We start from the raw sequence: 72089 nt of genomic DNA on the forward strand, positions 1-72089 counted from the left end.
AGTATACGGGGTTCGTTGAGTCAATAATGAGAATGTCATCGACGTACCAAAAGCATGAACCCAACTTCTTAAGGGTGGGAGCTAGGTTGGGAGAATTAAGGATTCCCTCAATGAAGTCAAATTCGAACGAGTGTAAGTAGAGATTGCACCAAAGAGGGTAGCAAGCGAGCCCCATGGGGATCCCTTTTTTTTGGCGATATACCAATCCTTGGTTTTGTATGTACATGTTATTGATGAGCCAAGAATTGATCTCCAATATTTGGTGTATTGTGAACGATAATCTCGATTTATATGAGTGTGAAGACTATGTTCCTTCTGCGCACTGGGTGGGGAATCTTCTAAATGAGATGTATGGTTGTTGAGCCAAAAAAAAGCAGCTTCTATGAGTTTCGTTATGTGGTGGATTAATCCATGTTCCCCGAGGTGGGCGATGTAGAACCTCTTCACGTCCCTTGAATAGAGGGTGGTAGCATGCTTTGGTAGATTCAAGGCACACTCATAAATCGAATCCACAATTCACCATGATTGGATGTGGAGATTATGGTATAGTAAGGCTTTTTGGTTTAAGTTTTTAGCCCTTTGTTTGAGATTTGCTATGCATGTTTTTAAGAAGCATGTCATTAGGAGGGAAATCTCTGTATAGCTTTTATATGAGGCGGTTAAGAAGGGGAGGTCATTGTTGTTCAAAGATACAATGGGAGCGAGGAATGAGTGAATTTGAGCTAGTGTAATCTTGATGGTTTGAGCATACAGTGTAAAATCCTTACCCTATAATCTCTTGTTAGCCTCATTAACAACGAGATTTTTACATACAAGTATCATGTTATTTGGTGCCTTATCCAAGCAAGAGATGAAGAAGGTATGCTTGAGCTGTTCAGTTTCCTTCTGGAGGTCAAGGTACAGCCGATGTTGTTTTTTCCAGCGGAGACAAAGCTCCTCACATTCTTGACCCAAGTTGGGTGGAGTAGATGCTATATGTGAGAGCCCAAAGGCACATAATTGAGCCAAATCTCGCAAAACAAAAGCACCAATATCAGTAGTTAGGACCTATCCCCATGTCAGATTCATATGTGAATGGAATTGCTTACAGGGGCATGTATATGTTATCTCGTTATGCGAGGTAAAAACAATATGTGCATTACACATTTTCACCTTCAAAGGAGCGTCAAACGACCATGTAAAGGCACAATCACTCCAAAGTTGAGTGGTGATAGTATTCAATCCAAAGATAAAGAGTTCAAAAAAGGCCCTGACAATACATAAATCTAGCAAAGGGTTAACAAAATGCACTGGGACAAAGATGCCTTTGTTTTGAGGCTTCTTCCCAAAGCATAACCTTCCATGCAAATATCTGATAACTTGTAGCAAACAACAAGGAAGCAGATTCATATTTCACTCATATAATAGGGCTTTTGCGCTAGCAACAAACTGTGAGTTAAAGAAGGGGCGGGTAGGGGGGTGGGGCTACGCAGAATTCTAAGAGGAGTAGGTAGGATAACCGGGGTTGTTGAACAGTGTGCGAGATCTGTTAGCCGAGTGAACAGGTGAGGCTTGCGACCATCGAGATTTGGTTGCAATGGAACCAGTTGATCTTTGTGGGGTGTACGGCTGTCGTCCTCCGCCTCGGGACTCTTTTGCAGAACCTCCTCAAGCACGCTTATTGGCTCTTGCATCTGCAGCATCTCTCCCGGGAATAATGGCCTGTTGTGTATAAAGCTATCAACCTCAAATTGAGACTTGTTGTGGGGGCTTGTTGATTAAACAAAACTCAATGCTTGATAGCATCCTTCAACTTCACCCTGTAAAAAAGGTGGATCAGCAAAGCTTTTATGGCCTCTTGGACCTCTTTCTCAATCCAAGAAAGAAAGGCAATAGTAGACATTTTCAAACTTGAGCCCGGGAAGAAGATGGGAAGATGATGCATCATCATCCACAATGCATGGTTGAACCATAATACATTCCTATCCTTGCAATCGTCAACCTGACCCACATGTTCACAACCACATTTCATCAAGGGATGATGGAATTTCCAAATTTGCGTGGTGTAGTTTGTTTCCCTACCAATCGTAGAGATCACACCTTTCACCCCAACAACACACCCAAATGATGCCTCACACCTATTTGTTTCAAATTTTGACATGGTGAATGGGGGTGGCTAATAAATAGCTCTCAATAATGTTTGAGGCATTTGACTTGAGAACGTGTTGTAAACCAAGTTTCAAAGAGAGCTTGTCTTTACCATTTAATAAGAGTAAGAGAAGTCCCTTTGAAAGTGGTGCCAGAGTGTGGTTACCCAATGTCCAGGGTTTGTGGTGTGCATCTCCCAACATAATCTCCAAAAACCTGCAAGGGATATATGGGTCAGTATATGATTCAAAGGGCTTCTTTGAGAGGTTGAGTGTCGGGATCCTAGTTGCAAAACTTTGCTTGGCAAGTTCTAGCTCCTCTTCATCCAAGTTATTCGTGATGAAGGAGCTTCTTGATTCAACTTTGAGGGGCAAGAGAGACCTCTTCGTAGCCGCTAAGAAGGTGTCGCTTCCTTTGTCGAACCATCAGGTCATTCCGTAGTTTCTTACCATGGTTGTTCATGAATCTCCTTATGACATTCAGGGAGTCTTCAGCCCATTCCTTCTGCTCCCGTTCATCCTCTTCGCCAATTGCCTTTAGGTTGGCTGCCAACTCTCGAAGCCTTTGTACGGCACCATGAGGATTATCCTGTGCCAAAGAGTAAAGGCAAAACCATGGTAAGTCAAGAAGGTTAAACAGCAATAGATCAGTGTGTCCATCTGTTGCAACAAGTGCATTCTCGAGATCAATCAATGTGTGATGGAAGCTCTGATCTTTAATGCAGAGCAGCAAACCTTACACCATAGGTGGAGGGGCAGGAGAGAGGGACACATACCCAAGGAGGGCAAGGGTTGCATCCCAATTGCCAGTGTCCTGCAAAGGTAAGCAAACAAAGTAAAGAGAGTTTAGATAAACTTAATCTACTAGAGTGTGCTAATTTTGGTAAACATAACCTGATATAGCATGTGACTAAGTTGTAGTCGTGTAGATAAGTGGTGCATGTATATATGCTAGGTATTGTAAAAGTGCCATAATACAGAGTGTGTGCAAGGTCCAAGACCTTTTTATAAGCCCCAAGGCTTTTATATGAGATGCAAATGGATTCCGTGAAAATGTAGGACATATAGGGCCCAAGGACTCTCATGCCTCATGTAGGTATCATTATGCATAGTGCATAAGGCCAAGGGCTTGTGTATTTTCATTGAGAGCAAGAGCCCAGGTGCAACCGTCATACGCAAGGTGCATATAAGGATACAAGTTAGGGCAAGATGGAACCACCTCCAAGGCTTGTGACTGCAAGCGACGAGAATTCAGAACCTTGTACATAAATTAAATATATAGGGCATGGTTCATACCCAAGGAGAGAGAACATGAGAGAGGAGACACATGGTCAAAGAGAGAAGAGAGTGCATTTGAAGCAACAAAGAAAGAGTAAGGGGATGTCAGAGGAGAGATAGAGAGCATGCACAAGTATGTGCCCTTCAGCTCTTGGAGTCAAAGTATCATGAGTCATGTCTCTTGAATAAGGACGTGAAGACAATAATTGACACAAATAGATCACTTCTCTATTAGGCTTTGAAGGTGGTTCTGCATATGCTATTGGGAGGGGGCGGGGGGGGGGGGGGGGGGGGGGGGGGGGGGGGGGGGAAAGAGAGAGAGAGAGAGAGAGAGAGAGAGAGAGAGAGAGAATATAGAAGAAAACTATAGACATGGTCCCTAAGTGGAATGCCCCCCTTTGCTCCATCCTTAATGTTGAGGATGGGACTCAAACCGCACCACATAGGAAAACATGGGCCTATGCCGTATAAATATTTGCTCGGTGTATGGTAAGACTCCTTTGAGATAAGCACAATATCACAGTCTCACACACTCCTTTAAATGTAGGTGAAGACGAGATCCTCTATCTATCTCACACTGTTAGAAAAAATGACTGAAGAAAACCAAGGCTAAGTGAGGGTGAATGTCACGTGCACATGGCTCTGTGTGCCATGTGGACATGCTTCATCGATTTCTAGAGCCAATTTTCCCTTTCTTCCTAGATAGGAGTGTCTAGAATCCTAGGAGGATTAGCAACTTGCATGTTCGAACGAGTCCATTAGATTAGGTTTTCTAGTTTTGGAATCCTCTTGCATAAATGGTTTGTATACGCGTTTTGACATATGTTATTACACTACGATGGGTATCTGGCATGAGGTGCATATAGTTTTAGGTTAGAGGAATACAACAAGCCATTCCCCGTGTTGATCAGATTTTCGAATAAGAAGATGTGCAACATTTCACCCGAAACTTAGCCTTGGTCAAAAACTTATGAATTAAATCATTTAATGATTTGTTGGGTTGGTGGACAGTTTGCCCTACCCAAGTCTTAAAAAGATTATAACCAGCATCTTGTCGTATAAAGAGAGCACACGAGTCAGCGTTTTGGATCAGTCTAGTGTTTTTGCAGATCAACCCCTTCGCACTTGCATGTTCGAACGAGTCCATTATTTTTAGGTTTTCTAGTTTTGGAATCCTCTTGCATAAATGGTTTGTATACGCGTTTTGACATATGTTATTACACTATGATGGGTATCTGGCATGAGGTGCATATAGTTTTAGGTTAGAGGAATACAACAAGCCATTCCCCGTGTTGATCAGATTTTCGGATCAAAAAATGTGCGACATTTCACCCGAAACTTAGCTTTGGTTAAAAACTTATGAATTAAATTATTTAATGATTTAATTTGTTGGGTTGGTGGACAGTTTTCCCTACCCAAGTCTTAAAAAGATTATAATGAGTATCTAGTCGTATAAAGAGAGCACACGAGTCAACGTTTTGGATTAGTCTCGCGTTTTTGCAGATCAGCCCCTTCACATTTTGGACCTTCATCGCAGCATCCATGCCGGATTAGTCATAGCAACCAACATTTTCTTGTTGGAAGACCTAAAGCTTCCGGTAGCACATCAAGCGTTTCCCCCGGCCATTCCCTCAATGCATCAAAGTGTTCACATCGATGTCCATCATCTTCTATGTTCTCAGCCTTGCTTTACACGTAGATCTGCTACGTTTTGCGTGTCAGATCTATGTTTTTGCAACTAGTTTTCAGCCCTTGAATCCACAAATCGAGCACCCAATTTAAGTCCAACTCTACCCCTTGGTGGTCATCCACAATCCCACATTGAGAAGGATTCAAAGGTGCATCAAATCAGCCCCGGAGGTGCCTCGTCTTGAGTTACCGTGGCGACATTCACCATTTGAGTCAGTAGAGTTTGCACTTGAGGTATTGTATGTGTGTGCATTCCATTTACGCAATCTAAAGCAAATACCACATCAGTAACGGTGTGGGGACCCTTGAGAGGGTTGGTTGGGACCCCATCGGGTGTCATTCTCCTCTTCTCTACTCAAGCTAAAATAAATCACTAGCCCAAGAAAAGAAAGAAAAGTAATGTGGAAGTATAAAACCTAGTTTTTCACCATTTCAATTCCGCTGCACCTGACAATGAACAACTCTCAACTAGGGAAAGAGAGTAGTGTGTAAAGGCAACCTTTTCCTCTTCATGCTAGCTTCAAGCATGCCAAGCTACTTATGACAAGCATCAAGTGATCGAAGATGAAGGAAGACGATATCTTAGTGTATCCATGTCAAAAAGACTCTTACCATTACTATATTAGGAAATACCAATGAAAGCCTTCGCTTCAACAAACAAGATCAACCATGGGGCTCATGGTGCACAAGAAATAGTTTCAAAAACAAGAGGGAGAAGATAGAATATTCTCACTAAATCAAGAGAGAACACCATACCATGAGTCTACGGTACTATCAGACAGTATAGCACTCCAAGTTTCCACACTACTAAAGTGTAGTATAAATTGGTAGAGTAGCAAATCCCCATGATGTCATTACATGCAAAGTGGGTAGAGGAGAAGCTTCAAAGAAGGGCCAATTTTGCAACGTAGAAGTGTAGTAACAAGGTATTTGAGTGGTACAGCATGCACGCGACCTAGACCATAATTTCTGGGCAAATCAATACACGTCGAGTAATTCATTCCTTGTGTCGATCTTCATTTCTATCCTCTTATGAGCCTTATGAAATTCCAGGCCTTCACCATTTGTAAGAAAAAGCATAGACTTGGTGTCTACATAGAAATGGATACATTTTGTATGTAAGGTTGTGATTATAAAGGTTTAACAAACATATAAGACTACATGAAAACATCCAAAATAGCGGAGAGATTCACTCAGAAAGTGCCATCGACAATAGTCCAAGAAATCTCTCCAAGCATGTGACTTCGAGTATCCTTTCAATCAAGCACACAATGTCTTTGATTAATAATAACAATGGTATCAGCATCTTACCAAGCTTATGACACAAATTTACACTTTTCACACTAAAAAGACGATGCTAAAGCCAGGAACCAAGAGCATAAATCTGACAATGAATCCAAAGAAAACTATAAGAGAAACTGACAAAATATTTACATTTGTATTTGCATCGGAGTCAATTTCTGATATGGTTAGTATCTAGGCTTGTGATGTTAAGCTAACCTAGAAATGACCTTGCATGTGAATGCACAGGATCATACTATGAAACACAGTGCATATTATGATACTCATGATTCTACACTCAGAGGTTATCTTACTTAAAAGCTCAATGTAATAGTCAATCCTAAGGGTAATCTGTAAACTAGGTCTACAGGTGTGACATGGATGACAACTAGATCCACTACCGACACATGCAACACGCACAAACATAGCCAGTTCTAACTGAATGTTTTTGTATGGATGCAAGTAGCAACTGGATCCTTCTCCTTGTAGGTGTAGTGGAGGCTCATTCCCGGGGGTGGACACACATAGAATCAACTCAATCCTTAGCCTCCACAACACCTTGTAGAATCAACAACTGGATCCTTCTCCTTGTAGGTGTAGTGGAGGCTAAGGATTGAGTTGAGGACAGTTGTCTCCCTAAATTCACTACAAAAAGAGAGTTTGTTTTATATTTTTAAACAAAGCCTCCTAAAGGATCAGTGCGGGCGCACGCAAATCCTTTAGGGGACTTTCTTTTTTTTAAAAACACTGTGTCTTGTTTTAGTGACTCCTTTAGTGGGGAGGCTTTTTCTTTTAAAAAAAACTCTCTGTTTTTTGTAGTGATCCTTTAAGGAAGCTTTGTTATACTTTTCTTTTTAAAAGGTCTTCAATGTGAATGTCGCTATGGAATCCTAGGTGTCCTACGTTCACTATCAACTCTGCCTTGTATACATGAGCCAGGAAGGGCTCTAGGCAACAGTGGTAGGGGAATTTTTTTTTTTATATTTTTTTTGGGGCGCGGGGGGGGGGGGGGGGGGGGGGGGGGGGGGGGGTCTTTGGTGGTGGTTGGGCATGGCGGCAACAATGCCTACGAAGCTGGGATCTGCACTGTAGAGGTGTGCAGGATCTCCTTGGGGTTGGGGGCCCTGGCCATTGTCTACCTTGCTTCGCCTGCGGCTCCGTTGCACAAAAAAAATTTGTTCATGCGAGTCTCTTGGTGGCAACCATTCCCTCATGTGGGGGTAACCACAGCTCACCCTGCCTATTTGGTTTATTGGTTGTCGAGGCTCTAGGGCAGGTAGCCTCGTGGTGGCTCCCTCATTCTGTGGTGGCTCGTGGCTTGAGGTATTGGTGGTGTGCTGTGTGGCTCACCTTGGGGCAGTTTGTGGGATGCTGACGACGGATGCTCTTTTTTTGGCTAAGGGCTCCACCCTTTTCGTAGTAGTATGTGTTTCTTCGATCGGGTGAATCTTGCATGGAGGGCACAGTGGATGGAATGAGAGGCCACCCAGCATGGTGGGATCCCCCTCGCAGGATTTGCTCTTTGACTTTATGCTTTTCTTTTGGCCATGTTTAGCTTATATAAGTGTTTAGCTCTGTGTATGGGTTTGAGGGCTCCCTATAAAACCCAATGGACTAGTGTCGTTTGATGGTGATCTATCTGATACGCTAGCTCGGTCTAAGCAAGATTGGTCTTGTAAATTTTTTGGTTCATAATTTATTACTCATTGTTTGTGAGTTTTGCAAAAAAGAAAAAGAAAAGCTCTTCAATGTGTTTTTAAAAAACATCTCCCTCAAAGCGTGTGCACCTCGCACATCCTTTGAGGGAGATTTATTTTACTAGAGAGAGAGAGAGAGAGAGAGAGAGAGAGAGAGAGAGAGAGAGAGAGAGAGAGAGAGAGAGAGAGAGTACGACTTGAAAAATACATTTTTCCTAACCAGTGAAAATAAGGGCAAACTAGAATTCCTCTTGATTTTTAAGTCAAAAATTGAAGCTTTTGACATTAAACTCGTCTAAATTTCCCATTATTCTTAAAAGCAAGCTCAAAATCTAGCCCAAATTTTGCAATTTCAGTCGGTTAAAACACAGTGGAGAGTTTTTTAAAAAAACGTCCATTCACTTTTGTATTTTAGAATGGCTTGTAAGTCCCTTGTCACACTAGGGCTCCTACTCCACCCTCCTTTTGCAAATGGCCATTAACATTGTTTCTACACTAGACTTGAAAACAAAAGCTACGTATTTTTGTCAGCAAATGGGAGTAGCTCAGGTGGTTAAACCTCCGTCTTAGACGTTATTTGTCAGGGTTTGACGCCTCTAAAATGAACTCCCGCCGACACTTTTTGCAGTTGGCGGCTGCTTGGAGAACTTGGCTGAGGGAACGAGGTCATCCCTCCTCTGCCAAGGGGTGGAGGCCGAATTTGCAAATTTTCCTTTTCATTTGCAAATGATTGGCTCTGCCACCTTTGCATGGCCTTCGCTTATTATAACCAGTATCTTGTCGTATAAAGAGAGCACACGAGTCAGCGTTTTGGATCAGTCTAGCGTTTTTGCAGATCAGCCCCTTCACGTTTTGGACCTTCATCGCAACATCCATGTTGAATTAGTCATAGCAGCCAACATTTTCTTGTTGGAAGAGCCATGGATCTGCTAATGCTAGTCCCCCTGCTGCAACCCAAAGCTTCTGGTAGTGCATCAAGCGTTTCCCCGGGCCATTCCCTCGATGCATCAAAATGTTCACATCGATGTCCATCATCTGCTCCATCATCTTCTGCGTTTTCAGCCTTGCTTTACACGTAGATCTGCTACGTCTTGCGTGCCAGAACTATGTTTTTGCAACTAATTTTTAGCCCTTTATTCCATAAATCGAGATCCCAAATCAACCCCAGCTCTACCACTTGGTGGTCATCCGCAATCCCACTATGAGAAGGATTCAAAAGTGCATCAAATCAGCCCCAGAGGTGCCTCGTCTTGAGTTACCGTGGCGACATTCACCATTCGAGTCAATAGAGTTTGCACTTGAGGTATTGTATGTGTGTGCATTCCATTTACGCAATCTAAAGCAAATACCACATCAATAACGGTGTGGGGACCCTTGAGAGAGTTGGTTGGGACCCCGTCGGATGTCATTCTCCTGTTTTCTACTCAGAAATCACTAGCGCAAGAAAAGAAAGAAAAGTATTGTGGAAGTATAAAACCTAGATCTTCACCATTTCAATTCCGCTGCACGTGACAATGAATGAACAACTCTCGACTAGGAAAGAGAGTAGTGTGTAAGGGCAACCTTTTCCTCTTCATGCTAGCTTCACAGCTACTTATGGCAAGCATCAAGTGATCGAAGATGAAGGAAGACGATATCTTAGTGTATCCATGTCAAACAGACTCTTACCATTACCATATCAGGAAATACCAATGAAAGCCTTCGCTTCAACAAATAAGATCAACCATGGGGCTCATGGTGCACAAGAAACAGTTTCAAAAACAAGAGGGAGAAAATACAATATTCTCATCAAATCAAAAGAGAACACCATACCATGAGTCTACGATAGGATCAAACAGTGTAGCACTCCAAGTTTCCACACTACTAAAGTGTAGTATAAATTGGTAGAGTAGCAAATCCCCATGATGTCATTACATGCAAAGTGGGTAGAGGAGAAGCTTCAAAGAAGGATGACATCCTCTTGGTGTAGAGAGAGAGAGAGAGAGAGAGAGAGAGAGAGAGAGAGAGCAAGTCTCCGGAGCCAAGCAAGGATAAGTGAATGTGCGACTTTAGACCGCAATGAAAGTTAAGGGTGGCAATCACCAATACTGAAAGGGGAGGTTCCCACAAGATTTTGCAATGGATGGAGCCCAAGCACTCAGTCCCCGTAGGTGAGACCACTCTGCAAAGAGCATACAGCATCTGCAACCCCCGGATGCACCCAACAACCGGGCTCTAGGTGAAGAGGAAAATTCTCTCAAAGGGGCAAATGCTTGCATCATGAACTTTCTCCTTGCCCTTTCAAGCTAGCACGGCTCAACAACATGGACCGTGTACCTAAAACATCTTAGAGTTGGGCCGCACTCAAGGCTAGCAAAGGGAAGTGACCACAAAATCTCCCTTTTTTCGCAGATTTCCTAGCCTCTCGCAACGTTGCAATCACCCTCCTAGCCCTCCTGAAAATTGAAGGGGCTAAGCTATAATTTAGGTGATGTAAAACTGAGCTGATTTGTCTCCCGATTTCAATCAGCTCATTGAAGCCTGCACAGCTTTTCGACAGAATTATCTAGGCCCATCTCTCCTCCCAACAGTGCGACCATGTGTGTCTCCTCTGCCCACTACCCCTGCTAATACCCAGCACACCCCGGTTCTTATAGGATAGTGGTGTATGAGGTGTTTCGCACGAGCATGGGTTTGTAGTATACTCAAACCCCAGCATACAAGGCATCGCTGACCCCTCCAAAAGCTAGCTAAGCGTTTGTTTGCACACAATGAACCATTCCACGAGTTGCATAACCTTGCACACAGATCGGAACTTTGCCAGTTTTTGTGGAGTTTAGGTGGGGAAGGCAAGGTTTATGCTGCCAGTCCATGCAAAACTTAGCAGGGATTAACCCCAACTTGCCTCTACATAATTCTCTAGAAAATGTTACGAGGTATCAATTTGTTAAAAAATTTCTTGTCTAAATAATAATCCAAGGTTAGTTTTGCAGCCAAAAAAAAAGGTGATAGAAGACTTTACTTAAGTATCTTGGAGGACATAATAATGAACTATGGGGCCAATTTTACAACGTATTAAGTGTAGTAACAAGGTATTTCAGTGGTACAGCATATGCACACGACCTAGATCATAATTTCTGGGCAAATCAATACACATCGAGTAATTCATTCCTTGTGTCGATCTTCATTTCTATCCTCTTATGAGCCTTATGAAATTTCAGGCCTTCAGCATTTGTAAGAAAAAGCATAGACTTGGTGTCTACATAGAAATGGATACATTTTGTATGTAAGGTCGTGATTATAAAGGTTTAACAAACGTATAAGACTACATGAAACCATCCAAAACAGTAGAGAGATTCACTCAGAAAGTGCCATTCGACAATAGTCCGAGCAATCTCTCCAAGCATGTGACTTCGAGTATCCTTTCAATCAAGCACACAATGTCTTTGATTAATAATAACAATGGTATCAGCATCTTACCAAGCTTATGACACAAATTTACACTTTTCACAGTAAAAAGACGATGCTAAAGCCACGAACCAAGAGCATAAATCTGACAATGAAGCCAAAGAAAACTATAAGAGAAACTGACAAAATATTTACATTTGTATTTGCATCGGAGCCAATTTCTGATATGGTTAGTATCTAGGCTTGTGATGTTAAGCTAACCTAGAAATGACCTTGCATGTGAATGCACAGGATCATACTAGAGGTCACTCAGTACAACAAACACCAAGGCATATGTACAATTTGAAAGCCCTATCAATATACAACCATTAGTGCCCTATCAGTATACAACCATTACAACACTATCAGTTTGCATTTACAACACTTGGTACAAGGAAAGTGCCATAACTTGTGTTACCTCTCTACTTTTGGATCCCACAAAGTCCACTTCACCAGCTTGTTCCATCCCATTGCTTTTCTGCCACAGTCAACCATCTAGATGAAGTCAACTCTACATGCTTTTCACAGTTTAATCTACTTCTATCCCAATATGCACACTTATCATGTAAAAAAACCTGATGTAAAAATATCAGAACTAAGGGTTTAACTAAAATAAAGTTATTTTTGTTATTTTTAAGTGTCCCATAATTTAGAAAGAAACTCTGTTTGACTCCTTCCACCCAATCCAATCTCTGCAAGTCCTCCATCGATAAGTCCAAAGAGTGAGACGCACATGGGGTCCACCTAATTTTAGGGATGCCCCATGGAAACACAATTGGACCCATTGTCCATAACAACCTGAACCACATGATCTGGCCCTATGTCCATGATCGCCTGACATATATGCTGCCATATGTATGCACATGTGACCACTATGCCAGGCCTTGAAGCATTTGTGGCCCTCAAAAAAATTGTCCTCTGCGAGAGGAGACTAGGATATCGTAGACACTTCATTTACGTACATCACTGCACCTTACATTGGTATCAGAGCTTTGGCAGTGTTTTGTATCACTCAAGGAAAGAACCACAAGATTTTTTTTTTTGCTTATTGCAGTCGCACGTAACCCAAGTCCTCTTGGGCGTGTCGATTCCTAATTGTGTTTTTGAAGAGTGACAGGAAACCCAAGAAAGAAGGGCTTGTCCAGCCTCCCCTTGTGCCTCTTTTCACTCATTAAGAGCGGACCGTGCACTTAGAGGCCGACCAATTGACGTGAGGTGGAAAAAAGCAACCTTGGTGTGAGCGCAAGGCCGCCAAGGGGTGCGCCTACGGGAAAGAGCAGAACTCGCGTGAAGAGAAGATCCTTCTCTAACACAAATTGCAAGCTAAAGAAGAACCTCAAGACCCCCAAGAACCTCAAGACCCTCAAGAACCCAAGAACCCAAGAACCACAAGACCCCAAGTTCCTCGTGAACTTAAGAACCCAAGACTTCAGTGGATGGTCATCACCGGAAGCGGTATGGATACTTTGCATGAAGGTGATGAGCATGGATTTGGCAAAGAAGAATTTTCCCCACCACGAGGTTTCTCTGATCCTCCCCCTTCCCCATCTACGCCAAAGATTGCATCAGATCCTATGGAGGAGTTGGAGCAGATGTTTATGGACAACAAGTTAGAACGCGAAGCAAGACAAGCAGAAATTGATCGTAAGTACGAAGACAAAATGGCAGCCATAGCACGTGAGCGCGAAGAAAGAGAAGCAAAATTTGATCACGAGAACAAAGCAAGAATGCAAGAAATGTTGCGACTCTTTTCTCAAGTTCAGGCTCAGATGCAAGAGATTCGAGAAAAGGAGACTTTCTCGGTCTCTTCTTCTCCAAAGCATGACACACAGGATTTGCATGATGAATTGCATGATAATGATGAGCATGATGATTTGAATGATAATGATAAGCATGATCAAGAGGTGATTATTCACGAGCATGACGATGTGATTGTTCACAAGATGATGGGTTAGTTGATACTGTTTCTAGTGAAGCTAACCTCATAGCAGGTTCGATTAATCACGACGAACCGATCTTGCCTCTCGAGTCAAGGTCCAAAGAAACCCCCTCAGGAAGAACCGATCTTGCCTCTTGAGTCTAGGTCCAGAGAACCCCCACAGGAAGTACTATGTGTTCACATGATTAGTCAGCACGCATTGTTCGAGTGTTTCATTCGTGATCGTTTCCTGTATTTTAGTCACCGTCCACACATGCCATATTGCACGATGAACACGATTCACTCATGAATGAGCATGGATGTATGCGGATGATTCATGAAAAGATGAAATGTTTATATTCAAGGAAGTCACATTCCATGTCTCTTCCTTGGCATGACATAGTATCTGCAAGAGCACAAGAAGGACTGAGCATCAAGATTTTCATTGTGATTTGCCACAGTTGATTGATTTAGATCAGAAAGTCAAGATTCGATCCCATTGTTTGCGTATGTTTGATGAACGGTTTGGCACTCCGTCACTTTGTTCATTTGCATCGCATGCACAGTTTGTTCGAAGGAATAGTATTTTTCCAATCACTTCACATGGAATGGGTATGTTCATGTTTTTGTGTTGAAAGTGGTTTCAGAAATTTTTAGCCTCGGAGATTCTTGAAGAAGGTAGACGCATGACTCTAGACGAAGTTGAAGCATTGAAGGAGCCACAGACGACTTTGTGTCGCTTCCGGCGCGGCCCAAAGAAGCAAGCGTTGTAGACCTTTATGAAGTTCAAGTACCGCACGACCCACACATCAGAGTGGGCCGGCGAAGAGTCTTCCGGATGTTATTGGCGATCTCCCTAGACGCCATACAGTTCGGTACCAATACCTCACTTTGAAAAGGAGGGGATGTCACGTGACACATCCAACCCTATATGTCCGTGGACAAGCTACAGCATGACCAAGGTTCAGTTCAGTCAAGTCAGTCTAGAATAGGAAGTCATCTGGCACTTTTGTGAGTCTGTTTGCAGACCGTGCATGTCCAAGCACTTAGAGTAGATGCATATCCTCTGGTTGCACACAGCATGACCATCAAATTCTAGTCAGAACCCATCAGTAGCATTTTTATAGTGCATAGACCTATTTTCCCTATTTTTGACATTTTTCATTTATTATTTTTATGTGACTTTTGTTGGAAAGTAGGCAGGGCAATTTTGCTAAGTTGTATAAACAGAAACCTAGAGCTAGCACTTTCTGGTAGAAGAGGCAGCATGAGCATTGTTCACAGGCAACTTCTCAGCAAGACCCCAAGTTCTCTAGCGTTTTTGCATCACAGCAGAAGAGCTAGCGTTTTGGGACAAGAACCTAGATCGGCCAACGTTTTTGCATCTGCATCAGCCTGGCGACAGCAAAGGAGAATTCAGCCCTAGCGTTAGCAGTTGCATCAGCAGATCCATAGCAGATTTCACCAGACAGTAGAATTCAGCCCTAGCGTTTTTGGTTTGCAAATCAACCGCAACGTTTTTGCAGACCTTTGCAACAAGGACATCAAGAACACCAGCCTTTTCAGTTTTCAGCCCGTCTCGTCGTCGTCCTCATAGTCATCGCCATCGTCGGCAAGTCCAAGCATTGTAGAGATTTGTGCAATCATAAGTAGACCGCTCTCGCCGTAGAGAGTGGGGTCTTCGGAGGAGGGCTTTACAACATCTCTGGTGTCGTATTCTCTTCTCTCTCTATCTGTCAGTCTCAGTACCTTCATTCACAGTGTTTTATCCACTTTGTTTGTGTCCATTGCACTCTCTCACTAAAGGAACGGCAGGCTCTCCCTTCCGTGAGAAAAAGGAACCTTGAGCACAATTCGGAGCACTCATCTTGAGCAAAGTTCAACATTCACTTCCGTTGCACCTTACACTATGTTTCTTTGATTCTTTGCTAGATGATGATATGCCAATTGCAAGTCATGAAGTGACAGTTTCTGAAGATGATTCTAAAGAATTTTGGCATTTGTTATTGGAAGGTGATTACAGTCTCAAGACAATTTCCTCTCCAGTGATTCATAAAGTTCAAGTTACCCCATCTGAAGAGTACCTTGAGAAGATTTCCTCTACCCCAAATATTTCGCACTCTACTTTTAAAAAGATCACCTTTAAGGAGCAAATAGAGCAATTTTGTTGTAGTCTACCCAAAGACTACTATTTATTGCAAAAGTCCGAGTCCGTTCAACAACTAATGGGACATGCGAAGCAGGGATGTGCAATGCATGCAGGTGTTCTTACGTATCCAACTGATCAACTCTTGACAACAAGGACCAGACAAAATTCCAATAATGGTAATAGAAGATGAGAAAGGTTTCAGAAAAAGAAAGACACGTTCCCGATTGACAGACGAACAGCGATCTGAATATCTAAAAATGGGGAAGTGTTTTGAATGTGAAGAACATGGACATGTGTCAGCACGATGCCCGCTCAAGGCACCCACAGGACAACCAGAAGACAAGCCAGAGAGTTCCAGAGTAGTTGAAGAGCGAGGAAGAAAAGGAAAGACGAAACCAAGACTGGTACCAGACTGTGTGGGGACCGACCCGGATCAAATGGACGAAAGCAATGAACTTTGCAAAGCATGAAGTAAAGTGCGAGACCAAAAAGCCCTAATCTTCTTTGATGGAGGAGCCAAAGCCAACTTTATTTCACCAGAATTGGCAGCTCAACTTGGAATTACGCCCAAGGAAATGGGGCCACATGCCGAGGCTGTTCTAGCAACACCCGGACGGGATGTTGCCATTACACCTGTCATTGGCAAACTTCGTTTGCATTGTCAGGGGTATTTAGGACACGAGGACTTTTACATCATGCCTTTGGAAGGGTGTGACGTCCTCCTGGGAATCCCTTGGTTCCACAAGAACAACGTCGTGGTCGATCACAGGGCACGAAAGAAATCTTGAAGAATAAGAAGGGTGAGTCCATCCCACTTGTATCGGCTTCAGCCGTTTCCAAATTAATGAAATCAAGTCTTTTTGTTTACTCGATCTTCTTGAAGGAACTGAATGATGAACAAACGTAAAATACGTCTAATCTAGAAAGAAACGGCAAGAATTTCTACAAGCGCAGGTTGACTGTTTCTACGACGTTAAAACAATCTTCTTCTTCACAATCTTCTTCTTCTTCTTTTGAAGGCCTTCCAAGAGAGTTACCTCCTTCACGTCCTGAAGATCGCACAATTGATTTGATACCTGGTAGTACACCACCAAACCAGCCACCTTACCGGATCTTGAAGAATGTGCAATTGATTATAGAGCTCTCAATAAAATCACCATCAAGAAGAGATTCCCTATCCCAAGGATCGATGACATTCTTGACAGTCTTCAGGGGTCCACTTGTTTTAGCACAATTGATCTAAAGAGTGGATATCATCAGATCCGAATTGCTCCTGGAGACGTCTACAAGACAGCTTTCAGGACAACTTTTGGTTTGTACAAATATTTGGTAATGCCATTTGGCCTTACGAATGCTCCAGCAACATTCAACCGTATGATGGATAGAATTTTCAGAGAGTACCGATCATTTGTGGGCACGTTCTTTGACAACATCATCGTCTTCTCCAAGAGTGAGGCAGAGCACTCACACCATCTATTACAGGTTTTCCAGGCACTGCAGAAACATAAATTGGTCGTAAACGCGAAAAAGAGCGAGTTCTTCTTGCCATAGGAGCAGTCTTGATGCAAGAAGGCCATGTCATTTCTTACGAGAGCAAGATGTTTTTATGTCTTAAACTGGTTGCACAAATTTACGAGAAAAAATTGTTGGCAGTTATCCATGCTCTTACACAGTGTTGACACTTTCTACTCGAAGTTGACTTTACCGTCTTCACAGACAATCAAAGTTTACGCTACTTCTTGTCGCAGAAGTAGCTTTCAGAAAAACAGATGAGGTGGGCTAACATCCTGTCACAATTCCATTTCCGGATAGTCCATGTTCAGGAACAGAAGAATTTAGTGGCAAATGGGTTGTCTCGAAAGCCCTTGGTTCTAGCTATTTCCACGATAAATCAACGAAGCTTCGAGAATATCGTAGATCAGTACACCACAGATCCTGATTTTGCAGATATCTTTCACCGAAAATAGAGCGGGGAAACAATTGCAGGCTATTTCATACGAGACGGCTATTTGATGCGCAAAACGATGTTGTGTTACACAGCCTTTGAGGGAAAAGTTTTGATAGAGTATCATTGTCCACCTTTTTCGGCCACCGCGGCATAGATACTACCTTGAAGCATGTTGAGCATTACTTCTACTGCCGAGGCTCAAAAAAGATGTGGACAAGATTGTTCACAGCTGCTTAGTATGCCAAAAGGTCAAATTTGACAGGAATAAGGCACCAGGACCTACAGCCTTTACCCAAGTCCTCCCTGGGAACGTAGTGCCACGGATTTTATTTTTGATCTTCGCAAGACTCAAAGTGGGCATGATGGCATTTGGACAGTCATCGACATATTCAGTAAGCAGGCCCATTTCATTCCAGAAAAGAAGACAGTTAAGCCTAACCATCTGGCAAGAATGTTTGTTTCACAGATTTTTCGGATACATGGCTTGCTTGAGTCCATTGTTTCGGACAGAGACCCCCGATTGACTAGTTTATTCTGGAGGGCAATCGGGGAGAACATTGGCACGCAGTTGCAATTCTCGTCCTCGTTCCACCCATAAACAGACAGGCAAATTGGGATAGCCAATTCACTGGTTTCGGATTTATTTAAGTCTTACATTTCGGATAAGAAGGCTCAATGGGAAAAGTACTTGCCCTTGGTGGAATTTGCCTACAACAACACAGTTCATTCATCAACGGGGAAGGCGCCATTTGGTCGCCCAGAAAAGCAGCCCACAATTCCCGCCGCAAATCACGGAAATCCATACCAGCTTGCTGCCACGTGGCATCCCGGCAGAAATTAGGGTTTGCTGCAAATTAGGGTTTCAGCCAGAAATAAGGGTTTGCTGCAAATTAGGGTTTCTGGCAGATTTTAGGGTTTGCAGGAATTTTAGGGTTTCAGCCAGAAATTAGGGTTTCTGCTGTCCACCATGTCATCACTTTGTGACATTCAGCCCTCAAAAACGCAACCAGACCTGCGTTTTTCAGCCGCCCAAATCCGCCCCAAGTTCAGCAGATTTTCAGCAGTTAGAAGGTTGCAGATTTCAGCCCTTAGGTCATTGTCGCCATCCCCGTCGTCGACTCCGACACAATCCCAAGTTGCATCAGTTTCCATGCATCATCATTGTACCACTTTGTGCAATCAATAGTAGACCACTCTCGCCGACGAGAGTGGGGCCTTCGGAGGAGGGTTTTACATCGTCTCTCGTGTCGTATCTCTCTTCTCTCTATATCTCAATCTCATACACTTGCACGCACAATGTCCACCCACTTTGTTCGTGATCATACCACTCTCCATTAAGAACGGAAGGCTCTCCCTTCCATAAGAACTAAAAAGAACCTTGAGCAAATAAGGATCACTCATCTTGAGAAAGAACACAACATTCATTCCGCTGCACCTATCATTGGTATCAGAGCTTTGGCAGTGTTTTGTATCACTCAAGGAAAGAACCACAAGAATCACAAGAATTTATTTATTTTTGCTTGTTGCGGTCGCACAAACCCAAGTTCGCTTGGGCATGTCGATTCCTAATCGTGTTTTTGAAGAGTGACAGGAATCCCAAGAAAGAAGGGTTGTCTAGCCTCCCCTTGTGTCTCTTTTCACTCATTGAGAACGGACCGTGCACTTAGCGGCCGGCCAATCGACGTGAGGTGGGAAAAAGCAACCTTGGTGTGAGCGCAAGGCCGCCAAGGGGTGTGCCCGCGGCAAGGAGTAGAACTCGGGTGAAGAGAAGATTCTTCTCAAACACGGTTTGCAAGCGAAAGATAACCTCAAGAACCTCAAGACCCTCAAGAACCCAAGTTCCTCGTGGACTTAAGAACCAAAGATCATAGTGCATGGTCGTCACCCGAAGCGGAATGGATACTTCGCATACAGGTGATGAGCATGAGAGAGGCGACAAAGAATTTTCCCCACCAGGAGATTTTTTCGACCCTCCCCCTTCGCCATCTACGCCACAAGTGGTACCAACTCCCATGGAGATGATGGTCAAGTCAATGTTGGACATGATGGCGGCACAACAAGAAGCGAATCGCATTGCGCTGGCACAACAAGAAGCGACTCGCATTACTTTGGAACGCGAGCACGAAGAACGAAATGAAAGAAATGCAATACAACAACAAGAAGCGAATCGAGTTGCGTTGGCACAACAAGAAGCAAATCGCCTTGCTTTCGAACGCGAGCACGATGAACGACACGAACGAAAAGCAGAAAGGGAGGTCGAGCGAGAGGCTCAAAGAGAGCTACACACTCAAGAATTGCTTCGACGAGTGCTAGCCTCGAAGTCCGAACCAGCCAAGATCGTGGGATTTCCTCAAGTGGCGCAAGCCACGATGCGGATTCCAACAACCTAGTCACCGAGAAGTTGACTTTCAGTAAGTATGATGGTAAGATGGATGCTACGGTTATTCATTCTTGGTTGCATCAACTTAATGCTTATTTTGCGACAACTAAGAAGACAGGAAATAGCAAAGTTTTGACAACAGCTATGTACCTTGCCGGTGATGCCATCAATTGGTACCACACATGGCAAGAGGCACAGTTAGCCGCACACCTAGAGAAAGCCGACAAACTCACGCCCCTTTCCTTCAATTGGGCTGATTTCCAAGACAAGCTCAAGGCGCGGTTTATGCCACCTCAGTACCTCGCACGCTTGAAGGACAATTGGCGCGCTCTCAAGCAAAATGGTATGCCGGTTATCTCCTTTTCTAATCGTGTTTTGTAGCTAGGTACCCAATTACGCAAGTCGGATGATGAACGCAAAGAGGCATTCTTTTTGGATTAGACGATATATCAAGTTTGATGTAGAAGTCTTCGACCCAATCGATCTGAACAAAGCAGTAGCGATTGCTCTCGCACAGGAGATGAAGCACAACAAGGGAAAGCGTAAGGAGAACAAGACTTCCACAAGTACCTCGCAGACTTCTCAGAACCCTCAGAACGGTAAGAACGGTAAGAATGGTAACTCTTCTAACCAATCTTCCAACAGTCTCTCGGAAAAGAATTCTTCCAATGAATCCAAGGGTAAGGCTAACATAATTGCTAAACCTAAGCTTACTCCAGATGAAAAGGTAGCACAAGGAATTGTAGAAGGATACATCACGTCGGAAGAGCAAAGCACTTATTCTAAGGAAGGTCGTTGTTTTCATTGTCACATTAAGGGTCACATAAAAAGAACGTGTCATAAGCTTGAATCGAATGAATCTAAAGAATCCACCAAACCCACTTCCTCTGTCAATGCAATTAATGATAACACGAGTGTGCCCCAAGTTTCTCATGACCCTCCCATTGATGATTCTCTCATTAAATGTTATGGTCGTACGTCGGGGCAACGTTTTGTCATATTGTTTGACCCAGGTAGTATGCATGATGTGATCAACCCCTCTCTTGTTGAGAGAGCCCGCCTCGAAGTTAGTCAGAGATCTCCTATCGAGGTCTTTGGCTTCCTTCCCGGTATGGACGCTCTCATCACGGAGGAGTGCCTTGATGTGTTGTTTGCAATTCAAAAAGCTTGCCTTCACTCGAAGATTTGTTGTCTCTTTTCTCTCAGAATGTGATATGATTTTGGGCATTCGATGGTTTCGTGATGTTAACCCTCTCATTGATTGGGAGGCTAACACTTTCACTCTCAATGCCAAAAGTGATTCTCCCATTGTCATTCATGGAGAGGACATTGTTCATTCTCCATCTCTCATTGCTAATATGCGCATACATAGTCTTTAGCAAAGACAAGATTTTTTCCACTCACTTTACATGGAATGGGTATGTTCATGGTTTTGTGTTGGAAATGGTTTCATGAATTTTCAGTCATGGAGATTCTTGAAGATGGAAGAAGTACGACTCTAGACGAAGATGAAGCATTGAAGAAGCCACAGAAGACACACATCCAAACCCTATGTGTCCGTGGACAAGCTACAGCACGACAAGGGTTCAGTCAGTCCAGTCAATCTAAATTAGAAGTGATCTGGCACTTTTGTGAGTCTATTCGTAGACCGTGCATGCCCAGTCACTTAGTGTAGATCCATATCCTCTGGTTACACACAGCATGATCATCAGTATTCCCTTCAGAATCCATCAGATTCCATCAAGAGAATTTTCCAGTGCATTTAGCCTATTTTCCCTATTTTTGACATTTTTCAATTATTAATTTAAGTGACTTTCCAACAAAAGTAGGTAGGGCAATTTTGCTAAGTTTGTATATAAGCAAACGAGAGCTAGCACTATTTGGCAGAAGAGGCAGCAGGAGCTCCACGCTCAACAGGCACCTTCTCAGCAAGAACCATCAAGAACTTCCCTTGCCTTAGCGATTTCCCTCTCACAGCCATTGGCGTTTTGCCCTCATCATCATCCTAGCGTTAGTACACCCTCGCCGGTCTTTCCCCTTGGCGGTTTCAGCAATTCCCTCGCCGGTTTCACACCATCAAGCCAGCGTTTTCCACTAACGCCAGCAGGCTGGAAAAGCCAGCGTTTTCCATCACCTGGAGGTTGCGTTTTTCAGCATAGGAAAAGCTGTGTTTTCAGCTTTCAGCAGCAGCAAATCAGGCCGCGATTCAGCAGCGTTTTCAGCATCAGAAATAGCAGCAGATCAGCGTTTTGGTGAAGATTTTAAGCCCTCAAAAACGCAACCAGACCTGCGTTTTTCAGCCGCCCAAATCTGCCCCAAGTTCAGCAGATTTTCAGCACTTAGAAGGTTGCAGATTTCAGCCCTTAGGTCATTGTCGCCATCCCCGTCGTCGACTCCGACACAATCCCAAGTTGCATCAGTTTCCATGCATCATCATTGTACCACTTTGTGCAATCAATAGTAGACCACTCTCGCCGACAAGAGTGGGGCCTTCGGACGAGGGTTTTACGTCGTCTCTGGTGTCGTATCTCTCTTCTCTCTACATCTCAGTCTCATACACTTGCACGCACAGTGTCCACCACTTTGTTCGTGATCATAGCACTCTCCATTAAGAACGGAAGGCTCTCCCTTCCATAAGAACTAAAAAGAACCTTGAGCAAATAAGGATCACTCATCTTGAGAAAGAACAACATTCATTCCACTCCACCTAACAACAGATTTATGAGAAAGAGCTTTTGGCGGTTATCCATGCTCTTACTCAGTGGCGGCATTACCTACTCGGAGCGGATTTTACTGTCTTTACAGACCATCAGAGTTTGCGATACTTCTTGTCACAGAAGCAGCCCTCGAAAAAGCAGATGCGATGGACGAACATCTTGTCACAGTTTCACTTCCAGATTGTCAATGTTCAGGGACAGAAGAATGTGGTGGCAGATGCTTTGTCTCGGAAGCCGTTGGTTCTCGCTATTTCCGCGATACATCATAGGAGCTTCAAGGATATGGTCAACCAATATGCCGTAGATACAGATTTTGCAGACGTTTTCACACAGATATGGATGGGGAGACAGTAGCGGGATATTCCATTCGGGATGGCTACTTGATGAGAAAAACCATGTTGTGCGTTACACAGCCGTTGAGGGAAAAGGTTATGACTGAATGCCATTGTCCACCTTATACGGGTCACCGCGGCATTGCTACCACCATGAAAGGGGCAGAGCGATACTTCTTTTGGCCGAGACTCAAGAAGGATGTGGAAGAGTTTGTCCGCAGTTGCTTGGTATGCCAGAAGGTCAAGTTTGACAGGCATAAAGCACAGGGATTGTTACAGCCTTTACCCACACCCACCCGTCTCCAATGAATTTCATTTTTGATCTCCCGAGAACATAGAGTTTTCACGATGGTATCTGGACTGTTATTGACAGATTTAACAAACAAGCTCATTTCATTCCAGTGAAGAAAACAGTCAAGCCGGATCACTTAGCGAGACTGTTTATGGCCTAGATCTTCAAATTACATGGCATGCCTGAGACGATTGTCTCCGACAGGACCCCAGATTTACGAGTTTGTTTTGGAAGGCAATTTGGGAGAACATTGGCACGCGGTTACAGTTCTCGTCATCGTTCCACCCGCAAACTGACGGGCAATCTGAAATTGCCAATTCGGTGGTTCTAGATTTATTGAAGTCTTATATCTCGGATCAAAAGACTCAATGGGAAAAGTAACTACCTTTGGTGGAGTTTGCCTACAATAACACGATACACTCTTCGACGGGGAAGGCGCCATTTGAGATCGTTGAAGGTGTTGCGAAGGTTCCACCCTTCCTAAGCACGAAAGATAAGATTTTTGAAGCAGATGAATATACGCGAGACTTAGATACGGCTTTTGTCAAGGTTCGCGAGGCTTTGCAGAAATCTCAAGAACGACGGAAAAAGGCAGCGGATCGCCATCGTCGCGACTTGAAATTAAAGGAGGATGATTGGGTGCTCTTACGTTTTGAGAAGGGACGCCCGAGAAAGAAAAAAGGAAAGAAGAGGCTTTTTCCAAAGCTTAGTATGCGATACTACCGACCTTTCCAGATCTCTGAAAAGATAAATGATGTCTCCTTCCGATTGAAACTGCCTGACACTTGGAGGATTCACAATGCATTTCATGTGAGTCTCTTGAAACCTTTCAAAGGTGATGTGCCTGATGATGGGGAGCCTGATGAGCAACCCAAAGTGGAAGAAAACGAGGAGATCCTTGTTCTTGAACAGATTTTGGCACATAAGGATACGAAGAATAAAGGTAAAGTGCGAAGGCGGTTCTTGGTTAAGTTCAAGAACTATCCTGCATTGGATGCGAAGTGGATGGAGGAGGAGGACCTAGCAGATACTCCTCAGATTGTGAAACTTTACCTCGAGGCTTTTGGTTTAGCATAGTCTACTCCAAATGAAACCCAGAATTCAGCTTGGCCGGAGATCTGGTGCAGTGGGATGCACAAGAGGGGAGTTACTCCGCTCCTTTGTCAACAGATGCCTCGATTTTGATACTAGAGTCACTGATGTCTCTTTGAGCTTCAGGGATACTGAGAGCTGATAGTATTCTACTGTATGACTTTATGAAATAGAATTCCTGAATATGATACTGATTTGTTCTTGACTTCTTTTTAAGTGCAAGAACTGATAGACGAAATGACTGCAGCATTTTGGTCTACTTGATCTCGAATAGACATGGTTGCAATAGGGGTTAGTCAATCGGACATCGATGAGGTCCCCACTAGATCTAGATGCGATTACTAGCTACGTTGCCGATAAATCATGGTCTAAGATCCGAATGAATGTTGAATGTCATGTGATGTCCTATGATGTCTAGTGATGTCCTGTGATGTCGTGTGATGTGACTGTCGATTGGTACATGTGCTAGATGTGTGTTCCTAGTACGTAGGTGCTAACAGTCAGTGTCAGCTAAGATGGTTTATGGCCTCTGTCTGTTTTGCAAGCGTAATCGAGGGCGATTACAATGCTTTCAATAGGGGGGTATGTCACAAAGTGATGACGTGGCTACCCGTATGCAGAAACCCTAATTTTGAAAACCCTAACCCTAAAACCTACAAACCCTAATTCTGCTGCCAGAACCCCTAAAATTGCAAAAACCCTAACCCTAACCCTAACCCTAACCCTAACCCTAACCCTAACCCTGAGGGCAACAGGGAGATCCTGAAAAATGCGTAGACATGACACGTGGCACCATATGGCAGATTCCGGATATTGCGGCGCTTTTCACGCCGGACTGTACGGCAACGATGGGAAAAAAAGCTACGGAAGATTTTGGCTGCTTTTTATTTTTACGCCAAGGATGAGAGAGGGAACCCTTTGCTTTAATTTGATAAGCGCAAGAGAGAAAGAGCTTTTGCTTTTATTTTTAGGCTTTTATTTTTAGGCTTTTATTTTTAAGCTTTTGGGGCTCTGCTTTTGACAACCCTTGTAAATAAATATGTGGTTTGGGCTCCCACTCTGCAGAGCATCTGGACGCAGAGTCTGAGAGTGAGACCCAACCACTCTTGTACTTTGAACACTGATTAATACAAAAAGAAATATCGAAAGGGACGCCAGTCTTTGGGGCCAATATCTCTAGGCACGGAACTCCACCGGGCCATTGTAAATCTATTGTGAACTGTGAACTGTTTTGAGGTGGTTATTTGATGCTGTCGCGATTGATTCTTGACTTGGAGTGTCCAAGTCCTTTACAGATACTCATCAGATACTGGAACTTTACCTTGAGGCTTTTGGTCTAGCTTCGACCATTTCGAGAGATCCCGGGAGATCAGTAGGGTTGAATTTGGTGCGAACGGAACTGCACAAGAGGGGAGTTACTCCGCTCCTTTGTCACACTTTATGACAAAAGTACTTCAAAATGGGAATTATTCCCAAAATGAATCTTATTTACGTGTGCTCTCTCATGTGAGTAGTGTCTGAGTGCATGTTTGAAAGACGAAACGACTATAGCATTTTCGTCTTGTGATTCCATATAAAAAGAAAAAGTCAATCCAGACATCAGTGAGATTTGGGATAGATCTAGATGCGATTGCTGAATACATTGCCGATGGATCATGATCTGATATCTCAATGGACTTTATGCGATTTGATTTGAATGTTCATTGACTATCGTCTGTGCAAGTGCTTGATTTGTGTCGTCTAGTGCGTCAGTACTAACAGTCAGTGTCTATTAAATTGGTTTTTGTCTTGTGTTTGATTTTGGAGGCGTAAATCGAGGGCGATTACAATTCTTTCAAGAGGGGGGTATGTCACAAAATGATGACATGGCATGACCATCTGGACGGGCTCCGGACAGTAAAAGGTCCAGCCCCTAGAGAAAGATGTAAATGAAATTGTACAAACTTACAGAACCTTTCGAGAGGCCAAAATTTAAAGAATTTGAAGCCTATAAGTTGTACCAACTTATGGTATGGTAGCACGTCCGAAGGGGCCGAAGGGGCAAAAGAATTAAAAACAACGCAAGGGATGTTGACGTGGCAACGTTGTACAGACAGCCCGTGAATCGCGCTGATTGCTATTATGGGAGCGTACCGATTTTCCGTGAATTGCGCTGGCTGCTGGGAAACGCTAGCTTTTGGCCATGGACGCTTTTAGAATTGAAGGTTTTCATGTCCTGCTTTCGAGAAGGCCATGGGCCTTTAAATATGTAACTGGGGTCTCTCTTCTCTCAGGTTTGCCTGGAGCACTGAGCAGAGAGGACCCTCCAACTTTGTACTTTGCTCAAGCATTAAAATATAAAAATGAATACCGAAAGGGCGCCAAACTTTGGGGCCAATACCTCTGGGCACGGAACTACGCCGGACCGTGTTGTCCCTCGAGTCTCTATTGAATTGTAATAAGTTTCTGTTGAGTGGTTTTAAGTATTTTCTCGTGTGTCGTGCCACATTCCCGACTTGGGGTGTCCGAATCTGTTACAATCGCTTTCTACTAAGCTTGTTTACTGTTGACTATTTGCTTTGCAAACGTAACCAAGGGCGATTATTCATTGCTTAAGCAGGCGGGGGGGGGGGGGGGGGGGGGGGGGGGGGGGGGGGGTTTATGTCACATAGTGATGACATGCAAACCTTGATTGACCGGGAAGAGAAAAAGAGAGAGGGCTGCACAACGAGGCTCTACAAACGCCTGGAATGCAGCGTCTTACGCATGTCGATGTGGCTAAACTCTCTGCCAGTTATTAGAAGCGGCTTAGTTTCTAAGCACCAGCTTTTATTGTGCAAAGCTTTAGGCGCTATCTCTTAGCACTTTTGCTCTTGGGCCTCTGTGCCTATATAAGGAAGCCTTGGGGGTCTCCTAAGGATCAGTGCAAGGCTGCACGGATGCAAAGGATGACTCCCACCAATTGTACTCTATGATTATAAATATAAAGAGAAATATTGAAAAGGGCACCTAACTTAGGGGCCAATGCTTTTGAGAGTAGAATTGTGCCACTCCATGTCTCATGTCTACATTGAAATTATCTTTTTCATGTCCAAGTGTTTGTTGTTTTGGTTCAAATTGGTATTGTTGCAGTGATTCTACCGCCTCGCTAGTGGCGTGCTAATTACATTTCCCGTCTAGATCTAGTAAGTAAGGGCCTGTTTATGGCTGTGCCTGGCTTTGTCGGGCTTTTCCACGTTACAAGCATGTGGGGAGGTTTTCCAATTTTTGTCCCGATGGCTACTTGTTCTGCCAATTTCCATTGAATTTCCCTCTTTAGGGTTTTTGGGTGGGGTCGAGCATGTTGCTTCCATCCCTATATAGGAAAGGGGGGCTGCCCCAATTCTAGCATTGAGTTTGTTGGTAGAGATGTGGCCTGTTGCCGGTTATGAAGATTTGAAGTCTGTTTTGAAATTCTTCAGTGGAGTTTTCACCCGCTTTTAGACTCGAAGGGTTAGTTTCTACCGTGGCTCTTTCCTACAGTCCTCCCCTACTCTGTCTCCCTGGTCTCCAGCTTTTGATGCATCTCCCTGATTTTCTCCCTGTATCGCTGATGGTTTTCCCCCTACGGTTTTCTGCTCATGCTCTATCTAAAGGGTTTTTTCACAACCAGTTTGTTAGTTCGTAATGATTATGGGATTTTGTAATGCCTTCGGGGTTTTTGTAATTTTGCAAGTAATAGAAAGGGTTCAAACCCCACTTTTTCTTTGGGGGTGTTGGGGACGAGAGAGAGAGAGAGAGAGAGAGAGAGAGAGAGAGAGAGAGAGAGAGATGTGCTTGCATACATCCATAGAAAGAGAGAAGAGAGAATCAAATTAAGCAAAGACAAGTTTTTATATTGTACTTTACATACATAGAAAGAGAGAGGAAAAGAATCCAGATAAAAGTATGATTCTATGTATGCACTTACTCACACACATACATTTCGTTCACATGTAATGAAAATAACACAGAAACAGAAAAATAGGGGATAGAAAATTAGAGGAGAAGACTTACCTTCAGTTAGCTGTTTGGTCATTAGGTATACCTCAGAGAGACACTCTACGAGAAGAACTCTTGTCATAGTAGTAGATATGAACAATCTTCTTCCCCATTCTCCTTGTCTTCTTCACAATATTATCAGTCTGTTGATGATAAAGATCCTTTACCACTCCATAGTTCTGCTCTCTCGCTTTTGCATTCTGGAATTCTGCACCACCTTTACTTTCAATTCTCTGTGTATCCTCTAATTTCTTCCCCTTCTCCACAGCTTTCTGCTCAACTGCTGCTAGTTGACTGTCTTCCCTCTTGATTCCCTTCTCCTTTGCATGCAGGACTTTGGCTTCTTCAATTTGTGCTTCCAAACCTTGGTGTTGCCCGCATGCCGCCAATCCCACGGTCGTTGCCATTATTCCTTGATCATTTGGTATCTGTTTGCTTGATTTTGCCTTTGCACCTTCTTTCTCCTCGAGACTATATCTAGCCTCTATTTTCTCTTCCAGCATGGTCTTCTGCCCAACTGCTACTGAACAACTATCTTCCCTCCCAATGGTAAAACCCTCCTCAGCTTCGGGCTTGCCTTCCTTTTCCAGTATTTCTTGCTCATCAGCAATTTGTGTATTAGATTCCATCTTAGCTCCAAGATTCTCATGAACTGTGGATTCATGCCTACCTGCAGATTGAATACATAGCGTAGAATCTAAATTCCACTCCTGTGAGATAACTTCTTCCTTATCTGTGAGCTGCATGTCTAATCTTCGACCTTTGAGGAGATTGAGCCCTTCCTTACTGAATCTCTGCTCAACATCTGCCACCACCTTTTGCAAAAAATCTTCCATTCTTTTGCCCGCTGTCTGTTCAACATAAACCTTCAAGGACATGCTAGGAGTACCACTTGATGACCCCACATCTGCCCATGTAGATGCCAGTTCTTTCACAATTAAGTTTGATGGAATTGCCGCATTCCTCCAGTAATCGAATCCATCTCTGGTAAAGCGCATGTCTTCAACAATCATTTCACCACCTACTACCCTTATGATACCTGTATCAAACACCACCTTACTTAACGCCTGCTTGATGCACACGTGCAGACACTTATACCACCTACTATAGTCCTAATCATAACCTGATTCATCCGACACATACAGACACCTATATCACCTGCTTCATAAATGAAAGACCTATTTCTTCTAAAACAACAAGAAGGCATACTGTATTATTCTTCATGACTAATCAGCTGCTTTCCTAAATGGTACATGCTTGATCACGTATACAGACAACTAAAGCACAGTTCGCCTTCCTTTCTACTTAAGCAAAGACAAAGACACAGATTGTACGCCAGGTGCACCTGCGCAATCTTACTTTCAAGATTAAACTGAAGCAGACGTTGGCTTTCTGGCGAAGAAGCATTTGCTGCAACAGCATGAATGCCTCTTTGAAAGGGTCTGGCCATGCTGGCAGTGGCAGTGGCAGTGGCAGCAGGAGAAGGCAAGAAGGCGAGATGAAGCAAGCGAGACGACGCCATGGTGATCCCAGAAAAGCAAGTTGATTAATGGATTAAATAGCCCACCCGCGGCCCCTCTCCCGTCCACTTGTTTGTTTATTCTATGGGTCATGTGAGACTGTGAGTAGCTAATATGGAGTCTCAATGGGCTTTAGGCTAAGTTGGGGCAAACCTCCCCCATTGGTTTTCCCCCGAGCATTGTATATACGCCCATCACTCTAGGGCTATCTATCTTTCCATTGCATACTAAGTAACACACTCTTTATTGTGTGCCTTCAGCTTCCTTCGTCTTCTCCAAGCTGTGTGCGTTTCTCTGCAACCCTAATTCCAACAATTGGTATCAGAGCAGGTTGCGTCCTCCCAAGCTTAGTCGCCAGCTGCTCCAGTAAACGCCTGCTCACTTTCTCTGATTTCAGTGAGCTTTGGCAAGCGTTCACAACTCTGCTCAAATTTTTTATTCGAACTCATTTCGGCCTCCGTTTCCACTATAGGCAGTACTGCACAGTCTATTTCGTCATTTTGTGCAGAATTTTTGTCAGTGCCGTTTTCTGCATAACAGGTACCTCATAGTCTTCTACGGTTTGTGCTATATATCACGTGTTGTTCCCGCTCCATTTCTCCTATTTTCGGGCAGTTTTCACATCAGGTGCAGCATTTACCATGGCTGACAACGACACAGATGTGTTCGAGATGTTTGCTGCTGAGGACAGGTTGGATGGGGACAACTACCCTATGTGGGCTTATATAATGCAACATGTTCTTGTGTCAAAGGGCGTCTGGAACATTGTGCAGGGCATTGATGTACGTCCTGGTTCTGAGGATGTGCGCGATGTTGAGGATGTTGCAGGTCTTACTGCAAGGATTGCTGTTATTAGAGTTGTTTTGCCCACGGCAGAACAAGCTCGTTGGGATGTAAAGGATGCGCAGGCTCATGCGTTGTCTGTGAAGCGCACCATTGTTCCTCACATTCGTTCAGCAAAATCTGCAAAACAGGCTTGGGATATTCTAGCAGGTCTTTATGCAAGCCGCAATGAAGGCTAAAATTGCTTTGCTGTGTAAAGAGTTGGAGTCGAAGATTATGCATGAGGAAGATGATATGGACACTTTCCTTGTTGGTGTCAAGGATATCAATGAGCAACTTATTTCTACAGTAGGTGAAGTCATTTCAGACAGTTCCCTTGTTCAGACAGTTCCCTTGTCCAGACTCCTACCAGACTTTTGCTAGTACTTGGAGACTGATGACCCAAGGAAATCCTGAAGTTGTCAAGTTTGATGCATTATGCACATTGCTGTTGCAAGAGTCACTTTCCAGAAAAAACAGAACTAGGCAGCGTGCAGTTGAACAGGCTTTTATTGCTTCTCAAAGAAAGGGTGGTAACAGCAATGCAGCCACTTCTTATGGTTCTGCTGTGACGAGTGGCAAAACTTCTGTTCCTAATGCTTCTGCTGGTAGCAATTCGTCTGGAAATTCTGGTGATAAGGGTAAAAAGAAGATGTGTTGCCATTATTGTAAAGCTAATGATCACTTGATCAAGTCATGTCCTAAGTTGAAGGCCAAAGAGGCTAAGAAGAAAGAGGGTGGTTCCACTGCAAATGTTGGTTCCACTACAAATGCATCCATTGTTGAGTCTTATGTGAAAGGAGATTGTGTTGCTGATGTTGATGCAGAATGGGATTTTAGCGCATAGTGCACTTACAATCTTGTTGTCCATGATGCATGCTTGTCAATTGTTGCAGATTCACATGTGTGGTATTTTGACAGAGGTGCTACAAAGCACATTACCTCACATTGTGAATTGTTTACCTCTCTCGAGTCTGTCCCTCATGGGAATTCACTCACTTGTGCTAACAATGCCTCTTATCCAGTTCAAGGAGTTGGAAAGATTGTGCTTACTGCTGCAAATGGTAGTTCCTTCACACTTATTGTTGCACTTTATGTACCTGGGATCAAGAAGAATCTCTTGTCTGTATCCGCACTTGCTAAACTTGGACTTGTAGTCAAATTTGTGGATGACAGATGTACAATTCATGATCTCAATTTTGGTGATGAAATTGTTGCATCTAGCCTTTTGTGTCGTGGGTTGTATAAGCTCACTTTGTATGACAAGTGTGGACAAAATTTTACAAATGTTGTTGCAGATTCAAGGGCTATTTCAGATGCAAAACTTTGGCATGCACGTTTTGGTCATCTGAATTTTGCTAGTTTGCTACGTTTGCAGAAATCTGATATGGTTGCTTCTTTGCCGCCTTTTGAAGCACCTGTCAAACATGTTTGTGAAGGCTGTATTTTGGGTAAGATGCAGCATTCTAAGTTTCCAAAGGATGGTTCAATTCGGGCCACATGCAGGTTGCAGCTTGTGCATAGTGATGTTTGTGGGCCCATTCAAACTCCGTCCTTGGGCAATTACCTTTACTTCGTGACTTTCATTGATGATTACTCCAGGCATGCATGGGTATTTCCGCTTAAAGCGAAGTCCGAAGTTTTTATGTGCTTCAAACAATTTCTGGCTATGGTTGAAAATGTCTCGAAATGTACTATGGGCACCCTCCGTTCCAATCGAGGGGGGAAGTATATGTCTCATGAATTTAATGCATTTCTGGCTAGTAGTGGGATAAAACACCAATGTACAGTGCCTTATACACCTTAGCAAACTGGTGTTGCTGAGAGGAAAAACATGTCACTGACGGAAATGGCACGATGTATGGTCAAAAGTCAAGCTTTGCCGCATTCTTTTTGGCTTGAGGCCATCATGTGTGCCACTTATGTACTTAACAGGTGTCCTACGAAATCTTTGCAGTCTATTACTCCATATGAAGCATGGCATGATTGAAAGCCTTCTATTGAGCACATGCGTGTTTTTGGTTGTTTGGCATATGCTTTGGTGCCACAAACATAGCGCAGAAAATTGGATGATAAGGCTGTCAAATGTATTTTTGTTGGTTATAGTGCTTAAAGCAAAGGTTACAGGTTATATCATCCGCAAACAAAGCGTATTCTGGTTTCACGGGATATAATGTTTGTGGAAGATTTTGTTCAGCCCTTGCTATCATGTACTAGAGATAGTAATGTAAGCTCACAGGACATTTATGACACTTTGTTGCCTCTTTTCAGTGGTGGAAATACGAATGTAATTTCCAATGAGGCAAATGTACAGCCTATGGGGGTTTCTGAAAATGTTACAGATGAGCCTATTATTGATGCAGATGTACACGATGTACTTGATGAGGAAAGGGTTGAAAATGAGCAAGCTAGAGGTATGCCAAAATGGCTGGTGCACACTTTGCATGACAGTAAATTGGATGCACCTTTGTCTAGTCGTACTCGTTCAGGCTCTCGCCATGCATCTTATGCATCAGATTGTTATGCTTTGGCTGTGTCTAGCTTACATGATGTTGAGGAGCCTCTGTCTTTTGATGAAGCACAGAATTCAGAAAATTGGATGGCTGCCATGCAATCAGAATATGATGCACTTATAGAAAATGACACATGGACTTTATGTGATTTGCCTCCTGGCAAAAAGGCCATTGGTACGAAGTGGGTTTACAAGTTGAAACACAAGCCGGATGGTGAGATCGATCGCCATAAGGCTCGACTTGTTGCAAAGGGTTATGCACAGCAAAAAGGCATAGATTATGAAGAGACTTTTACTCCCACTTGTCGTATGACTATTGTTGGGATTAAAGCCCAAGTGGCCTCTTATGCGGATATGGCCGGCCGCCCGCCTAACTCACTTACCTCTAACTCTTTGTATATACTAACATATTCTTTGTGAATACTAAGGATTTGGGAGATAACCCTTCTAACAGATCTCTGCGTACTGTGTACTGTGTAAGCTCACTGTGTGTGTGTGTGTGAGAGAGAGAGTCGACCCACGCTCCGCTCCGCGACTTCAATTGGTATCAGAGCCTTGGTTCAGTGCGGATTTGCGCAATCGCGCGCGCGCGCACTTTTCCGGCAGATTCTGGATCCGGAGTTCGAAGATTCACACTCGGCGTTCCGGGAGCGTTTCCAGTAGGCGACCTGGGGTTTTACCCCCCTTTCGAAGCCGTTTATGCCCTCAGAATTTCGTTCTGAGCACTACAGCAGAAGATAGATTTCAGCCGCAAAGAAATCCGTCTTGTGTAGATTGGCAAGCAGGAGGTGGTCGACATCAATATCGACATCGACATACATCACTTATTCGTCTTCAGAGCATCATCTATAGACCAGGTACACATATATATCATCAAATATATATATTGCAGTCTGCATTGCTACTTCTTGTGCTTGCCAGGTTCCAGGGGAGGTGTGGCCATACGACGGCTTGACACCACTGGCATGTATTGTAGATTGATGTACTGTGATTGTGGGTCTGCTAGTTGTGAGTCACGCTAGCAGACAGACCGCCGCAGCGGTCATAGGACAGTGATTGGTCTATTATAGGATGTATGCTAGTTCTGGGCAGTTTGCTGAGCCATCTGAGAGGGTCGTGTGTGAGGTTTTTTGAAGCCAAGCACTGGGGGCTGGGTTACCCAGTGTGAGGTGGATTAGGTTGCTGGAGTTCCCCTCTACACGCATCCTCTTCGGCGACTTTTATCCCTTAGGATGTATGACTTTGTGTAGACACTGGATTGCATCTTATGCGTCAGGCCTTTGAGGCATTGTTCAGGGTTCAGTCTTGAGACAGATACAGGTTCTGTCATCGCCCAGAGAGGAGACAGTGTATGCTTACAGGACAACATATTACAGGGATTTTTTAGATTTGTCATTGGTCAGCTATTTATGATTGTTTCTTGAGCTATCTTTTGGTTCCCAGAGCTCAGTTTACAGGGGAGACTCTGTCAAAAATTTTCAAAAATACTGACAGTTCCTGAGGAGAGGTGTTCAGCTTGTTGATTATAGCTTGTTTACTGTGTACAGAGGCCAGTTTACAGGGGAAACTCTGCCGGATTTTTCTCAGGAGTAAACAGTTTGGCAGATATGGCATCTTCTCACAGTGAGACTCTTTACAACATAAAGAAGCTGGATGGCACAAACTTTCCATTCTGGAAGAAGCAGATTTGGCAGGTTTTGGTGCAGAAAAAACAAGTGAAGCCACTGAAGCTCAAAGGGGAGAGACCAGAATTTATGGCTCAAGATGAGTGGGAAGAGCTTGACGAGTTAGCTTGTTCCACAATCATGCTGACACTGGCAGAAAATGTTTACTTCAACGTAGCAGAAGAGACTACAGCGTATGGCGTATGGCAAAAGCTATGTGATATGTACGAGAAACAAAGTGCTGCTTCTCAGATTTACTGGCTCAAGAAATTGGTGGATTTGAAGATGAAGGAAGGGACAGCCATGTCAAATCATCTGAATGAATTTCACTCAATTTTCAGCCAGTTAACAGCACAAGAGATAGTCTTTCCAGATTCAGTGAAGGCTATGTTTCTCTTAATCACTTTGCCAGACAGTTGGGATACTTTTCGTACAGCGTTAAGTAATTCTGTCGCGCCAGAAGGTCTTACAAGTGCCAATGTAGAAGGCAGCTTGCTCACAGAGGAAGTGAACAGGAAGAACATTGACAAAGGCAAAGGCAATAGTGCTTTGGTCGTTCGAGGGAGACAACAGTTTAAAGAGAAGAAGGGTAAGAAGGCACAAAACCGAAGTAAGTCTCGTGATTCGAAGTCAAAGGATGACATAGAATGCTACCATTGTGGCAAGAAGGGTCACATGAAGCGAGACTGTACGAAGTGGAAACAAGAAAAAGGCAAAACAAAGAGTTTTGAGCAAGATGAAAAGAAGAGTTCAGTGAAGATTGAAGAGGTGAATGTCACAGGATCTGGTTCAGACAGTGATTCTGGTATAGCAGCTGGTGACATCTTCCTTACAAGCAATCTTGATTCTGTTTTCTTGACTGCAGAGGATGGACATGCTATGAGTGATTGGATTATCGACTCAGGGGCATCTTTACATGTTTCTCCGCACAAAGAGTGGTTTACATCATATGTGGCTACTAAAGACTATGTCAGACTTGGCAATGAGCAGGTTTGTGACATACTTGGAGTGGGAGATGTGCAGTTGAAGTTTCAGAATGGCTCTTCTTTATGGCTCAAGAATGTCAGACATGTTCCAGCAATCCGAAAGAGCTTGATTAGTACAGGGAAGTTGGATGATGCGGGTTATGTGACAGTTTTTGGGAACAGCGCTTGGAAGATCTCCAAAGGTTCGATGACTGTAGCACATGGCAGCAAGTCAGGAACTCTGTACACTTTACATGTTTCAGAGGTTAAAAACCATGTAATTAATGTGATTGAGCAGCCAAGTGTGTCACTGTGGCATCGTAGGTTGGGACATATGTCAAAAAGAGGAATGGAAATACTTTCTCATTATGGTTATTTGCTTGGCTTTTCATTTCAAGATTTCGAGTTTTGTGAGCATTGTGTTTATGGTAAGCAAACACAGGAACCGCACAGATCAAAGAGGAATCGTAGGGACGAACGGTTAGCTCTTGTACACAGTGACCTATGCGGACCAATGCCTAGTTTGTCACTAGGGGGAGCAGCGTACTTTTGTACATTCATAGATGACTATTCTCGCAAAGTATGGGTTTACTTCTTGAAGCACAAGGATGAGGTGCTCAAGGTCTTTAAGACATTCTTGCAGCTGGTGGAGAATCAGAGTGGTCAGAAGCTGAAGTGCTTGAGAACTGACAATGGTGGAGAGTACGTTTCCAAAGCTTTTCAAGACTTTTGTCAAGAAAAAGGGATTAAGCGGGAACTTACTGCACCATATAATCCTTCACAGAATGGGGTTGCAGAACGTATGAATAGGACCATACAAGAGAAGGTCAGAAGCATGTTGTCAAATGCTGAGTTGCCTGATGGATTTTGGGCGGAAGCAGTGGCTACAGCAGTCCATTTGATCAACAGGTCTCCTAGTAGGGTTCTGGATAAGAGTGCAGTGGCCGAGATGCTATGGACAGGCAAGGCACCTTCGTATAAGCATCTCAGAGTCTTTGGTTGTGAAGCTTATAGCCATATTCCTAAGGAGTTCAGAAATAAGTTAGAACCAAAGAGCAAGAAGTGTATATTTCTTGGCTACGGAGAATCGGGCGAGATGGGTTACCGGCTTTGGGATCCTGAGTCCAGAAAGCTTATTCGTAGCAATGATGTGCATTTCAATGAAGCCAAGTTTCACGCTAAGCCAGAGAAGACAGAGGAGATCAGAAGAGTTGTCTTCAGGGAAGATGGACCTAGTGCTAGCACATCAAGACAGCATGGTCAGGCTCAGGAACAGCCTATAGTGGCTAGAGAGGCAGAATCAGTTGTGGTGAGACGTTCTGAGCGTGTCTCCAAACCACCTGATCGTTATGTGCCATCTCTAAATTATGTCATGCTCACAGATTGCGGAGAACCATCTTGTTACAAGGAAGCATTACAAGTGGTTGACTCGAAAAAATGGCAGTTGGCCATGCAGTCAGAGATGACAGCTCTGCATAAAAACCAGACATGGAAGTTGGTTAAATTACCACAGGGCAAAAAGGCTCTACCTTGTAAATGGGTTTACAGGTATAAGATCACCGCTCATTATAGTCAGCCAAAGTACAAAGCAAGGCTTGTTGCCAAGGGCTTTAAGCAAGAACAAGGCATTGACTTTGATGAAGTCTTCTCTCCAGTGGTCAAGATGACTACATTGAGATGCTTTCTTGCATTGGTTGCTATATTGGATTTGGTGTTGCACCAAATGGATGTCAAGACAGCGTTCTTGCATGGTGATTTAGATGTGGAAATTTACATGCAGCAGCCAGAAGGGTTTGTTGAGAAAGGCATGGAACATTTGGTATGCCAGTTGTTAAAGAGTCTTTAGGGCTTAAAACAATCACCGAGGGCATGGTACCATAAGTTCCACCAGTTTATGCTTTCTCAAGGCTACAAACGTAGTGAGTTCGATCACTGTCTATATACAAAGAAGGCTAAGGATGGCAGTTGGCTGATCCTTATTTTGTATGTGGATGACATGTTGATTGCCGGCAAACACTTGGAAGAAATTTCAGCTTTGAAGTCAAAGATGGCAAAATCGTTTGACATGAAAGACATGGGTGAGGCAAGTCATATACTTGGTATGCGCATTGAGAGAGACAGATCAAAGAAGTTGATTTGGTTATCTCAAACAGAGTATATTGACAAGGTTTTGCAACGTTTCAATATGGAGAAGGGAAAGGCATTGAGTGTTCCATTGCCACCATATGTGAAACTTAGCAAACAAGATTGTCCTGTGTCTGAGGAAGAAAAGGCTGAAATGGATAAGATTCCATATGCGTCTGCAGTGGGTAGTTTGATGTATGCAATGATTGCTACACGTCCGGATATTGCATTTGCAGTGGGAGTGGTTAGCAGATATATGTCAAATCCCGGCAAGAAACATTGGGAGGCAGTGAAAGGTATCATGAGATACTTAAAACATACAAAGAGTATGCGCATATGCTATGGTAGTCAGGATTTGAGTGTCAAAGGATACACTGACTCAGATTATGCAGGAGACTTGGATAAGAGGAGATCTACATCAGGCTATGTCTTTACATTGGCTGGAGGTGCCATATCATGGCGATCTCGATTACAAGATTGTGTTACGCAGTCTACTACAGAAGCTGAGTATGTTGCAGCAAATGAGGCATGCAAAGAAGCTATTTGGCTTGGTAGATTGGTTGCAGACTTGGGAATCAATGCAGATATGCCAGAGTTATATTGTGATAGTCAAAGTGCTATACAATTGGCAAAGAATCCAGTGTTCCATTCGAAGACTAAGCATATTGATGTGAAGTATCACTTCATTAGGGAAGTACTTGAAGACAAGCAGATACAACTGCTGAAGATCCACACCAAGGACAATCCTGCTGATCTACTCACAAAGGGACTTCCAGGAGAGGGCTTTGTGCATTGTCGTGAGTTATTGGGCATTGGATAGATGGCAGCCATGTAAATCTTTGTACATTTATGTTCATAGATTTACAGTTACTTAAAGTGCCACATTGGACTTTAAGTGGGAGGTTGTTGGGATTAAAGCCCAAGTGGCCTCTTATGCGGATATGGCCGGCCGGCCGCCTAACTCACTTACCTCTAACTCTTTGTATATACTAACATATTCTTTGTGAATACTAAGGATTTGGGAGATAACCCTTCTAACAGATCTCTGCGTACTGTGTACTGTGTAAGCTCACTGTGTGTGTGTGTGAGAGAGAGAGAATCGACCCACGCTCCGCTCCGCGACTTCAACTATCGTGCGTTTTCTATGTGTATTGGCAGCTCATTTTGGTTGGGATTTACATCTATCAGACATTGTTACTGCTTTCTTGAATGGTGACATATTTGAGGAAGTTTATGTAACGCAGCCTCGCGGTTTTGTCATAAAAGGACAAGAGGACAAAGTGTGCAGATGTAAGAAGGCTTCGTATGGGTTGAAGCAATCTCCTCGTGCTTGGTATGAGAAAGCTGACACTCATTTGGTTAAACGAGGCTTTCGTAATAACAGTCCAACAGAAAGCACATTTTATGTAAAGTGTGAGGGTGATGTCCTTCTCATTGTGGTTTTTTATGTCGATGATTTGCTGATCACTTGACAAATGAGAGACATATTGCTGAATTTAAGGCTGATTTGAATGCTACTTTCAAGATGAAAGATTTGGGGCTGTTGCATCATTACTTGGGTATACAGTTTAAGCAGTGTGATGGTGGTATTGCCTTGTGTCAGAAAAGTTACATAGAGACATTGCTATGTAAGTTTGGACTTGAGGATTGCAAACCTATTGCCACTCCCATGGAAACAGGTTTGAAGTTGAGTCTACATTATGTTGGCGATCCTACTGATGTCACTCTTTACCAAACTGTTGTTGGTTGCCTCATTTATGTATGCAACACGAGGCCAGATATTCAGTTTGCAGTCTCACAAGTTAGCAGATTTATGCATAGCCCAGGGTCTAAGCATTGGTAGGCTGTCAAGAGGATTTTCTGCTACCTTAGTGGCACTTTACATATTGGCTTGTTTTATCCCAAGGGGGGATCATTGCCGCCAGACTTACATGCTTTTTCGGACTCAGATTGGGCTGGTTATTTTGACACGCGAGTGTCCACAAGTGGTTTTTGTTTCATGCTTGGCAGTTCATGTATATCATGGTTGAGCAAGAAGCAACCTATTGTGTCCACTTCGAGTTGTGAGGCTGAGTACAGGGCAGTCTTCACAGCTACAATTGAGTGTGTATGGCTCAGACGCCTTATGGCTGATTTGGGTGTTGGACAGGACACTGCCAACACTATCTACACTGACAGTTAGAGCGCATTGGCATTTGCGAGGAACATAGTTTTTCAAGCTCGCACAAAGCACATTGAGGTGCATTACCACTATGTCAGGGAGAGGCTCTCAGCAGGAGGATCAGCTTGGCTTATGTGCCACCACAGAACAATGTTGCAGATCTTTTCACAAAGGCATTGTCTCATGAGAAGCTTGAAGCTTTCCGCAAAGCTTTGGGCTTACTCCCCTTTGTGGACTGATCATGTCCTCAGGGCATGGCACTTCCCTTTACTCATGTGCCAGCTCTTGTTCACCGCATCACTCCAGGGGGGATTTGTTACCATATACATGTGGTAGTGATGTGTGTGAACACACTAGGACCGCCGGGGCATTTTTTCCCTCTTTAGGAGGTTTTTTCCCCCGAGCATTGTATATACGCCCATCACTCTAGGGCTATCTATCTTTCCATTGCATACTAAGTAACACACTCTCTATTGTGTGCCTTGAGCTTCCTTCATCTTCTCCAAGCTGTGTGCGTTTCTATGCAACCCTAATTCCAACAATTGGTGTAGACTATGGTGTGTGAACTCTACGTGCTCAGGTTTCTCTATGTGTGCGTTTTTAGCTTGCAAAGGTTATCCAGTGGGTCATGTGAGTTCTCGTGTAGTAGAATGCTCATATGTTCCCTTACCTTCACTTGAAACCAGTTAATATTGCGTTTCAAGCTAAATTGGGGCAAACCTTTCACCCCCATTGCTGCAAACTAACTCTATGTGCTTCATTTGTTCTTATGTGATGTGTATGTGAGCTATGTCGGAATATTTCATGCTTTGTTCACATTTTTCAGTGTAATTAAAATTGTAAATCCAAGCAAAGCAAGAGAAACATAAACAAGGCCTCCTCATATAGGTGTGGAAGAAGGCAATGGCAATGGATGATATGTGATGGTTCTATCGGCCTTGTATCAATCTTTTCTACCAAAGTGGCATTGGTATCCCTTGACTCTTTACAAAGATGTAGTTGTGTCATCTCTACTTTTAGATGTTAAATTCACCTCCCATTCCATGTCAAAAGCAACCCAATCTATTGACTACAATGTTAAATGCTCCAGCACTGCACTTATAAACTAGCATGATAACTAGCTTGATTGTGTCTCTCTTGTCACAATAAATGCTTCTCTCGTAAGGTGGGATTCACACTCAAATGGTCATATTGTAGTTATTCTTTAGTATTATTGTACCATCACCCCAGATGGTCTCCCGCACTCGCCTATACCCCCCACTTTACACTGCTATGCACTCACATCTTTGAATAAAAGGCTTGATGTTGCTTAAATCTCTCTCTCTCTCTCTCTCTCTCTCTCTCTCTCACACACACACACACACACACACACACACACACACACACACACACACACACACACACACACACACACACACACTGTGTCACAGCAGCTGACCATAACTACACACACACACACACACACACACACACACACACACACTTGGTCACGACTTCTGACCTGGATAGTATCTATGGGGCTCAGTTAATGTTATAAATCGCCATTTCTGGCCACAATATATGACCTCCAAACACTCGAATCTTTTTCTGAGTTGTGGCTGTAAGGGATTTTTACCTTACATTTTACATGCTAAATTACTACCTTGGGGCTATGTTTGCTCTAGCATCTCATCTGGAGGGGGTTTGTAGGATAAACTCCGAATCACTGTCTGAGCTCAAGAGATTAAATTGAGCTGTTGCCTGATAAGGGAGCACCCTGTGCTGTACAAAGGCTTGATTTGGATCACATTGGTTGATAGAGCTAGTTACCATAAAGCTAACACCTTCCCAACATCTTATTTTGGCTACCCTATGGGTACCATCCCCTAATCTACCTCCTACCAATTTTAGTTTTTAGCTAAAAACCTACTCTTTGGATCCTCAAAAACCGGGGTGGCTTTTAACATCACTATTTTTTACTTAGGGCTTCTTCATGCTGTTGCGACAGTCATATTGAGTCACTACCCCGCGCAGATGATCTCGCATAATGAAAGATTGCCTGCCTTGGCTTCCCTACTGCCCACTCATGGATGGAATCCTACCTGGATTACCTGTTACTTTCATCAAATGCTAGGCGGCTGCGGCACCACCATTAATGAGTATCTGTCGGAGTGCATCCCTGCCTCCTCCACTATAAAAGGTGAGGGTGTTTTCCCCTCACTTAGGCTTGGTCTTCCTTAGCTGCTTGGAAAATTGATTGGCATGGTGACTGCTCACAGGTTTCGTTAATCTCATGCTCTGATAGCTGAATATAAAACAAGTTTTTTAACTTTTTTTGGTCTTTTGGGATTGTTTTGTCTTTTCACATTAGCAAAGGATCATTTTTTTGGATGCTTGACTGGTACTGACTGCATAAAAGATGACATAAAATCTAGTGATGGTGCTGGTTATGCATAAACTCTGGTGATGGTATTGGTTTGGGCTTCTTTTACTGACTGATCCTCTGCTAAAAACCTGGTGTTGGTGTTGGTTATGTATAAACTCTGGTGGTGGTGCTGAGGATGACAGGCTGTTTTACTTTGACATAGTGAAAGAATATGATTAATTTTTTGCTGGCTTCCAGTCCTGTTCACTGAATGAAGGAATCTGTAAAGATTTTCCCACTAACTGGTAAACTTTACTGCCTGGTTACTGGCCACCAGCTGGTTTTTTGGTCTCAAATTTCTGGTATAAATCTGGTTTTTTTCTAAACATAATCATACTCTCTTGGGAACGATTGGGAATAGCTAGATTTGGCTTTGGTGCTGACTTACAATTCTACTTAGATTTCTGGCTTAAAAATGGCCTCCTACAATACATCTAAGGATCTGTATAGATGGGGCTTTCTTTATGCATAGCACTGATTACTTACTCTAGGTCTTTGGTTGCTTGGCATAAAAATGACATCAGTTTGGTAAGGGAATTACAAAATAGTACACTAGTTTTGGTTGCCATTTTCTAGGTACAATTATATCCACATCAGTATGGGATGATGTTTGGTGTTGATGAGGGAATATTAAGGCTGAAAGCCTGGTAAGTTGCTAGTTATACATGCTTTTTTTGAGTAATAGAAGGAGGGTTATACTGCCATTTTGAGATAGCTGCAGTTGGTGACGTTACATTCAAAAAAAAGGGGGGGAGCTTTTAAGCCTAATCTAGCTGGTTATACACAGTCTCTACATTAATCTTTGGTATGATTGAATAATAGCAGGGTCTGGTTTTTTCATTTAATAGAGCTTGGCTGATTCAATTGACCCTTACAAATGGGGCCTTCTTCTTGTTGCTTGATACTGACTGCATACATTAACTCTAATTCTCTACTGTGCTAGAATATAACATCTAGCTTATCCTGGCTAAATACCTAGTGATGGTGCTTGTTTTTTATGCCATTTTCTGGTTCAGATTGGTTCACATCAGTAGCTAGTCATACTTGCAAGTTACTCAGATTGGTTCACATCAGTAGTTGGTCATACTTGCAAGTTACTCAGGCTTAATCTAAAGGAACACTACATAGGGTACACTGGTTTTTTGTATGCCATTTTCTGGTTCAGATTGGTTCACATCAGTATATGAGGCTTTTTTTCTTCTCTTTCTGATACTAACTGATCCTCTACTACTGGGCTGAAATATAGCAGATACAAGTAGATTCCCGATACAAGGGTTGCTCGATATTTTTAAGTGTTGACAGTTACTCAAGCTTACTTTATGGTTGCTGGTTTGAGTATTGCATATTGGATCCTACTTGGATCTACTGCTCTGTTTTTTATTAGTTTCTGACTGGATCCTACTTTGATAACCTTAGTTAAATCTGATGTTTAAAAGCTTGGTAGCACTACTGGTTCTGCTACCGAAATGGGACTCTAGCAAAATATATGAATAACTCTAGCAAAAAATAAAGGATGAAAAATCCTCGAGACTTTAAATGTGCAGGACAGTAGCTAGTAAAACTTTTTAAGTTCGACATGGATAACAACTGATAGATTCTTTGAAGCCTGCCATACGTAGCCAAGTCTAACATGTCTATTGTCTTGACTATATGGATGCAGGTGAGAATTTTATCTTGGCTTAAAGAGGTTTAGCTTGCTGCAGTCCGACTTTGGAAGCACTTGATGATGCAATTGGGATAATTTTTGATACCCTTGTACAAATTCCTTTGGAATGATACTTCATTCTTACTATATTGTACAGTTTTGATTCAAAGACTGAATTGTTTCTGTACATATCTTTGCATTGACATCTTTAGCCAGTCGTCTTTTTGAACATCTTGTTCAATTGGTGTGTTATTTATTTAATTTAACAGCTACACACACACACATAAAGAAAAAAGGGATTGGACTCTTTTTTATTACATAAGAAAATTACGATGCCCTGAGTCATCACATAAGCATGTAGGCATCACTATAAAAGCTGGAATTGGCAGTGAAAAAACCGTGGGATATAACAATAACAATAAACCAAGATGGGTGATACATATATGGCTAGAGAAAAAGCAGTGAAGGACAACTATGAAAGAGAGTAGAGCAAAAAACAGACCTCATATACTTGTGATGAATGAAGAAGCTCAAAAATCCTCCAAAGAGTTTCCAATTTCAGATTGTGTATCTCCTTGGCCCAAAAGGGGCCAAGCTACTCTAGATAAAAATTTTGGGAGAGAGTTAGCCGCAAGCCATCCTTGGTAGTGATTAATAGGGCTGTGGTACTTTTCAACTTGTGTAATAATACATCCACTAGGAACAGGACAAGTTGAAGAGACAAGATTAAATCCTAGCCTCCCAGTCCCAAACAACTTACTTGTCGAACCCCAAAATCCACCAATCCAATAAGGCATCCACAACCAAACAAGCATGAACAAGAAAAAAAAACATACACACAATTACAAACTCAACATACAAGCAAGCAGCAACACTCACACGAATAAATGTAACACACACACCCCAAAGACAATCAAACCCACATGTACAAGCATTCATAAACAAAAGAAAAAATTTCAAGCATGCATGCAAATAGAACACCCATAAACCATGAAAATAAAAACACATACCTATGTACAAAAAAAAAACCAAAGGAAAGAAAATGGAAGCGACAGAGGGTTTCAATTCATTTTTTATATCTAATAGATCAATTAGCATGGAGCATGGGGCAAAGTCTGCAGTGACACTAATCATTCCTTGACACTAATTACAATTGAGTGGAATGACACTAATCCATTACTACATCCTCTCTTTCTACTGGCACATATCATTCATAGAGCCTCTCTTTCCATAACTACATAGTTTCTTTAAGCATGGTTGTTGGCATAATAAATTGGTTAATACCCTTTCTTGATTTAGGCTTGCATCAAAAGCATCAATATCTACATTCGATTCATCCACAAAAATGTGGAATATCAAATCCCACTAAGGTGATTGAATATTACGTGCTTTTGAAAGCACGAACTTTTAAAATTGCCTTAAACACAACTCCTTTCAACCTGATGTTTTAAAACCACCTTAAACACAACTCCATTCAACCAAGTGTTTTGATTTGGATGCAATTCCACCTATGGAATTTCTTAAAGAGTTTCATGCTAGCTCAACTGACTAGACATGAGTTGTCAAATTGACTTGAATAACTAGAGAAATTAGATGAGTGATGCCTTGCTCTATTGCTCATATTTATGCTAAAAAACACAAACAAGAATAGTTCTTTCACTCAAATTTGATAACCAAGGAGTTAAAAAAGGGTGATTTGATACTTGAATATTCTTTGAAACAGCATATCCTTAGGCTCAAAACGAATGGAAAGGGACCATTTATCATTGAGAACATCTCATTGAGTGTGGTAGTGAAGTTGGCAACCTTAGATTGTGGCATACTCTCTAATTGGGGTAGTGGATGCCATTTAGGTAAGTATTATTTGACACTAACCATTGAGATGTTGGATAAGATTCATACAAAAAGGGGAGAAAATTTAAGAAATGGGTAGGCTTTTATAAGGCCAAGGAGAAAGCTCAAATATAGATGATTAAACATGAGGCTCAAATGTAGAAAGAGGTCCATCCACTAATAGGTAGCAAGAACTCCACCTCTACACACAATGTTCTTGAAGGAATGGATGTCAAAATCATTGTGGGCTCAAATGTGGGCCATACAGAGAGTTCTTTGGTGGATGCAAGAGCCATGGGTTTAATTAGTTGCCATGGTAGACATTATGTATTTTCCAATGGGATGGAAGCTTAAGATTATAAGCCAAATCAACAATTTTTCCTTGAATCTAAAATGGTCCATAATAACATGGAGCTAGCTTCTTATAGAATGTTTGATGACCGACTTTCTCACCTTGCCAATTTTTAAAGGTAGAGTGTTGCAATCAAGAGCACCTTTGGAAACTTGAGAAGAACCCAATCATCATCATTGAATGTGAGAGCACGATGATGCTTATCTGCACCTATATTTTTTTTACATTCAGAGTAGTTATGCTATCCTTATCTTTTTGAAATGCAATCTAAAATCATGCACATACTCATCATCAATGAAGATCTTGTTATCTACTCTCAAGATAGGAGGAACCATAGATGTTCCTTCAATAATCTCGGTGGAATTTTCTAGTAGAAAGATGCACGATGCTATTGTATGCATATTCTACAATTGGTAAATAGTTCTCCCATTGATTTCTTTGGTTTATGTGAGGCCAAGAACCTGACATGGCCTAATGGGAAATGGTGCGAGGACCCCACTATTTATATGGCTAGGTGGAGCATATGATTCCCAGACCGTAGGCCTCATACTGGTATCAAAGCTAAGAAGGGCATGGCTATTTTTTGAGTTTCTTGCAAGTTTCATGCTCATGAAAAGCCATGGAGGTGAAGGCAAAGAAGAAGCCCGACAATGTCATGGACAAGCACCCTTATATGAAATTGTGAGAAAAATAACCCCTTCTACTGCACTCACGTGATAGTCACATGATTATTAAGGAACACCACCACCACCCACCCCCCCGGTGCCGCCCCGCCACCCCCACCCCCACCCCCACAGAGAAAAGCCCTATCCGTGTATTTGATACATTTAGATCCCAATCTTTAGGGTTTTTTTAAATGCTAGATCCCTATCATGACAATAATCCTTTGATTTATAAGTGTTTTTGCCTTCAATAAAAGTGGAAAGTCTCATTTTGAGAACATTGATGTTTTTACAAATGAAACCTTTCTGGGAATAAGGGAAGTTTGCCTAGCCAAACTTTCACAAATGGAAAACAAAGCACCAACAAGCCATAGTTGAGTGCATGGATGAGGAAGGGAAACAACAAGATGAAAGGAAAAAGGCATGTCAACAAGACACTCCCATGTGTTCTCTCTCTCTCTCTCTCTCTCTCTCTCTCTCTCTCTCTATTCTTGCGCACACACTCCCACTCTCTTCTTTATTTCTCCGTTTTGCTCTTTCCTTCTCTCTACTCTCTCTCTCTCTCTCTCTCTCTCTCTCTCTCTTTCTCTCTCTCCTTCTTTTTTTGTTTTTTCTTACGTTCGCACTTCCGCTTTCTCAATTCTCTCCTTCTCTCTCATTCTCCCCTTTCCTTCTCTCTCTCATGTTTTCTTGCACTAACTATCACAGAAATTTTGTTCCAAAAACACTCTCCCCCATTGCTTGTGTTTTGTCTTCGTCCCTACTACCCAAATGGCTTTGTGTGAATCTCATCTTTCATTGCATTTATCTTATGGTATCATAGCTCAAGTTTGCTCGAATAAGAGTGCATGGTGATACTAATTTGGAGCCAACAAGAGGGTATAAGAGCATACATATTTGCATTCAAACCTCCACGGAGCCTATTCCCTATATAGTCGGCAAAGTTGCATTTATACGCCCATATATGCAAAAATATATGTATACTTTGCTTTTACCATATATCCATATTATACCCATAATCCCATTAAGAGATATTTTGCATATCCGTATAATTTTATACACTGTATATTCGTATTATACCCATAATCCCATTAAGATATATTCCGCATTATGGCCCACGACGGATTTAGCCTCTGCTTTCCATAAGTTTTCAAAAATGAACCCTCTTTGTTGGGGATTAGGTTGCAATTGCCTAGTCTAAACTTAATTCGCTAGGTTGCAATTGCCTAGTCTAAACTTAATTCGCTTATAAGATGCTAGTAGAAGTCTTTTGTTTGCAACCGTTTGAGGACAGGGAGACGCTTTGTGTCTTGCCTTAATGATTTGATATTTAAGGGAAACTTTCAGAAGAGTTTTAAGCATCAAAGTAGTAAAGCTTCCAAGGGGTTAAAGAAGAACTTTCTTCTCTCTTTTGCCCTCTTATAAACCCAAAGTTAAAATCTTTATTCATAGCACAACCAGACAACCTCTTGCAATTATTTATTGACTTGTGTTATTGTAATGAGCTAGAAAATTCCATTAGAACACCTCCAAATGATAAGACCTCTCCATTAGCACCATGAGAGAAAAGGGAGTGGAGAAGTTTAATGGAGATGGATGTCATACTTGGTATTCAGAGAGATCCTATACCTATATGACTGAAGGATTCAAGAGTGTGAGCTTCAAGCGTAGGGGGTCCACCTTAAAATATGTAAGTGTAGCATGTGAGCTCACATGGAGGGGTTTTTTATATACCAAAGAGTTACAAAGTTACATGTATAAGAGGGGTTTAAAAATGGATGGTCGCCCCTATGTACGAGAGTGTGAGGATAGTATTTGCGCGCATTCAATGTAGGAATTTTGTGTAGCTTTTTTCTCTCAAAGGTTGGGCGATATCATTTTATTTTTTTGTAAGCCATCAGGATTTTCTTTAGGGTTTTGATGTCGTAGGTTGGGGAATAAGATTTACCAAGGAAATCTCCTAAGACATGAGGACTTTTTTTTCCAAGCCATTAGAAGAGCCATAGTGTAAGGACGTAATCATCATTATAAATAAATTTTGCTTTTATGCACTAAAAGACAAGGCTAGACCTTCTACTATAAAAAGAGGAGGTCAAAATAAAATTACAATGTCAAATTAAAAAAAAACGTGCCCTTCACCTTTTTTGTGTTGCCAGTGGTTTAGAGAAGCCGGCTAACTGCATGGTTATGGTGTGCCTACTGCATGGGGAGAGATGAGCATTGCACATGTGCATGCAATGGCTACTCACAAGTCATGTAGTTGACATCCACTTGCACAGTTGGACATTGTGAATGACAGTGCATGCTCAAGTGGCGACTTGCCGGTATGGCTGCTGACGACAATGGTGAAAGGAGGGGCCGCCCCTACCTACCTACCATCCGAGCTGCAGCAATACTCATGGAAATCAGCCATCATACACAACCAAAAAATATATAGAAAAGAGTGTGAGAGAGTAAGACGTTGCGTTGAACAGGAACAAGAAAGGATGTGAGCCCTTCTTGTGGACAGGGTTTTGTGGGCGTCATATCAGACTAGAAGCATAAAGGGGGTGAAGGCAGTACAATGCTCTTATGGCAGGCTATTGAGCGACTCGTGTGGCCTACGAAGTCCTACAATATCCGATCGTGTATGCTGCAGATTACCTTTGTTATGGTTTGGGTGCTATTGGTATCGCTAGTGTATCGACCACATTAAGATATTTAGCACAAGATTAATACTTGTAATCTGCCTATCCTCTCTGGATGACTGGTAATACCGATATGTGTATCCCCATTGTTTATAGAGAGTTGTTTACAGACAGACCTCCAAATTGACTGGTAACAGGGATCACAATTCCTTGCAACATTGTTGATAATCATAGAAAATTTAGAAACAACCATCTTGGTTAACTTTAGTGAGCTAATCTACAAGCACCCAAACGGAGCCATGAGCTCTCTTTGTGATTGGTAGATCTACAATTAAGCTCATAGAGATATTGCTTTAGAAGCTATTAATTTTATGAATGTGCATGCAACTCCAAATTAGCCTTTGCTAAACACTAGGGCCCATAACACCAAGTGTGCATGCATTTAGCAAAATAAAACAAATAGGAACCTGCATATCCATAATCGTACTTGCTAATGCTTATGTCTAATATTATGCTCACGGCTCTTGGGGAAAGAAACGTTGGGGTGTAGGCTAGGTGGACATGGGGACCACCCCTAATTTCATTTCTCTATAATGAAATATAGGGAGAGAAAGTGAGAGTTGACTTGCACTCTCACTTTCTACTCCACTAACCCAAGCAACTTTCTGTCTGTGCTTCTCCTTCTTCCCCAACTCTCCCTCACACGCTCTCCCTTGCTAGTGAACCTATGCACCTACACACACGGATCTGCATGCACGCGCACTCTGCAACAATTGGTATCAGAGCAAGGCGGACACGATCGACGCACACGGCGGCTTCTTGGCGATTGGCACAAGAGCGATGGAGCTTGGCCATGGCAGCTTGAGCTCGGCGGCACAAATATGGCACGGCACGGATCAGATCGGATCATCGCATTTTCGGTGAGAATCAGCTCAAAGGCGGAGGTGCTCGGTTCTCTGCACTCGCCACGTGTGCAGCTCTTCTTGACACAAGAGGATCTTGAGAGAAATGGAAAGTATTTGAGAGCTCAATGTAGATCTGCACATGCTTGAAGAAATTAAAGCTTTGGTGAGCACTGTAGAGCTTGAGAGCAAATTCGACAGGTGAAGCAAGTCTTGCAAGGCAAGGCTTGGAGCAAGATTTGACAAGAGATGCAGAATCAACAAAGTCAAAGACTTTGTAGTAGCTATATAGCAACTTTGGTGCATGCTGGAGCATTAAGGCTGTCGAGTAGCAGAATTGGGCCAGTGAGGACTGAGTAGGCAAAATTTGTGTACTTGTGTGTTAAAGCAAGGAAAACGAGCAGCCAGCATTGGATTTGGGCAAAATTGGCAACCAATTAATTGTTGGTAAAGCTTGAGAATTGAAGGAAAATTGAGCAGGTGTAGGAGGTGAAATTTGGGAGATTGTGTGTGTACACACAGTCGTTAGTGTTCACAGAGAAGCTTTTCTTTGTGTGTACATCTTTGAGGGAAAAAGTGAGCAAAAGCAGGGAATTGAGCAGGAATCAAAATTGCAGCAGGTTGAGCAATGGGGGAAAAAATCGACACCACAATTGAGCCTCAGGGAGCAGCAGTGCTAGAGTTGGGCTTGAACAAAATCGAACACACACAGTCTGACATATTCGACAACATTCAACAGTGCACAGAGAGGATTTTTGGCCTTCAGAAGGCCATAGGAGAGGGTGGAAAATTGGTGCACTTTCTGGACCATTCATTAAGAATCATGGATTGGCGACACATGTCAGGTAAGCTTGTTTTATAATGTATATGGTTCTTTCCATCCTTTCAACTTGGTCCCTTCTTTTAATGCTCACTTGACTTCCTTGTTTTATGAAGGTTATATTTTCTTTCTATAATACAAATGGTTTTTTTCATCATTTCAATTTGATCCCTTGATTTAATACTCACTTGACTTTTCTCTATTTTAAATCTTTGTTTAGTTTATAAGTTTTATAAAGGTTATATTTTCCTTTTGTAATGTAAGTGTCTCTTTTCATCTTGTAATTTGATCCTTTTATTTAATGCTCACTTGACTTATTTTTTAATCTTTGTTTAGTTTATAAATGGGTCTCTTCATTTAAGGATCTAATGACTTTTTTGTCAACTTTTTGACTTAAAACATACTTTTTTCCTTGTAAGTTTTCTTTTCATTTACAGACGATTTCTAACTAAAAAATTATAAATTTTGCTAAAATGAAAGAATTTTTTCACCATTAAGAACTTTTTTTTCAATTTTTGGTTTTTATATGCAAATGTCATCTTATTACTTTAGTACATGTATTATTATTAGGGATTAGCTTTAGAATTTTTTCACACAACTAAGGATTTATTTTTTGTTTATTTTTGATATGTAAATGTCACTTGGTTACTTTAGTGCAGGTATTATTATTAGGGATTAGGTTTAGACATTTTCAATATTCATTTCTATCCTAAAGATATTATGGATTTATTTCATTTAATAGCATACATCATTTTATTGTGTAGTTTGTTTTATTTATATATTTATACAAGAATTGGATCAATTCCTAAACTCACTAATATTTTATATGCTTTATGTTTTCATGAGGTCGATTGATATAACACTTATACATAAGGGTATAAGGAAATGCGAGGATTTTTTGTACAATTCATTTATCATTCAATTGAATATTTGGATGTTCTCCATGTGACATTTGAATTTTTTTGGATTTAAATGCGTGCATATGGGAGTGCTCCCCCACTCTCACTTCGTTGGACTCGAGGTAGCTCTCTCTCTCTCTCTCTCTCTCTCTCTCTTCTGTAGGTTGTCGTAAATATTTACCTTGTTTTTTTTTTAATCTCTCTCTCTCTTGGGTGTGCACACACACACATCTCGGCAAAGAGCACGAGAAAGAGAGAGAGCGCAGTTGGAGCGCATTGACTAGTAGATTCAATTCTACATAGATTCCATGTGGATCTCATTGGCGACCCTTCTGAAGACCATGCAGATCTCATCGGCGACCTGTAAAAGGACAACCGGGGGATTGAACTCAACCCTTTGAGTAGATCATACCTACACATTTCTAGGCTAACCAGCTGAGCCACCACACTAAGCTGCAAGGTAGGCGATTCGTCATATTATAAAAAATGAGAAGCCCCCTGCCAGGTCGACCTTCTGAACTGCTCATACCTCGTGAAACCCCGCGCTCCTACCTACACCTGGTGCCTCCGCTTGCACTTTATCTCCTACATGCTCGCCAAGGCGGCATCTGGGCAGTAGTGCCGAAGCAACAAACCCTACGGGCTCCAGGGGACTCCAGCTCGTCGCATCTACTCAGATTCTCCACTTTCCCCACTTTTTTTAAATCGTAGGCACATACTAGTAGGATACGCCCAACACATAAAGGACAAGCGCGTTCTTGAGGGCGAGGTTGAGAAGCTTTTTTTTTTTGTGTATGCACGTGTGTGTGCATGGATTCCCCGCGACAGGGGGATCAACTCGGCATCGAGTCTGGAGTGGTAGAGAGCGAGAGCGATTTGGCATCCCTCTGGTTCGTGATCATTGACATCGGTGTTGGGCTCCCCGCTTCGATGACCTCGATAGACAACATCAATTTTTGACATTCTTTGACGGCTCAACGCATCGATTTTGACACCGATTTGGTGGTTCTTTAGTTTCGGCATTTTTCCTCGACATAGGCGACTACGACTTCGGCGATCGCTTTCGTCCGGCGACATCGACCACATTTTTCCTCGATTTTGAGCTTTGACGGCTACATTCCCGTCTGGCAACGAGAGGCGGCATCGGCTCGATTTCGTCGGCAATTTTTTCTTGGCGTGCACGGGTGAGGTGCGTCTACCATAGAGGAGTGACACCCGGCATCAGCTTCGAGCATTTGGCGGCTATCCGACTTCCGTACTTCTGTCTGACGGTGAAAGGCAACATCGACCAGTTTTTTGACATAGAGAGAGCACTCATAGCCACTTTTTTGTGGTCTCTTGAGAGACGCTTTTCTCGAGGACACTACTCAGAGGTGGAGTTGTTAGCATCAACATTACAAGTGGTGTACACGTTGGAGACCTGGTCGATGGACATTTTTTGGATGAGGCATAAACTTGGGCTACGACCATACAGGTGGTGTCTTCACAGTGGTTACAATTTTATGATGTTCGCTCGTTTGAGAGCCCGATCCTAACAGTGATTTTATCACTTGAAAATTCTATGTACGCATGTTGCGGATACTGCCTATGCATGTTTTTTGTGGAGCCATATTTGGCTGACAGTTTTTTGGCCGTTTCTAAGACTCGGTTCCAAAAGAGCCCTTTCTGAGACTGTGGCTAGTGTCTTTTGAGTCTGCGCAGCCTATTGGAGAGACCAGCGTGATGTTTTCTTTGAGGTGGGGTATTCTCAAATGTTGAAACACCTTCGGAGATATAGGTAGATGGAGTTCCCCATTATGGTACCCTCGCCATAGGATATGTATCCGTTCGGATTTTATGCTTGACACCGTGTATGGAAATCTATTGGCAGTGATAGTGTCACTTTTTTTATGCCCAGTTAGTGCAGTTGGAACATTCTATGCGTTTTTTGAGTCGAGTTTTGACTCCTCATACAAAGGAGACTCTGCTGGATTTTTTCGGTGAGTCGTGACTTTCATTTTTGTTGGCACTTTTGAGCCTATTTCAGTTGATATATTCTCCCAATATATTCCTCTGCCCAAATTTTTGTAGCTTCTTGCCATTGTTTGGCACCTCTCAAACCCTCCTGTCACAATGGCTTCTTCTTCATAATAGGAGGATTATATCATCCGTAAGTTCGATGGCAACAACTTCACCATGTGGAAAGAGTGCATGAAGGATGTTTTGACTAAAAAGATCTATCAAAACCATTGAAAGAGTGTGCAGAGGGTGATGGCTATACACAGGCTCTATGGGAGCTTTTGGATGCAAAAGCCATGGCTACGAAACGTCTACATCTAGACGAGTCAATGCTCTTCACTATCATAGGAAAGACGACAACCAAGGATCTATGGGATAACTTATGTTCAGCATGGAAGAGAAAAAGTGTATCCAACAAAGTTTTTCTCATGAAAAAGCTTATGAAGCTCAGCATGAAAGAAGGTAGCACAGTTTCTGGACACTTAAATGAGTTCAACTCCTTGTTCAGTCAGTTGAAATCTCAAGGCTTTAATGAGTTTGACGACGGACTCAAGTCTATATTCCTATTATGCTCTCTACCTAGTTCATGGGGCAGATTCTGCACAACCATTATCAATTCAGCTCCGAATGGCAAGTTAGTATTCAATGATGTAACAAATGTGTTGCTCATTGAAGAGATTCGGCGTAAAGCTCTTGAAGGTGCTAGCCATGGAGATGCATATATGGCTGACAGTTCAACGAAGCAAAGAGGCCGTGACAAGAACAAGAACAAAAGAAAAAGTACAGAGCAGAATCCTCACAGTCTGAGTAGACATAGGAACTCTAATAGAGAACGCAGTGCCAGAAATGTTGAGTGTTACCACTACCACAAAAAGGGCCATTACAAAAAGGATTGTTGCCATTTCCTAAGAGATGGGAAAAACATGCAAAAAGATAATTCTGGCAAAGACAAAAGTACGGTAAATATTGAGGAGATCAATGTGGTTGAGTCTCCCATACCTTCCACTGTAGTAGAGAATGTTCCTCCTTCAATGATGAATGTTATGCCATCAATGATTTATGTAGAGGTGACAAAACAAATCCCTTAGATGTTCTCATTTTCACTTTGGATCTCACTCTAGATGTTTTGGTTGCACAGGATGAGGGTTATGTGTAGAATTGGATTCTCAATTATGGCGCAAAAATTCATGTCACACCGCATAGAGATTGGTTTTCCTCTTAGGCGTTCATGGAGGTCGTAGTCAAGCTTGGTGATTCCTATGAACTTGACATTATTGGCATTGGTGCTGTGAAGCTTCAGATGCATAACGACACTAGTTTTGTGTTGCAGAATGTCAAACATGTGCCCAAACTTACAAAGAGCTTTCTTTCTATAGGGCAATTGGATGACCTTGGTTACACTACAATATTTGGTAATCATTCTTGGCTAACCCGCAAGAACAACCTTGTCATGATGAAAGGTTGTAAAAAAGGATCCATGTATTCTATGCTTGTATCGAGTGTCGACGAACACTCTATCTATGTTGCCAAGCTGCCGTCTACTAAGTTGTGGCATAGCAAGCTAGGACATATTAGCCAAAAGGGAATGAAAACACTTCAACATTTTGGCTAATTACTAGTGTTAATTTACACATATTTTTCATTGTGTGAGCATTGTCTATACGACAAACAGACTAGGTTGACATCTTTGCCATTGAGAACCCCTAGACTTATTGCATAGTGTTTTATGTGGTCCAATGCCACATAAGACTCTTGGGGGGGGGGACTACTTTCTCACATGCATAGATGATTCTACAAAAAAGGTGTGGGTGTATCTTCTTAAGCATAAGGAACAAGTCTTTTTTACATTCCAGAAATGCCTTGCCATCATTGAGAACAAATCAGGGAAAAAGCTCAAAGATTTTCGCACGGAAAATGGTGGAGATTATGACTCCACGGAGTTCAAGGATTTCTGGCATTTGTAGGAAGTTTACTGCTCTGTACACACCTACTCAGATTGGGATAGCTAAAAGAGTGAATCACATGATTCAAGAGCGAGTTATCTCTATGATTTCTATGGCAAAACTTACTCTAGAGTTTTGGGGGGAATCTGTTCTGACAGTAGTGCACATTATCAATAGGTCACCTAGCTCTCCTTTGAATTTCAAGATTTTAGAAGAATTTACGTGTGTTTGGATGTGAGGCATATGCACATGTGCCCAAAGAACTTCGTTGCAAGCTAGATCCCAAGTCACACATGCATTTTTATTGGCTATGGCACAATTGGAGAGATGGGCTATCATATATGGCACCCAAAATCCGCAAGTTATTCACAGCTCACATGTTATTTTCAATGAATCAAAGATGCACAAGAAGTCCATTAAATAAATTGAGTACATACACGTTCGATTTGAGGATGTAGCCTCTGAACCAACTCAATTTAGTAGTGATGCACCTAATCCTCAAGTGCAAGATACTAATATTACTCCAGAGATAGTAGAGTCTGGCAATCAGGCACCAAGACGCTCTGCGCCCTAGCGGTTTGAGCTGGGTATACACCACATTTTGGTCAGTGATGGTGGAGGGCCAACCTGCTACAAAGTAGCTATACAGATAGATGGTAGCATTAAGTGAGAGCAGGCTATGCAATCAGAATACAATTTGATTGTGGCTAATGAGACATAGGATTTAGTTGAACTACCACAGGGCAAACATGCTTTACCTTGCATGTGGGTATACAAGAAGAAGTATACAACGAAAGATCTCGAGCCTAGGTACGAGGCTCGTCTAGTTGCCAAGGGTTTCAAGCAGCAAAAAGGTGTGGATATTGACGAGATTTTCTCTCTAGTAGTCAAGATGACTACACTTCGCACCATGCTTGGCTTGGTTGCTATCTAGGACATGGAACTTGTCCAAATGGACGTGAATACAACATTTCTTCACAGGGATCTAGATGAAGATGTCTACATGAAACAACTAGAGGGTTTTGTATGTGAAACTCAAAAGCCAAAAAGGGCAGAATTGGTTTGTAGACTTTAAAAGGCACTCTATGGCCTCAAGTAAGGTTCAAGGCAGTGGTACCAAAAGTTCGACAAATTCATGCAATCTCAGGGTTACATAAGGAGTGAAGAGGATCATTGCTTATACACAATAAAGCTGAATGATGGTTCTTTAATCATCTTGATCTTGTATGTTGATGATATGCTTATCGCAAGGAAATCAATTGATGAGATCAATTAGTTGAAAAAGATGCTAAGCACTCAGTTTTCCACGAAAGACTTGAAAAATGGCAATCATTTTCTTGGTATGCGCATCAAGAGAGATAGGGAACGTGGAATTCTTGATTTGTCTCAAGAAAAGTACATCCACAAGGTCTTGCAACATTTCAGAATGCAGGTGGGGAAGTCATTAGTACCCCAATGCAAGCATACTTAAAACTTAGCAAGGAAGATTCTCACAAGACAATGCGAGAAAGAGGAAATGGCGAAAGTGCCATATTCTTCAGCAGTTGACAGTTTTATGTATGCTAAGGTAGCCACAAGACGAGACATTGCACATGCACTGGGAGTGGTTAGTAGGTACATGTCAAATCTTGGTAAGAAGCATTGGAAAGCAGTGAAGAAAATCCTTAGATAGCTGAAGGGTACCACTAGAGTGTTTACACTTTGGGAACAACGATGCATCTATTGTGGGCTACACGGATGCGGATTATGTGGGTTGTGTGGATAGTAGAAGATCCACATCTAGCTATGTGTTTATGTTTGCTGGAGTGGCTATCTCTTGGAGATTGTGTCTCCAAGACTGCACATCTTCATCTACCACTGAGGTAGAGTATGTTGCTACGTGTGATGCCAGCAAGGAAGCCATATGGTTAGCTCATCTAGTGGGAGATTTGGACATTCACGAGGTTCCAATACTGCATTGTGATAGTCAAAGTGCCATTGCTTTGGCAAAGAGTCCGGTGTTTCACTGAAAGTCAAAACACATAGAGGTCAGATACCATGTCATACAAAATGTATTGGCTGGCAAGCACATTGAGGTTGTCAAGGTTCACACTGACGACAACCCCACAGATGCTCTCACGAAGAGTCTAGCTTCAGAGCGGTTTACACATTGTATAGAACTTATGGGTGTAGGATGAAGCCTAGGCGATGCTTCATTGACTTTGTATAGAATAATTATATTGACGCCACTATTGGCCACCCTGACCTTCAAGTGGGAGGTTGTTGGGGTGTAGGCCAGGTGGCCATGGGAACCACCCCTAACTTAATTTATCTATAATATAATATAGGGAGAAAAGTGAGAGTTGACTTGCACTCTCACTTTCTACTCCACTAACCCAAGCAGTTGTCTATGCTTCTCCTTCTTCCCGAACTCTCCCTCACACACTCTCCCTTGCTAGGGCACCTACGCACCTATGCACACACGCATTCGCACTACAAGCACTCTACAAGAACCAAGTACTTTCCTTGTGAAAATTATGCTAACATGTTTAGACCATAATAGAATGTGAAAATCAATCACATCTAGGTACCAAATGAACTTGTTCATTAACAGAACATAGTTTTGATATGTATATAAACAACCATCCATTAAAGTTGTTTAATTGTAATTGTAACCTTAACAAGTCTTACTAGGTATTGGTCAATTTTTGGCCAGTAAAATTGTTCTTAATATGATGTGCTCAAAGTGGTCTAATGACAAATGCGATCAGCACACCTAGGGACTCTGTCAGGACACATAATTGAAATAACGAGTGCCAGTGTTAGTCCTAGAGACTCATATTCTCCACATGTGGAGTATGTCCCATATAAGGATGTCCAATGACATGAGTGAGAGGGAGCCTCGTAAACATTGCTCCACACTTGGCTAAACCAAACTCCATGGGTTCTTAAACCATGTTTCTCCTCTTATGACAATATGTGCCAAACAAAACCCTACCATGTAGGTCGCAAAAATGTATGTGGGACACTACGACCCCAAATTCTTTGCTTCTACATGACTTTGTCATGTCTCTCAAGAGAAAAATGGATGAAAGCATTCAAGCTTATCACATCCTACTTAGAAAAATCAATCAGAGAATGTTAAAAAATGAAATAAAACCAAATCATATGCGTACCTGGAGGTTGAACATAGTGGTCACTTACCCGTAGTCAATACCCGTAGTCAAATGCACATGACCAAATCTTCTACCTAAAAAGGCCTAGTAATGCTAATTGAAAGATTAGCGAAAATCAAGAAGCAAGCTGACAATCTTGGCTGTTGCCCTTGCAGTCCAAACCCCTTCGTTAAAATCTTTAATATCAAACCCCTTGGTTAGGTTTGTATAAAAACTGCTCAAACTAGCATCCAATGGTGACCAACATAGTCTACCGTGTCTAATAGTGATTGGAATCAACTTAGAAAGTTGAGTTTTCACTACCCCTTGGCAGATAGTAAACTTTTTTCCTTGAAAGTACAACTGTAATGAGATCAAACTGTGACCCACAACACCTAGAGAGTGATTGTATAGCAGTTGGGTCATACGCCTAAAATGACCAGTTCTAGAGACATAATATGTGTTGCAACTAACATAGATTGTCCCAAAGTTTGAATCTTAGTCACAACTGAATCTTGAAAGGATTGTATCTCTCCATGAACATAAGAGAAAAATTGTCCACACCCCAAACAAGGTAGTCATACTAAAGTTTCTTGGGTGTTCATTCAGAAGATCACCTATTGTGAGGCATGTCATCCCATGAATTATTTACTTGATAGCGAGGCCATGCCTACTTGCTATTAACAAAAAGCATCATCTATATTACAGGGATTTTATATTTTCCAGCTCTAGTGGAACTCAATAAGAAGCTTGTACAATGGGTGATCTATCTCGACAAAGTTCAAAATAAACCGCTAAATCGTCGGTAATAACCAACATGGCCCATGAATCTTTGAACTTCTTTATAGTTTGTAGGTGGGTAGAAAATTGAAAATGGATTTAATGTTGCTCTCATCTGTGAAAATCCCACTTTTGGACACTATATGCCCTAAAATGACTCAGTGTTTAACCCAAAATGGGCATTTGAAAAGGTTTAATGAGATGCAATACCATCTTCACTTTTCAAACACTTTTCATAAATATGATAGATGTTATTTTAAAGAAGAATAAACACAAAGGTCATCTAAGAAAGCTTCTCAAAACTCCCTCAAATATTCCCTAAAAGCAGTGTTTATCAATCTTTGGAAGGTAGTAGGGGCCTTGGTTAAGCCAAAAGCCATAATACAAAATGCGAACACTCCAAATTTGATTATTAAAGCAAATTTAGCTTGGTCCTCTAGTGCAATTGTGATTTGATTGTAGCCAGAGTATCCATCTAAAAAGCTATAAGCTTCCTTCTTTGCAACTCTTTCAAGCACATGTTCTCGAATATGACAAGGGATAATGGTCTCTGCTAGTGGCGGCATTGACCTTCTTGAGATCCACGTACACTCTGAGTTTCCCATTCTTTTTTGGCACAATAACTATTAGAGACACCCATTTTGAGTGCTCAATAGGTATATGAATCTACATTTGACAAGCTTTTCAATCTCTTCTTGAACAATCTTTGCATACTTAGGATTCATTGGGTAGGGTCTTTGTTGGACTAGTTTAGCCATTCTATTCATGGGAATTGTGTGTTGCACCACGGAAGGTGGAACACCTTTCATATCATGCCATATGGCTAAGAAAATATATCCTTGAATTCCTTGAGAGGCTCCTTAAGTACATATTCCTCAGTCTTTGTCAGATCTTGGGCAATGAAAACAGGTTTGGACTCCTCACCTGGGTCTGCTAACTCTATTTCCTTAAGTATTGCTAAACCATCATAGACCATCTATAGGTGTTCTCCGGACCTTTGTATACACAACCTTATGCTTCTCCGCAGTGTAGGATTTGAAATGCTCAGGTGCAGGATGTAAATCTGTGGGGTCTCGTTGTTATATAGACTATCATTTCTCTTTTGCTTCCTTTTCTTGTTGAGCTAGCTCTCGATTTTGTCGTCTCCTTACAGTACGACTCAACTTTGGCTTCTCTGTAGCTTCTAGCTGTGCAATGTCAATGGGTTGTGGACTGCACCACATTACATTTTGAAGGTATTCACCTCAATTATTTACCAACTTTCGATGAGAATGACATGCCCCCATATAACTAAGCCATTCTACGGTAGATTTCTTTTCATTTATCCTAGCACGCACATTTGCTCCATATCATCGCCTCTTATATCTCTCACTTCTCTTTTTTAATTTTCAATTACGACCTTCCTCCAGTGAAGAGTCACTAGATGAATCACTACTCTTGTCTTCTCCTCTCTTGTATAGATTGTCAATTAGGGTACTGTTGGGTTCCGTATGGCTTGTTTCCATATTTGCGCCAATATTCAATTCAAATTCTTTGTCCTAGAGCCAGTTTCAATTGATGATCCAAAATCCAAAGCGTGTGGGCTATAGTCTTTTGAGATGCTACTGGTTCCAATGTCAGTCAAGCCTTCATTTGGTAGGTCATCAAAAGCTATATACATTGCTCCTATCATATTTAAACGTACGAGTTGTGGCATTTCATCCCCCTTAGGTGTTGGTTGCTGCTAGGTGGACCCAATCCACATTGTCAGACTCAGTCATCCCAGGTAGAATATTCATATAAGGGGAATCTTCCCCAACATCAGTGTCCTTTTTTACAGGTGTAACAATACCGCAATGGGGCCGAGTGAATTGTGGTGTCAGATCTATGATCAATTATAAATCTGTTTCCTAGAGAATGTGCTCGATGAGTTACAAGATCAACTCGAATGACAGAGTCTTGGAACTCCAATTACATGGTCTTTAGACCAGTCATGCACCATTTTTTCTTCCCTCATGAAAGGACGTCCTCAGATCATCTCATATGACATAGTGTGCTTGGAAAAATCCATAACAATGAAGGTATGCCTTATTTTGTGTCCAAAGACCTTCATCTTGAGATCTTCTAGCATCCCAATAGGTTTAACAATAGTCCCATTGCCCATCTTTACCACTATGTTTGTAGTCCCAAGGTGAGGTCTTCCCATAGACTCCCAACAATTTTTAGTTACAATGCTAACCCCAGCGCCACCATCAAGGATTCCCTTCACACATAATCCCTTGGTAGTGATTGGTATGGTCAAAGTATTGGATTCGTTGCCTTCAAAGTATTGTCCCAAATTGTTAACATGTATTTCAACAATAGAGCTCTCATCTAGGTTGCGTTTTGGATCTAAGTGTTCCTCCTCTATTGGCACCTCCCTAGCTCTATCCATCTGTGCAAATTGTGGTAGCCCGACTTTCACTTCTCCATTGAGGAAAGATTAAAGAGCTAATAATAGCTCGGGGTCTCCATATAGTTTAGACATGATGGTGGTTCTAACTTTTGAAGCCATGAAATCTATCAATTTGGCAATATTCAATGGCACTTTTTGGGCTTCAATCCCTTGACATGGGGAAGATTGGATCTCCATTTCTTTGATAGGGTCAGGTAATACCTCTATAAACATCCTCTCCAACAAGAAGGGAGTACACCCACTTCCCAATGACTTAAAGTCACTTTCTTCTTGGATGACACTAGGTATGGCTAGTGGTCTATGGTCTTTGTGAGGTTGATTTTTCATAGGAATTAAACACTATGTCTGTAATTCTGATCTACCTATGTGCTGGCTCTAGATCCGTTTGGGTCTCTTCTACCAAACTCATTAATTGCTTGACTCGCTTGATCTCCTCTATAGGGTTTGGGTAAGTTCCTATCTTCTTCTTGGGTTCCTTGGGTCCTGACTATTGTGGCTCATGATGACATTCCTTGTTTGTTTCTTTCCTAGTGACCGTTTTAGTCTCCATGGTCTCATTCGAATCAGAATCCTTTTTAGCGTCGTTCATATACACTGGGTCGTCACCTGTCCCTATGTTGCAATGTCTTTGAACTGGGGTTTGACTTTGCTGCTTTTTGCAATCTCTTCCTTCATGTTTTCTTCTTCTTCTGAGATTGGGCAATTGATGCTGTGTCTCTTTCTTCAAGAATATAATTTTGGTTTTGAAGCATCGATTGTGTAAGTACATTTACTGGTACCACATGTGTACTTTGTGATGGCTCCTCTATAACCTCAATTAAGTCAATGGTGTGATCTTTGGTGCATTTGGATTATTAGGACATTGAGCAATCAAATGATCTATGCCACATCGATTACACATGAGTATCAGCATTATAGTTGTACTCGCTTGATTGGTCAGCATTAGTGTGGCATTCTTTTGTAGTCTAATAGGACACTCAGCTACACGATTGGACCGTCACACTCGTACCATTGAAGAGGTAGTCTCTTGGAAGTGAAATTGATATTTAGGCCTCTTGCCGCAAGCGCAGATACTTGATATACATGTTTGACTTGTCCCCAATAGTCCTCCATGTAGTATTGTGGACTTTCTTCGAGTGCATCAATCTCATAGGCAATATTACGGTCTAGCTCATCCTCTCAATCCACACAAGCAATAGATGACTCACAGCCCACTTGATTCACATAAGTGATTCTCAGATGTGGAGGTTGTGGTCCTAACACAAGAGGTGGTAATGGTGTTGTTTGAACAACATTTTGGGCCCTAGCGACCATGTGTTGTTATGGTTGTTCAAGAGGTGATGCAGGCACTCGAGGTGTGTTCATCCATGCTAAGGTTCGTCTATTGTGGCCATCACGCGTTCAAATACTATGCAATCCTTGGCTTGATGACCATATCTCCCACATGCATTGCAATTCCCATTAAATTTTACTCTAAACGTAGGGCATTCACTGGTATTATGTGGACCAAATCAAACTGAGCACCATTGTTGCTCCCTTCTTGGATACATATGATTGTTTTGTGGAGCACGATTGTCTCTAACATTTTCTTGAATGGCCTTAGTGAGATTTTCTAAAGGCATCTCAGATATCTTTTTGGCTCTTTAGCAATAGGCTTTATGGTCATTGACTCATGCCCCGATGCTTGCGAGCTAGTAGATTTAAGCTCAACAAAAAATCTTTCTCCTCGAATCATTAAATTGTTCTCCAATTGGATTGCGTTGGTGGTGACTCCTTCCCAAGTCGTGATGCCTCTAATGACTAGGCCATTGTAGATATCCTCATGTCGTAGTCCCCTAATGAATCTATCGAGCAATTGGTTATTATTGAAGTGCTCATTTGGATTACAACGAGAATTCAAATGCTTCAAGCAACTAATAAAGTCTCTCACAGACTCCCCTTCCTCTCGTTGGGCTATTTGGAGCTGAGAAGCTCCACCCCAATGCACTCCCCCTCGTATGTACTCTTTCAAGAACAGTCTCTTAAGAGCAGGGTAAATTGTTTTATCTTCCACCCTTCGGGTCCTATACCAATCCCCAACCTTCCCACTCAAGGTTAGGCTTAAAGCATTACTCTTATGCAGCTCATTGTGTTCTCCTAGGGAATCGCATATTTGTTCGAATAATTTGATATGCTTTATCACATCCCGATATCCATTAAATATTTGTGTGAGCTTGGCTATTTGTACTGCCTTACTTCTAGGCTCTCTATCAAGCGTGTTACGCATATTTTCAGCAATACATCGATTGATAGCTTGAGCAAATGTTGCCAAGTCACCCACGAGAGGAGGTATAGTGGGGGCAAGTGCTCTTGGAACTACATGTGGAATGGGGGTTGGCACCGGGTTAGGCATATGGGTGATCCTCGCATCCCAAGCTGGGTATGATGTTGTGCCATGTGGTGGTCCAAAGTTCATATGTGTGGCCCTAAGCATAACAAACATGGGACGTGACATGCTAATGATAGCTGGTATGGTCTCATTGAAATAAGGGCTTGGATGTTGTGGTCGTGGGGCATAAGTCTTTGAAACAATGGGAGGGGTAGGAGCTACATGAGTACGAGGGTCCATAGGTGCATATGATTGATACACACTTGTAGGGACTGCTGTAGGCATGGGCCACCATGTAGTGGTGCTTTATTAATAAATGCGGTCCATGGCATGTTTTTTGTCATGCCCATCATTGAGGTAGGCATGATATCCATGTGTCATCAAGAGAAAGATGAGCTAAACTTGGAAAGTTAAAGCTATCGTTTGTGGGCTCAGATTGTACCGAAACAACATATGGAGGATCCATTGGACTTACCGAGGGAGTCTCCATTTGTGATAAAGTTGGTTGCTTAGTCTTCCCTGTATCCAAGAATCTCATGAGACCCGTTGAAGGCACGTGGATCCCTTTGTTCTACCTCTCCAGCTCAAGAACCCTATGGATGCATCACAAACTCTTTGTTGTTGCTCCTCTACACTAGTAGCACCCGATGTGGATTATAGGACATCTAACCAACCCATGTGATAGATGTGACCTGCGTATTGGTCGGTTAAAGCTCCGTTTGTAGTTCATACTTCCAATTTTCATTTAGAAATGCTCCATCTAGGATTGGGTGCTAGGGGTGTCCATTGAACTAGATGCAATCCAGCTCTCTATGGTTTGACCCTTAGTGGTTGCTAATTCAGGTGCACGCAATTGCTCGACTAGCATATATGTTGACATAGGCTCCTTCGCCTTTAGCTCTCTCCATTGCTCTGCCTTGCGTAAGCGTTTGATTTCCTTTTCCCTAGTTGCAATGATATACGTGCAACCTCTTGCACTTTGGCAAGGCTTCTACCACTAGGTAATATGACCTCGGAGGAGAATAGCTGTGAAGAGTCATGGAGTGTAGTGAATGGAGTATTCACATGCACACTCTCCAGGAGCATGGAGTCTACATTTGTCATAAATGGTGAATTTATTTCCCCATCCCCTTCATTTACATCGCTAGATCCATGTTCAGAGCGAGTGGCTCTACTAAAAGTTTCTTTCAAGCGGTTAATCACGCTCGGCCTGGATTGTGGGCCTGTGGCATGCATGTCTTGGCTTGAGCTATTGGGATTGGGCATCGGATAACCTTCCATGACATCGTAGTGAGAGAAAGAGTCACTAGATTCAATATGTGGATAATGAGTGGTACTACTGAGAGCGGATTTTTTTGAGATGGGGCTCAATTCAAGGCTCCCACCAGACAACCACTCCGTGAGACCCTACACACGCATATTTCTTAGGGGCACCACCCTCTTTTATGGAGAAAGAAGGAAACCAAAACAAACCACACACACACACACACACACACACACACACACACACACACACACACACACCTTCCTTATGTGCTTCAACACAAAATGCCCTTCAACCATTCAACACACAGTCCTTAAGCAATCCCTTTGAACGCTGCACAAACTCACATGCAAAGATTGACCTTCACCATATTAGTGCTCATATACTTCTAAGAAAAGCAATCACAAAACCTCAAAACTCAAAACACCACAATGCACAAATACTTGACAACTCCTTTCCTTTCCCAAAAGAAGAGACTACTTACACACATAAGGCGGCATGCATAGAGAGCTCTTCTCCATCTGCGCAGCCCCAAGACTTACTTACACACAACACAAGGAGAGAAGCCAAGCAAATAGACACCATGGTGCACAAAAAACTTTCTCAACAAACAAGCAACCCAATGAGCACAAAATATGAGAAGCTGTCAAGATAGACTTACCAATTTTACATGCGTTTAGAGCAAAAGTGTGACAACGACACCCCAATTGCAACAATTTGTTGATCAAACCATGAGATAGATCATTGAACTTGATATCCTTGCTCTCATATAGAATCTACAATCCTTATTTAGGGATGAGTATGATAAGAGAAATGTTTGCAAGAGAATGGTAGCAATAGCATATTGATGCTCTCTCTATGGTGCCGCTTATGATAGCGAGCTTAGGAAATGGATAGGGAGACAAGAGGAGAGAGAGATTAGGGCTTCCCTAACCTTAGAGGAGCTTATTTGCAGCAATGGAGTAGGTGTGTGTGTTTTTGTGCTTGCCAAAGGGCCTTTTTATAGTTGTACAAGACCTTGGGTTAGGTTAAACTTGACTAGGGTAGGTAATTAACCATAGTTAGGTTCCCTTTTGACCATTCCTTCAATTATGCAAACAAGGGACTTATTTTTTCATTAAAAATATCCTTTTAGGTCGTGGAGGCTCCATAAGGGTTGATAATGTATGTGGGCCCCACCATGATGTCCCTCCAGTGGCCCCTGCAGAGTGTCCCCATCTTGTTTGTTGTGTCTTTGGAAGCATCTTGAGCCGACCCCTCCACATGCAAGTGGTTTTTAACTCCCCATTGGTATTTTAGAATGTTGAAGAAGTCAAGAAAACTTTTCACCTTTGTGGTTTACCTGATTGTAACTTTGACCTGCAGTAACAGTGTCCGCAGCACCTTGTTTTCACCATAACTTTCAGCCTGTAACTCAGAATTGGGTGTTGTAAAAGGCAAAGTTGACCTTCTCAAAGTATTTAAGCTGATTTTGGAGTGTTCCTCAAGTATACCCACGAGATAAGGCATTCAAGATGCATCCAAAACACCTTTTGAACAAAGTCTCCTTGTAGGGGCCCCTTTAGCATGCATCCAAGGTGTAGCATGTTTTTTCAAAAGAGAATCCACCTTAAACAAATGAGGTGGGCTCCAATAAAGTTTGATTTATTGGGGATATTCATTATATTTAAGATTTGTTGACCAACACAAGTAAATGATCCAAGACTTGGGTCACATAGTGGTGGGGAAGGGAAGGCCTACAAGGTTAACCCTACCCTTGAGAGAAGATGGGTAAGATAAGTGCCCATAAATTATTTATTTACAAATTATGGGATGTAGATAGCTATTTAAATTAGTAAAGGTAATTAGTTAAAAGAATATACAGTAAAAAACTAGGAGAGTAGAATTAAGTTTACTATTTACATTTAGCATGAAGAGAGAAATATGATGTAAATGCATAAAGATCTGAGAAGGGTAAGGTGTTTGTATGGAAAAAGGCTATTACGGAAAGAGAGAATGAACACTAGGTTAAAACTTTGATAAAAAATATATACATTTGAGTAGAAATGTAGTGCAAATGCACGGTTACCATTTAACGCTACTCATATTAGTCCTCCCCCTTCATTTAGGATCATTCATGCTCCTAGATGAAACAAAAGAGTTTTTTTTTTCTTTTTTTTTCTTTTTTTTCTTTCTTTTTCTTTTTTTTTTCTAAAAAAAGGAGGAGTGATATACACTCTTTTACTCCATTAGACCTGCTTTTCATTACCTCAATCCCATAAATTGGAGATGGGAGGGTTGCCTTGGGTATGTTGAGATTCCAAGGCTGGTTCTTCTTTGCACATCAAAGCTTTAAAAATAGGTGGAGCATTTGCCAAGCCAAAGGGAGCCATGCCAATTTGGAGCTTAGACGATGTAGGTAAATGACTTCCTATCAACGGATTGATACGTTGAAAGTAGGGCTTTAATCTCCATCCATTGACTCTGGTCTTGTGGAGTTTTCCTGATAAATCTGATAATCTGTAACTACCATTCCCAAACTTTGTTTTTATCATGAAAGGTCCCTCCCATCTTTGCAAAAACTTTTTGTCAAGTCGAGTATCAAGTCGGTTATCATAGCGAAGAACCAACATACCTTCCTTCAATCCTTTCCCCTTGAGCTTCTTGTTGATTTTGTCCCTTTGGCTTGTGGCTTGGGCAATGTAATAGTCGATGGGCTCTTCTCTATCAAGCTCAAGTCGTTGAAGATCTAAAATTCGTTCCTGCAAAGCTTCTTTTGGCCTCTTTGCTCCCCGTGAGAGAATGCGTAGGCTTGCAATCTCCACCTCAATAGGAAGGAGTGCCTCCTGTCCATATACCAAATGAAAAGGAGTAAATTGAGTGGATACCTTGAAAGATGTTCTGTATGCCCATAGAGCTGCGGTCAAATGACGATCCCAGTCGTTTGGTCGATCTGCAACCTGCTTAGAGATGATCTTACATATCATTCCATTCACCTTTTCAACCAACCCATTGCACTGAGGGTAGTAAGGTGTAGAATGCAAATGTTTGACTTTTAACTTTGCCAAAAGATTATCTAGGAGCTCTGCTCTAAACCCTGGACCACGATCTGACAAAATCTCTAATGGTGTGCCGAATCTACTGCATATGTGATCAAAGATAAATTTTGATACCTCCTCGGCTGTAATTTGTGTTGTACTTGCTGCCTCCGCCCATCGTGTCATGTAATCTACTCCCACAATGATGAAGACCTTCCCGGTAGATGTGTGAGGTAAGGGGCCTATTGCATCCACACCCCACTTCTCAAAAGGACCATACGAAATTATTGGAACTCGAGGTTCGTAAGTGAGTCGTTGATTTCCAGCAATCTGACAACCTTTGCATGACTTACACCAATGCTGGACATCACGGTGTAGACTTGGCCAAACAAACCTTGCTTGTAAAATCTTCCTGTTTGTAATATCATGAGAAAAATGACCCCCACAGACATCATCATGGCATGAAAAGAGGATTTTCTCTATTTCTTGAACAGAGGGCACCCTTCTTAGCACCAAATCTTTCCCTTTATGATACAGATCATCTCCTATGAGTTGGTAAGGAGTTGCCTTTTTTACCAATCTATGCCTTTGCACTTTATCCAAGTGTTTAGGGCACTCACCAGTTTGGAGGAAAAATATGATGTCCTTCAATTCCTCTTGGCCTTGGTACTTTGGTTCGTAGAGCTTCACACCTCCCACCATGATCTGAAGTTTCTCATTGGCGAGATAATCTGCTTCCTTGTTGAGGGTTCTCACAACATGCTGTACCTGTGTAGCTTCAAAGTTGTTTATCAAAGCCTTCACCTGTCTAAGCCACTCCACTAGAGTAGGGTTCTTGCACTTCCATATCCCTTGGATTTGCCTAATAACTAGTAAGGAATCACCTCTTATTATAAGTCTTTCGATGCCAAGTTTTCTACATTCTTCAAGCCCCAACTTTAAGGTGACATACTCAGCCTCATTGCATGTTTTTGGGTCTTTTTGCATGAGAACTACACCGATGGCCTCCATTCCTACACTTGGCGTGATGTAATATGTATCCTTTGGATTTGGTGGCATTATTGTTGGAAGAGAGTTGAGAATACCCTTTACTTCAGTAAAGCATAATTCGTGTTCCTGTCTCCATTCAAATGTGGGTTTGTTTGCTAGCTTGTGCAAAGGTGCAATAGCTTCCGCTAGAAGGTGAATGAAACGAGACATGTACCTTACTTTGTGGTTGAAAGTCATGAGCTCCTTGGTTGTCGTTGGTGGTTGTAGTGACAAGAGAGCATTTACTTTTGATGGATCCACTTGAATTCCTTGCAAAGAAACCACATGACCTAGCAATACCACTTGTGACTCTGCAATGTGACACTTCTCATGATTAAGCTGTCCCCCAAATTGATGAAGCCTCCTAAGCCCCTCCTCAACTTTTTGGCAATGAAGTCTTTGGCTACTATAGATACAGAAGTCATCCATAAAAACCCTAATTGACTTTCCAAAGAAGGGCTGAAAGACAAGAGTTGTAAACCTTATAAAGGTACTAGGAGCATTTGTGAGCCCAAATGGCATCACTCTATAGGCAAAGCAACCCCAAGGTGTGATGAAAGTGGTTTTTAATTGATCTTCTTCTGCTATTCTGATTTGAAAATACCCTGAATACCCATCACACACTGTGTAACATTCATAGCCGGCTACTTCGTTTAAGATTTCATCTTGGAAAGGAAGAGGAAAATGATCCCTCTTTGTTGCAGCATTGAGTGGTTTGTAGTCAACACAGACCCTCCATTTTCCGTTCTTTTTAGGAGTTACTACAATTGGGGACACCCACTCAGAGTTAGACACAGGGTAAATGAAACCAGCTTTGAGGAGTCGGTTAACCTCTGTCAAAAGTGCCTCTTGTTGTATTTTTCCCAGGTGCCTTAGCTTTTGAGCCACAGGTTTAGTACCTGGTTTTAATTCTATGCCATGCTCTATAACATCCACACCTCTAATTTGTGAGTAATCAGTGATAAACAAATTGGGATACCTCTTGAGCATATCGATGTAGGACCGCTTCTCCTCAGGGGTAAGATCTTTTGCAAGCATCCTCTCAAAGTCTTCAAAGTGCTTGTGGTCACCTTTGTCATCCTTTGTTTGCTCCTTTGTTGGGTCAACCTCTATTGATGAAGTTTTTGATGTGTTGAAGATGATTCCCATTACCTCCAAAGATGATTCTTCTTCGCTATTGGATGTAGTGGTTGAACTTTCCTCGTCACTTGAGCCAAAACTCTCTTCACTTTCTTCATCAGCCGTGGTCTCATAGTTGATGTCGAGCTGCTTTCCTTCATGCCAATCGTATACTACATGTTGCCCCTTTTTGAGAATCAATTGTCCTCGTCCCCATTTTTGATCTGCATTCACAGCAATGAGCCAAGGCCTCCCTAGGATGATGGGATAGCCCTCCCCCTTGGCTGGCATAACATACATGTCCACATGTGCATCTATATTACATACAGAAACTTTTACATTCTCGATGATCCCTAGGCACTTCACACTTGCATTGTTGGCCAGCCTAGCTTGACAATTAGAGGATTTAGTGATTTCAAGCCCTAGTCTATTCATGGCTCTTTCCGTGATCACACACATTTGTGCTTCACCATCAACATACACGTTGGATACCTTCCTACCCCTTACATAAGCATCTACAATAGGTTCCACATCTTGTTGTGGCTTTGAAGTCAATGCCTTTACTGTCACCTTTTCTTTCTTTCTTGGGAGTCTTGTGCTTACAAGTTTGGACCAGTGCTTTCTCACCTTGGGTGATAGATGTAGGAGTTGAGGCCAAGAAATATTGGGCTTTTGAGTTTGCAAATCTTCTAAGATGTTGTAGGGTTCCATATTCTTTCCTAATGGAAAATCGTTGATGCCGATCTCCCTTCGCCTTGACCTCTGCT

At 42.2% G+C, this 72089-nt stretch overlaps 1 protein-coding gene and 1 pseudogene across 8 annotated transcripts; both read right to left on the reverse strand.

Moving 5' to 3' along the window:
• Positions 1-2242: 2242 nt before the first annotated feature.
• On the reverse strand, positions 2243-12204 carry LOC147423261 (uncharacterized; annotated as a pseudogene).
• Positions 11207-29910, reverse strand: LOC147423262 (uncharacterized). 8 transcript variants are annotated; one of them, XR_015186548.1, is made up of 4 exons: positions 29684-29910; positions 28340-29363; positions 11916-11970; positions 11207-11472 (listed from the first exon to the last, which is right to left on the reverse strand). XR_015186548.1 is itself a non-coding variant. In XM_086501110.1 (3 exons), the coding sequence occupies exons 1-2, from the start codon at positions 29844-29846 to the stop codon at positions 28372-28374; spliced, it is 1155 nt and encodes a 384-aa protein (XP_086357236.1). In that variant the 5' UTR covers positions 29847-29910; the 3' UTR covers positions 11605-11970; positions 28340-28371. The 8 variants fall into 8 exon arrangements, 3 of the variants coding, with proteins under 3 accessions (XP_086357236.1, XP_086357235.1, XP_086357234.1); XR_015186545.1 differs by having other exon boundaries at positions 11916-11975; XR_015186547.1 differs by lacking the exon at positions 11207-11472 and adding an exon at positions 11605-11809.
• Positions 29911-72089: the final 42179 nt, after the last annotated feature.

This window comes from Adiantum capillus-veneris, chromosome 26 (assembly GCF_014529385.1).
Source record: "Adiantum capillus-veneris isolate H3 chromosome 26, ASM1452938v2, whole genome shotgun sequence".
NCBI lineage: Eukaryota > Viridiplantae > Streptophyta > Polypodiopsida > Polypodiales > Pteridaceae > Adiantum > Adiantum capillus-veneris.

Bases quoted from the DNA above. Each gene is read 5' to 3' on its own strand.
- LOC147423262 (XM_086501110.1), bottom strand. From the start codon at position 29,846: ATGGCGTCGTCTCGCTTGCTTCATCTCGCCTTCTTGCCTTCTCCTGCT. The intron at 29,364-29,683 runs GTAAGATTGCGC...TGTTTGATACAG, and splicing joins GCTTCAGTTTAATCTTGAAA to GTATCATAAGGGTAGTAGGT.